The following is a 72,089-nucleotide window of genomic DNA, read 5'->3' on the forward strand; positions in this document are numbered from 1 at the left end:
CACAATCGTGAATAAGCATTTTGAAGCACATCTCTGCTGAAATTGCCATTCCCCATTGGCACACTCTAGTAAATGGGACCCATGTCTCCTGATGGATAGTTCAATGTAAAAATATTTCCTTTTGTGTTTTTATTTAACAAAAAACACATTCATTGCAAATAAATAAGTATGTGCATGTGGTAAAAGTCTATTACAGGTCATTTGCATAATAATGTTACACTCACTTGATTTGCACAGTGCAGTGGTTATCCCAACACTTCTACATGCCTCCCTCCCTCATGGTTCTTTCCATGTGCTCCTATATCCCCCATTCAAACGTAAATCAAGTAATCACTCACTGTATGCACCTGTGTATGGGAGAAAATGGAAAAATTGCCTATGGGGAGGGATGAGGATGTAATTATGCAAAACCAAATGGAATCCACTTGTTGAAAATTATGGTAGCCTGCCTCGTTATTCCCCCCTGAAAAAAAGAACTGGTACGTGATTGTTCATTTGGCACATGACTTTAAAATAAGCTGGTATAGACTATGGAAAAGCAAATAGAATATTGGCTTGTAGCTGGGTCCTGGAATTCACATCGAATTATTTTTTACTTTGTCCATTCATTGTAAAAGTAACCCCCTTTAAAGACAGTATATACACAGTCTTCCTCAATGTTCGACTTGGTCAGTCATTATTGTGTTTCAGCTGGCTGTTGTATTTCAAGAATCGCCATTTTACTTGAGCGTAACAGCTTTTATGGACAAGGCTCTGAAATGTGCAGTTATTCAAAGCTCCAAATTTAACACCACCTGTTTCACTCCTAAAACTCTTTAATACAATTCAGCTGTTATTAATTATCAGTGAATTTTCAAAAATATTTTTATTAGCTTGATTTAGCTTCATGTCTATTGATCATATCCAATGACTAAAATTACGATTAATGCAGAGCCAATCTCCTTATCTCTGACAGGATGATGAGCCTTATTACTACTTGGATTGGGGAGGCGTTGGACACTTGAGCTGTGAGATGGCCATGAGATAACAGCAAACCAATGGATTTTAGAAACATTTTGCAGGGGGCTTTGAGAGTTCCCCAGTCAAATGTGGGGTTTCAAGAGACTCTTAAGCACTCTCCCACTTGCGAAACCATGGAATCAGCCCAACATTGCATTGCTGTAGCCTCTTAAAAGTAGCCCTGAGACTCAGTGAGGCTCTTCTGGGTAAATAAATGGCATTATTATTATTATGCTTAAAGGATGTGAAAAGCTATGGATGTGTAAATAAAGATAGTGTACTTTACAATGTGTACCGTATATGTATTCCTCACTATAATAATCTGCATGGTAATTTCATAGGAATTTGTTCAACAATGATTATGATGTTAACTACATGGACCACCTTGTCTGATGGACTGTTAAAGACAGAATGGGTAACCCTTCGAGGTAGCACGTAGCCATGTCAATGTGTGGACCAATATATATACAATTTGACAGGCTTTCTCACATACCATTCCTGGTGCCCCACGACACTACAATTTTATGTTTTTAGAAGTAACCATATGTGGGTGGTGGGCAATGACTGATTTTAATATGAAAAGGGAAAACTGCTCAAAGGAAAATCATGGCGAGGCATGAGAAACAGCGTTGGAGGAACTCTAAACTGAAAACATGATTGCCTTTTACGAATTGTTTTTGTTTTAATTATCCATGAACACAAAACAAACTCCCTATAAATCCTCATCTGAAAGCAGTACCGAACAGCTAACAGTGACTAGTGATATCTGAACCGGTCCTGGGTTCTTCACCAACTGGTACTGGGTTACCAACAATGTGACTGACGTAATGTGGAGAGTTCGTCATCCAACATTGGATTTGGATTATTAATGTTGGGCTATAAATTATGATTCATTTAGATTTCATTCCAACCCGTAAAGGTTTATTTGTCATGTTTATGATTCCTCAATGCTCTGATTGCTGTTCAGGATGAATGCACACCAAATATATCTGGTCTACAAATGTATACGAGAGCTGGTATAAATTGGCTGTTCCAGCAACATAGTGATGACGAAATGAATGAAAATAAGCTCATGAACATCGTTCAGAACATGCTAATGAGTCTGTAAGTGGAAATAAAAATATAGAACAAATTAAACTTTATTTTAAGACATTAACTAATAACATAGCCCATGCATCAGAATGTATGGAACACTGCATGCAATGGAGACATTGGGCATGTATGCACCACAGGCGCAATGCAAATATAAATTACTGTTGCTTTATTTTAGTTATATGCTAGAACACTGAGTGGGTGGCATCAAAATATGTATATTTATGAAATCTGAAAAAATAATTAAAATTATGATATAGCATAACATCAATATAAAATGATTACAATCATGAGTGGAAAAACAAATATTTAACTTTAATGCTGTATATGATATATTTATATATAAATAGAAACTGGTGGGACAATATTCAAAAGATTATTAATAAATGTGTATATCATATTGATAGAGCCAATTAAAAGGCACCATGTTCATTATTCAACACATGGGAAATGTTTTAGTTTAAATTGCTGTGCACATGTGCAGTTTTCCCACTCCAAAATGCTATACTAACCACTTTAAAAATGCATTTGCACTGCGTGTATTATAACCGTGGGTAATTGCAATGTTTTACACAATGTGTTCCTTAGTAAAATCATTTACATAATTAACACCATATTCTTGTTTCTTTCGGTAAAGTCACGTAGAAGGTAAATAATAAAATAAAAACATTTTTACATAATATTTTTTTACTTTGTCCATTCATTGTAAGAGTATCCCCCTTTGTAATACAGTATATACATAGTCTTCCTCAATGTTATTTTGATGATGTAGCATTTTTATTATTTCATTATTTCCCTTCTACGTGACTTTACCGAAAGAACCAAGAATATGAATCCCTGCAGTCACGAAAGCTTTAAATCGAAATCATGAAAACCATCATTCATGAATAGTCCACTGCTGGACGAGTGCCTCCCCATGCCTCTATCAGCGCAGCACGAGGTCTTCGTACTAATGACACCACTGTTTTAGATGTCATACAGCACCGATCTTAGTTCAGGAGTTCAATGCCGATGTTGAGGTCTGCGTGGGAGTTAGTAGCCCTCTCGCAAACCCACCTGTTAGGTTTGTTTCGTGTTACCTTAAACACAACTAATACCCTCATCTCGGACCAATGGACGTCTTTCATTTCAATTCTTGTAACACGACGAATGGGGAAAAAACTAAATGCATATAAACGCCACCTTGATTGCAGCGTGATGTTGATCAAGGTTTAAACATAAAGCAGTGGTGAACTGGATCCAAGCTGTTTTAAGTTGTCATCAGAGACAATGTTAAAATAACAATCCCAAGCCGTTAATTGGTAAAGGGTTGAGAAAATTAGGCATTTGTGGGTTGTAAACAAAGTATACTTTTATTCTGAATAGGAAACTCCAATTTCAGTTTAATGAAGAGGCTTTGAATTTACATGGTGAAATTAATGTTAGAATCAAGTCAAGCACCCAGATATATCCATGGAGTAACATGTTCAAAATAAAAATATATCAAGTTAAATTGAATGAAGTTAATATTTGAAAAAGAAAAACATATTCAATACATGATATGCATCGAAGTAATGTTTAGATTATTTAGATATCACATTGTAAAAACTTTTCTGAGCTTACTGTACATATGTAATAAAAGACTTGACCACGATCTCTGGCTCAGTGTCCTTTATTCGGTCCGTACTGCGTTCCCACACGGCTGTCTCTCTTATTCTTTCTGTGCTGGTTCCGATGTCACTCCAGTCCACATCAGCAGCCCCGCTGCTGTTCTTGTCGCTCTTGCAGCCCCACAGCAGCTCCGCTGCTGTACTCTCACACAGCTCCCTTGGCTGTTCCTGCTGCAGCTCTGACAGCCTCGTGCTGTCTCGCCTTCTCGTCGCTCCTGCGACTCTTGGCAGCCACCCCGCTGCTCCTCACACACAGCCTTACTGCCTATCTCTATCTGCAGCTTTACACCTCCCAGTAGCTCCCTACTGTTCCCAGGGTTGGCTCCCGCTTCTCACGGTGCCCCCTCGGCTCGTACGCCCGCGTGGCCCCACACCTTTCCATTCACACCCCGACTGACTTCCCTTTCCGGTTTACCCGCTTAAGGACCCCAACCTTTCACCCACGTCACCTGGCTCCGCCTCCTCGTGACGTCACATCCGGAAGGTCGCTTTCGCCCGCATTACACCACCCTCCCCCATAGAAAAAACCCAGCCGACCTCGGCTGAACAACACCAAAGCGTAATGCGGTGAACCGACCTTCCCCCTTAAAGGACACTAAGCATGCAATATAACAACAAGAACAACACACAAGTAACATCGACGAACGTACGAAAGCATGCGATAAATACGACGGCAAGAACAAGAACAATAACAACATACAATCAACGAAACGTAAGCGATTTGGAACGAGTGCGGGTCGCCGGCCCGTCCCGGACGGTCGGCGGCCCACTTGTAGAACGGGGACGCGATGGAACACGAGAAATGACAGGGGGTAATTCCCCTGCTGCGATTGGAAGTCCACCGACATCTCGTGTCCCTGACGAATCAGTCTTGGTCGTATTCCGCGAATGCGCCTGCAGCGGGGTCGGAAGGGTCGCCGGGCTTGAAGGTCCCGCAGCCCTGGCAGGCGCCCTCCGAACAGGCCCACTCCTCCCCCGCGGTGTCACGGTCGGCCTGTCTGTTTCGGAGGTTCCTTGGTCGGCTTGTCCGGTGTTGTGGGCTCCTGCTGCGGCGGACCCGGGAAGCGGGCCCAGCAATCTTTGGCGTAATGGCCCCTATGGCCGCAGCGGAAGCAATCGGCCTCGTTGCGCCGAAGCGCAGGTCTTGCATCCCGGCCGCCCCGTCCCGATGGCGTAGCGCGCGGCCCCGGCCTTCCGCGTCCCGACCATGGAGAGGAGGCAGCCGTCAGCTCCTGTGGACCCCGCTCATCCGGCACATAGATCGCCCTTGTGGGGTCCCACCCCATCGCGCCTCCTTCCTTGACGGGCCCACCCGTCCATGCCGCCACTTGCTTCCAGCGACGGAGATTAAACTGCGCATCCAGACACTTTGCTGCCGCCCGGGACGTGAGCTTCTCATGCCCACACACAGGCATGGGGATCCCCAGATCCCGAGACAGCTCCAGCATTTTTCCCAATATGAGAGGCTCGAGCAGATCCTGTGGCGTGTCAGGATATGCTGCCATGGCCAGCTCCAACACCGCACCCCTGAACGCCACGGGCGATTCTTCGGGTGCTCGTTGTCGTTGAGCGAATCGCCGATGCGCGTCGTCAGGTGGCTCATAGGCGTCGGCCATTTCCTCAAAAACTCCACATAAAGTCTTCTTCTTATCGGCCGTTATGGAACGGAAAAATCGAACAGATTCGTCGTCCAGTAGAGTCGGCAACACTTCCAAGGCCTCCGCATCGGTCCATCTTGCTGAACGAACCGCCGCCAAAAATCGGCAGGCGAAAGCGCTCCAATCGCCCCCGATAGAGAATTCCTTAACTGTAGTAAGGTGGCGACTCCGACTCCTCTTTACGCCGTCTTCCAATGATGGTTGTTCTGGAGGCAAATTCAAAATGGCGTCGGCCCGCGGCGTGGCCAAGATGGCGGTTTGGCGCCGCGGAGCGCGCAAGATGGCGTCTTCTTGCCGCGTGGCCAATGGCGGCGGCAGGGCAGGCAACGTGGCGGCCCGTGGAGCACCTTCTCGTTCCATCGTCGTCCTTGGCGTAACGAGGTGACATAGATGCGCCAGGACGTCCTTGAGTGTCTCCAGTTGTTCTGCCACCTGTTGCCATCTTTGGTGAGCGTCCGATGTTGTTGACGGACCCGCCATCGCGCCGACATCTTCCACGCCCGTCCCCGTGCTCGCCTCAGCAGGGCTCTCCTCCACCACCCCAGCAGAATCCGTGGTCGGAGGGAATTCGTCGTCGTCGGACGAAGAAGCCGATGCTGGCGCCGGGGGAATTTTCTTCCTTACTTGCTTAGACATGCCGTTTCACTTCTGACCCCAGTGTAATAAAAGACTTGACCACGATCTCTGGCTCAGTGTCCTTTATTCGGTCCGTACTGCGTTCCCACACGGCTGTCTCTCTTATTCTCTCTGTGCTGGTTCCGATGTCACTCCAGTCCACATCAGCAGCCCCGCTGCTGTTCTTGTCGCTCTTGCAGCCCCACAGCAGCTCCGCTGCTGTACTCTCACACAGCTCCCTTGGCTGTTCCTGCTGCAGCTCTGACAGCCTCGTGCTGTCTCGCCTTCTCGTCGCTCCTGCGACTCTTGGCAGCCACCCCGCTGCTCCTCACACACAGCCTTACTGCCTATCTCTATCTGCAGCTTTACACCTCCCAGTAGCTCCCTACTGTTCCCAGGGTTGGCTCCCGCTTCTCACGGTGCCCCCTCGGCTCGTACGCCCGCGTGGCCCCACACCTTTCCATTCACACCCCGACTGACTTCCCTTTCCGGTTTACCCGCTTAAGGACCCCAACCTTTCACCCACGTCACCTGGCTCCGCCTCCTCGTGACGTCACATCTGGAAGGTCGCTTTCGCCCGCATTACACATAGACCGGTTCCTACATTACAATGTGCATGCTAACCCATGCTTTCCAGATCTCATGGTCACTATAATTTTTTGTATGATTTAAGTAAATTGCGATCATTTGCAATCTTCATTGTTTCTCAAGCTAGCCCATTGTTTAAAATGTCATATTTTGAGTGTCTTTATATATCGGTGTTTGTAAAATAAATACATTCAAACTGTGCAGTGAATCATTAGAAGCAAAAACGATCAATGGTTTGAATGACACTAATCATATAAGAGAGAGAAGCAATGGCTGTTGTTACATTTCCTCTACTCTGCAACTACACGCTCAAAATAATTGGAAAAAATGTTACACAGAGTTCAACTAAAACCACTTAGTTAATGCATTAAAATTCTGCTACAGAAACGACAAGGCAACCTTGACATCAAAGCAGTAACGGCTAAACACTTCTTCAAAACATTACATAGATCGATTGGTGTAAATACAGTGCGTGTGTATGGCAATGTCGATGACATTTAGACGTTATATACCATTAATAGTAACTTCATTATAAATGTCTAGAAGATGGAAAAGGGTACAGCTGGAAACCTTGGAAATATCTTGTTCATATCTTGATTACCATAATTTTAAGTGGACTGAGATGTTTGGTGAGATATTTTAAAAGGCTGACCAGCATGTTTTAAAATTAAAAAAGACGTACCCCCAAAGCCTTGCCAGTTACTATGGATGGGACATAAGTAGGTTATAGTTTATACAATTCAATATAAGGAGTAATATTGCTATGCCCTCGAAATATAACTGCTTTAACAGTCCTGGGTTAATGTAAATCCTACTGAGTTGTGATCAACAACAAGAATACAGTTTTGCGTGAGTAAAGCAGGTGGTCAATTTTATGGGTATGCATTAAATTGCTTTCCCTCCGTTAGACTGTTACCGCACAATTATCTGACAAGACATAAAAACAATTCTGGTAATTGGGATGGTTTATTTTAGAATGAATGTGATCGTAGATCCCTTGTCGGTTTCATTAAACAAATTAAGTGCTATTTTTTTATTCATTTGCATTCTACACGAGCGTATACAAAGGGATACTTTTCACTTCAACTGATTTATGTGATCAACCAATGATGTTAATGTAGCAGAAGGGTGGGAACTTCAGACGTGGAATGAATATTATCCTCCTGGGGCCCTAAGCGAAAACTGGGGCCCTAACTTTAGGTACCCTTCCTTGTCTCGGGGTCTATCGTCCACGAGTATTGCCCCATAGGCGTCAGCCTACAATAGTTATTGAGGCAATCGGGTTCTTCAACCTGTCTCGCTGGGGCATTAGTCCAGCCTTGGCCTGATCACCACGTGCTGCTGTAAATTTCTGGAGAAATTTAAATTATATATTAAAAAAATATCGCGTAATTGGATACGGTAAAAAGCTAAACAAAGTAGACAATTTTGGATTCATATCAATGGAATTTACTGCTCAGTATGGTGTAATCAATTGTATTGCCTATAGGCCAGTAAAGAAGCCCCCCAGAATAGTTGTTTGCCATGGGCTCAAAACTTTGGTGATTACCATTCTGTCCTATCACAACGAATGCATCATTGTCTATGCAGCCTCCGAAAGGCTCGTTGTTTTTAAAACGGTGAAGAGTAGAAAAAAATGGAATAAAAACATCAGCAATAAATTCCGCCCTGAATGCAAATATTGACTCTAGCTAGAACAACTTTTGAAGAGAAAAAAATCCATTATGTTTCAGTATGATTCTGCTATTATAAGCTATTATTTATCAAGGGAATTGCCAGGATATGGTCTTGTTTTGTTGAATTTATGATCACATGCTATGTTTAGAATGACAGGAAACTCTAAATGTGTTATATTATGCTGCATATGATGGTAATTCATGTGGAATTATTTTCAAGTGTTTGTCTCATTTTAGTTTCAGAATTTTCCACGTAAAAGCACAAATACATGGTATCCATAAAGAAAGCGTGCCTTATTAAATAACTGTAGAGTAATTAGAGGGCGGTCTAAGCTAGATCAATACAACTATGCGTGCGGGAGTTTGAAGATTGTATCGCGTGAGTTGCATTCCTCTCGACCTCCAGATGTCCGCCATGCCCTTGGCGACACACATCGTATCAAGAGATGAAAAACTCTCAAGTATTCACCATCATCGACGGTACGATGCTATCAAATACGATAGAATTTACATTTATATGGCATCTAAATGTAACTGCATCAAACACACACTGTACGTAAACAGTGTAGAAAGACTTCTTGGTTCTTTCGGTAAAGTCAGGTAGAAGGGAAGTAATAAAAAAATAAAAATAAAACATAATAAAATTATTCTCACGACGTTTCGGCCACAACGCAAGCAGCCGTCCTCAGGTGAAAACCAGGTCCGTCGAGGCGACAGAGTCTGAATGAAACAGCACACGAGCTTGGAGCATATATATAAGCTGGGCGCCTTGACAAAGGAATTTGCATATCAAGAGGAATTTTGCATATTTATGGGAAATGCAGGAATGTGATTAGTACTACATATGCATGTGCATTATGCAGGATTAACAGCATCAAAGGGAGCTTCAGTTGCTGCTGCTGCAGTTGCTGCTGCTGCAGTTTCTGCTGCTGCTGCAGTTTCTGCTGCTGCTGCAGTTTCTGCTGCTGCTGTAGTTGCTGCTGCTGCAGTTGCTGCTGCTGCTGCTGCAGTTGCTGCCTTATCCATTTTAATATAACACTATGTATTATTCTACCCACCTTAATGTGTATCACACTGCTATATATTTACTATACAATTACGACACCATACATTACTCTGCACACTGCACCATGCCAGTGAGTGGAACGCGGTCTGAAAGTCACCTGCAGCAGCAGCAACTGAAGCTCCCTTTGATGCTGTTAATCCTGCATAATGCACATGCATATGTAGTACTAATCACATTCCTGCATTTCCCATAAATATGCTAAATTCTTCTTGATATGCAAATTCCTTTGTCAAGGCGCCCAGCTTATATATATGCTCCAAGCTCGTGTGCTGTTTCATTCAGACTCTGTCGCCTCGACGGACCTGGTTTTCACCTGAGGACGGCTGCTTGCGTTGTGGCCGTAACGTCGTGAGAATAATTTTATTATGTTTTATTTTTATTATTTTATTGCTTCCCTTCTACGTGACTTTACCGAAAGAACCAAGAAGATGAATCCCTGCAGTCACGAAAGCTTTAAATCAAAATTTAAGTGTAGAAAGACATTCAGAGGGAAACAAGCGGAAAAGTGTCAAGCCTGGACTTGCTTCTGTTATGTTCTATTTAAGATTTTGCAAGCCTTTTGGTTTAAAAATGCAAGTGTATATATTCCCAACATTTCAACCATGCAGTTCAAACTCATGTCTAATTGTAATTCTTAAAATAATGTATGATATCCTTATGGATATTCTATATATATCGTACAAATTACACATACCATTTAATTCCTGTGTTTGACTTTAGCTCATATCGTTTTGTTCGAGTGCATCATATACATTTCAACCATGCAGTTCAAACTCATGTCTAATAGTAATTATGAAAATAATGTATGATACCCTTATGGATACCCTATATGTATCATACAATGTACACATACCATTTCATTCCTGTGTTTGACTTTAGCTCATATCGTTTTGTTCGAGTGCATCATATACAATGGATTAATGAAAAGAAACACGTATTTGACCACGTGCTGAGTGCTTACACACAAAATAACTGTGGCTGGGTTGGGGCAATTATTTGTTCTTGTAAACATGAGATGCCTGAGTAAATCAAGCATGCTGTCATAAAAAAAATAGCAGCTATAGAAGGGCTATCCAAGCAGGAATGATGGATGTGGTTGTTCAGGCTGAGATATATAGTGCACGACTGCATAGGTCGACACTAACTCTCCATAATCGAGTGGCGTTCCAGGCTTTGCTTGCTGACACTTCAGCTCATACAGCCCATGCTTATTTCTGTGCCTCTGCAATGTCCAGCTGTTGCCATCCATACCCATCACACTATAACAGTGCTTTCCACTGTTAATGAACGCGCATTTGTATCTGACAATGTCGCGTGAGCGTTCACCAGTTTTTTTTTCCCAGTGCGGTCATACAATCGTCACGTGCGCCTTTGATTTTCATTGTTTTTGTTTTATTGACCATAAATAATTTAGTAAGAAGTGCAGTAGTCATGCAAAAATACGTTTGAAAATAACATCTGACTATGAAGAGTTTTTTTTGTTTAAACATCAAAGTAAATTTTCGTCACACATCTGATGCAATCGCCTGCAGATAGATTATTCTGCCATGTCATATTTAAATCAATTATTGTAAGCCCTCATTTGTGACCGTAATTGTGTATGTGATCACACTTTAATAAGCAACAAAAGACAACCTTGGCATTAATTTTAATAGTGTGTGAAGGAATATTAGACAATTCAATTGACATAATGAAGTATTGTCAAAATATATGAAACTCAGCTGTTTGTTCATAAAGTAATTCAATAATTACAATGAGTTTTAATATACTAAATAATGTTAGACGTAGTCATTCATTTGTACAAGTGTAAAGCTAAACATAGTAATACAAACAAGAACAATATAAGCAACGTTCTGAAATTTAACATTTGAAATAAGTTACTTTCAGACTGCAATATTTTTTTTAAAGGTTACGTTCAGGCTGCAAAAAAATGAAATTCTATTATTAACTAAAAAAAACTCAACTTTTCCGATGAAAGTGTTTCCATCTGACAAGATAACAAAACTTTACCAGCATAACAGCACGGGGATAATTTTGTTTCATACATTCGTGATGGTCTCCAACTGAGACTGTACTCTAACTTGGAAAACAACCGCTGATCCCCCACTGGCATTTGAAGTTATCTCCAACAAGTATGGCCACTTAAACTCATTCTCTTTTCACCACAGCGGCATATTTATTTTGGAAAACTGGCAGCAAGTCAACCAGCTAATTAAAATATGAGGGCAGATCTTGCAGAGCCTATGACAACAAACTGCATGGTAATCAGTTCCGGATGATCAAAAGCGTTAGTTGCATGTTGACATTGAGCTGAGCTCTTCAAGGGCCATAATAGTGGCCTAGCCTCAAACATCCCACACTGTGCAAACTAGTGCGAGGTCAAGATAAACCCATCTGGCTCTAGTGAGCCCCATTCATTCTGGCCCAGTTACTCGGAGTGGGCAGCTGGGTAAGGGCCTGTGTAGACCAGGACTAAAGAGAAATTCAATCCAGCTCTGGGTATCAGTTTTGTGCCTGAAATAAGGGCCACTAGAGTATGGTTATACTGTGTGCATATTATGCTAGATACAGGCCTGACATCACACATGAGAAGGGTTATTGCACTTTACATTAAACTTCATAAAATAACTAACGATATTAGACATCTCACCGAGAAACTAACTTCTAATTTGTCACACTTTATATTTACACGTTACATGCCACACATTGGCTGGAGCAACTGTTTACACCCTGAAAATGCATTCAGGCTCTAAGTAACATTTCTGTTCACTATTGAGCATACAATAGTCTAATACTCTTTATTTAACTAAATTAAAAGCTGAAGAAACTCAACAATTATATATAAGTCAGTTTTCCAACTATGGAAAATGCACTGTGTGCCACAACTCACCAACCTTGCCAATTCCCCACGAAAACTCAACGCATTCGGCAATATTGCCCATGTCTGCGTTAATAAACGGTGATAAATGAAAGCCACTTATTACATTACATAATGTTGCAGAATGTTGTCCACTTCACAAAAAAATTGCAAGTCGCCTTGATAATAGGTTTATGTGAACCTTATGGCGGTACCCCGAGGTACCATAGTACCCCGGCTCTCGCATAATGTCCGTGATGCAGTCATTTTTAGTCTGTTGATGGTCGGCGATGCGGCAATCGACTCATCTCGACGAGCTGTGGCGCATACGCGAGCGCAATCGTCCTCGCTGCGTAGCACTGATTTCGGATTGATTGGTACCCCAGTCGTGGAGTTAAGTAACACCCCTGAAAAAAATAGTGTCCCAGAAATAATTGTCTCGGAGATTTTGTATTATTTGGTTCCCCGGGGTACCGCCATAAGAATCATATACAGAATATATCGTGTAAATCTTATCATTTTGACATTTTACTATAGTACTGCTATTTTTAGATTTTATTTACTTGTACAACATGGCATGTAGGGATGCATATATAGCCATGTTTGTTAACAATTACAGATGGTACAAAAACTGCAAAATCAGTGCCAGATCACCAATCCCACTCAATCTGAAGCCTCGAAAACTTTATGGATTTTCATGTGGCCCCCGCATATCCCTCTTGTGATGTTTTATCACATAACACAGTCAATCCATTACAACAGCAGGCATTGGAGGGTAATCTTGTTTGGGCTGCAATGGATTTGGCTTTACTTTTTTTGAAAATGTACATTTTTGGGCCAAAATCTCTTCCAATCAAAAACCACACGCAAAAAAGAATGCCAGTGCGTATTTATAATTGACCTACTATGTTGAGATATTTCATCCTACTAGAGCTAATTTTAAGGACAAATAACAAATACCACATCACCCCATGATCTCAAGGGATCAGGTGACAATATTTAGCATAGCCCAGTTTTTTTCCCGTCATGAACACAACACACATCCCACGTCACTCCCTAACTCTGATTCAAAATCATACCAATGGAAACGATCATATAAGCCAGAATTCCAGTTAACACGTAGGTGTTTATTAGCTAAAGTATCATACAAATTGTATTTGCAAGTCTTTATTTAATATTTAATTGTCATCGTCGCTTCCGCTTACATTTCCCTAAGTGCACTACACAATCAGCCATGTGATGTAACAATGAATTCATTCATCAATTATGTCAATTAATGATGCAATGATTCATCATTAAAATAGGTCGTGAGCTGTTATGCTTACGATCCAAAGCTCCAGTTTTCTCATCTGCACGTAGACATGAGACCACATCACCCCAATGCTCGAATCACTGCATTGTTTCCCTCTGAAATCTCAGGTGAATTTCAGCATCACGCTCACCCTCCTAAAATCTTCAATGGCCTCGCCTCTGCCTATATATCTCTTCTCATCTCATTCTACTCCCGTTCACACACTCTCGCTCCAGGCTTCCTGTCGTAAGCCTTCAGGCAACCTTCACTTAGTGGGACGTCAATCATTCTCGTCTGCAGCCTCCATTGTCCGGAAATCAGAATCTTTATTTTTTATTTTGACTGGAGGAATCCGATGAGCTATGAAGCTCTTTTTCACAGATGTCTCTTTGCCCATGCTCAAAACCCTGCCTCTGTTCAGATTTATCCTTGCATTGCCTTATTACTAACTTTCCTCTCGCTCTGAAATTAATATGCCCACTGTTTATGCGCACGCTATATACTAAATGCACATTGTAATATACTGCAATTTCCTCACGTAAACCCTACAAAGGACTAGAGATTCTACATGCACTAGAACGTCGAGACAAACCAATAAATACATTCTGCGATTGAATTGCAGCCCCAAACTGTGATTGAAAAAGTCATGTGCAGTTTCTCAAAACCCCTGGGCTTTCACATTGACAGAAGCCTTGTCATAGTTTTTGATGTCTGCCTCTAAAAAAACATTATACACCACACACTGTGCGTTTTTTTTCTGTTTACCGGGCCATTTAAAATGCTCAGACAATCTTCATATGCAGTACAGCGATTCAAACTCTATGTTTTATAATTAATTGCCTTATTAGTAATTCATTATTCAGAAACTGGGCTCAGCTGGGTCGAGGCTTAGTGGGCACAGCAGCGGGTTCTTACTCATGAGACGAGGTGCAAATCACACCGGGGTCTGCTCAGCCCAGCGTTCCTCCTGATTCCATACATTTCACAAACATCCAATGAACATCTCTCTTGGTGGGACGTCAACAGTGGTTGTCATCTGGTGAGACAACCCCCACCAAAGGACTGAGAAATTTCCACCACCGACTCTGGAACGTTAACAGATGCCCAACGCCTGTTGCCACGTGACTTGATGCAATGCAGTTATGGATTTGTAATACGAAGAGATTGGCAGACAATTTTATTATCCTCAGCACATTTAATTACGGTATGCATAAATATGAATGAGAATGTTCAACCGTGCATAGAGTGCTCATGCATTTTGAGTCAAAGGTCCTGCCTTAAAATAAGTTGAGCCGCTTCTTTCGTGTGGTGCAGCCAGTCGGAAGATAGCACAATTCTCACCACCACAAGGAATCTGCTGATAGGTTTAATGCAGTAAACCCATTTACTTTCTGGGGTGAGAGCAATTGCACAGGGGTTTGCACAGTGTTTTATGAGCCCAGTGGCCTCCGTTCAATTCCTGGTCAAGGGAAACATTAGTGGCGAGTGATATCTGATATCAATAACCCACATTGATCAGTGTGGTGAGGTATGGTAACACACTCCTCATGACTGCCATGATATGCAGAGGTCTTCAACGACCAATGCATTGAAAAGGACTGCAAAATGAGTGCTTGTAGATTATTACCAATTTAACTGCTTGGTATTTGAACACTTGAATAGAGTATGCTGAGATTTTTCAATTGCCTTGACAGGTATCAATTCTGGATCCATGAATTGTGATCACTATGATAACAATGAAACATTGGCAGCAGTTACAGTTGTTTTGGGGAATATATGTGATATCGATTACCCAGCTTCATGGCTGCACAATTTAAAATTCCTGGTAATGGCAACACAAAGTGTAAAAATAACGATGGCATTTGGAATTTCAGCAAATAGGGCATTTTGTTCGCTAACTTGGGTTCCAAAAGTTCGAGAAGTGCTGCAGCAGATTCTGTATCATTTGTTATTGTTGATGATGGATGACTTGTGGTATACAACAGTGTGGCTTTTTACTTTTTGTCCACATTCTAATGGTCAACAATATGAATCGACTTAATGTCGTTTAAATACAAGCCAGAAATACATGAACAATCCCAGCAACACATTACAGTGAACAAATTGGTACTTTTTTGCCATATATACTCTTCATTGCTGCATATTGACAGACCATGTAAAATCTAACAAAACAGCAGCAGCAAGGCCAGTGGAGGCTGCCATAGGACACAGATTGTGACTGATTGCTATAACTCAGCTCCACTGCAGACTTACCATTGCTCTTTCCATCTTTCTCTATTTTCTCTGCTCATTTTCCAAACATAAAACTCCCAGGTCATTACCTCAATATTTAAATGTAAATTACCCAGTCCACATACGCAGAGAGATTATCATCTCCCCCCAAAAACAGATTAGGCTTTTTTTGCCGTGCAGATACACCCACAAAATCCTAAATCTGGCATTGCTTTGTTTAGCTTTCTCGTGTGCAGGAAAAATGCTGAGAAAGTACGTTCATATTGGAAGGACGCTTGCTCCAACCACGAGGAGAATGTAGGTGGAGGTCAGGCCCAGAGGTGCAGCATGGTTGAAATGTGCTACACTGCGACGAATTTAATCAGGGTCCCCTGTCTGCCTGCCACCGGCCCTTCTCTTCGCAGTCCGTCCACCAGTGCAGTTGCACTGCCTGCACACTCGACAGTCACGCCACCGCTCAGGCCACTCCCTCCCGCCGCTTGCTGAGCCAGACGATGAGCGCCGTGAGAGCGGCGGCGAGCATGGCGGGGCCAGCCACCAGCAGCCCCAGCACGGTGTCCGGAGGGTCAGCCAGCACCGGCTCGTCCCGGGAGCAGTTGGAGAAAAAGCGGCGGTGGACGTCCAGGAAGAACGCGTCCACCACCGAGTTGGGCCAGAAGCAGTCGCTCTGCCCTGCCTTCTCCTGCGTGCAGTTGGTCAGCGCGTTGTAGAGGCTGCCCGTGGGTTGTCGTTTGGGTTCGGGGGGGCGGTGAAGACACATGACACTGGTTATGGACAGTGCCAGGGATAGATGGAACATTGCTCAAGGTCCATTCGCGCATGCATTTTATATCCTGCCAACAGTTGTGCTGAGCCTGGAAACGTGTAGAGCTTTAGCACGGTATTCTCTGTTCGCTGTATGTAATATTTAAATGTTTCCTTCGATTAGCACGGTTGGCTATATGCAGTGCAAAAGAAGCACCAACATAAATACATACATTACATAATGCATAGCAACTAGCTATGTGGCACTGTGATAAAGCACTTGACTGACTGTTGAAAATGATGAATTGTGGGTCGCAGGACAACTGAGACAGTCATCAAGTTCAAATTTACTTGTTTAACCAAGGGAGAAGTCAAGAGACCAGGAGAGCCTTATTTACAAGAATCACCTGAGTATCACGTTGAGGTTTGATTTAAAACAAATTAATGTTTTTATTGTGGGAAGTGAGCAGTAGTTATCCAGTGAGTGACAGGGCCACTCCGTTTCAATGTCAAATTTCTATTCATCACTCCCTTGGGGTCGCCAAAAGGGGTGAAGGTCATCCAAAGGTCATTTGAGCACAAGGGCCCTTTGACTCTTAAATTATTAAGGCTTCAGAACATTATACTGGAAAGATGTTTCCTATTGTTTACTGCACAATTTTTCACTACAGCTCAAAACACATTGCTGCAGTATGCCATGGCTGATATACATCTCCAGCCAATAAAGTAATATGTTATAAGATGTACAAAATAAGATCACAGAAGTATGACCAGAGGACAGAGCTTTGGTTCCAAACCTTGGGATATTGAAAGTATGCTTTTAGGAAATTGTCATTTTTGCCAAGGAACCATCATTCATGATCCAAATGCACCTCAGTGTTACGAGTCATTACTGATTGTTATATTACAAACCTATTTTTCTGGAAAATTCTCATTCTCATTTACAGTCATGGCATAAGGTCACATTCCGTTATAGGTAAGCATTTAAATAGAGTAAATGGCATATGCTAAGTGAAATCGTGCAGTTACAGGTTATGTTTACAGCAAATTATGATGTTCCAAAAGGCAATACAGTAACTTCTGATGATGGAGCTGGCATTTAAAACAGTTCATTCATACATACATAGATACATTCATGCATTTATCAGTGACTTTAACGGTCTCTATGTCACAGAGAAGCCAAACTCGCATCTGCATCTGTTTGAGTACTACCGTTAACCGGGTGGAGGTGAAATTGTCAAGTTAAATGATAGGAGGCTTTAATTCCACTGTGAATAAAATAAAACACAATTCATGACGATGAAAACTTGACTTAAAGCTTTCGTGACTGCAGGATTGACGATTGCTTGCGTTGCGATTGAAACGTCGTGATATTTTTATTATTTTTTCTATCTACGTGGCTTTACCGAAAGACCCAAAGAAGATGAAAACTTGTTTATATGGCATTACAATGCTAGGCAATCTATCACATAATGAAATGTGTTGCATGATTATTACAATTTTATTAGAAGCAATTATTTTCATTGTTATTGTAAAATAATAAGGACAATTATATCTGTGAAAGTGTATTCAACATGTTGTGTACCTGTATTGACAAGCTGACATTTAGGAACTTAAATAAATAACAGGGTGCTTAAAAAAAATGTTAACACTTACATGGGACTATCGTTTTTAATGGAAAAAGAACGGATAGTACATTGTAACATGATAACAAATTTGATTTGAAGCTTTCGTGACTGCAGGAATTACTCTTTGATTATTTTGGTAAAGTCAAGTAGAAATAAAATAAAATAAATAATAGCATACGACGTTTCGATTGCAATACAAGCAACCATCATCAGGTGTGAATGAATGCAAGCTCGGAGAGAGACACATATACAGAGAGAGAGAGACAACACAGACACGGAGAGAGACGCATACACCGAGAGAGACACAGAGAGAGACAAACACACAGAGAGAAAAACACAGAGAGAGAAACACACATGGGGGAGAGACACATAGAGAGACACACACGCAGATAAGTTATCTGTGTGTCTCTGTGTGTGTCTCTCTCTGCGTGTGTCTCTCTATGTGTCTCTCCCCCATGTGTGTCTCTCTGTGTGTCTCTCTCTCTATCTCTGTGTTTCTCTCTCTGTGTGTCTCTCTCTTTGTGTATGCGTCTCTCTCCGAGCTTGCATTCATTCACACCTGATGACAGTTGCTTGTGTTGCAATCGAAATGTCGTATTCTATTATTTACTTTATTTTATTTCTAAGTGACTTTTCCAAAAGAACCAAAGATGGTAATAAATGTAATGTTAATAGCTTCACTTGCTCGCCATCATTGTCAACACATGCCTGGAATCTTCTCCAGGTGGTCCCCAGAGTCCAGATGCGTATTTCTTGTGGTGTTGTTGCACATTCCCAGAAGTGTTAAAATATGTTTAAGCACCCTGTATACGCCAATGGGTTACCCTGAACCGTGGGTTTAAAAAAAACTCATCCGTGTGGGTAGCCGAGAACAGCTGTGCCGCTAACCAGTACACGGCTGGAAATCGGTACAGGCCCTGCTAAACAGACATCAAAAGTATGTTTTAAATTAAATAGACATATTGCTGCGTTCATAAAAAAAAACAGAATCTCTCAGAAAGATTTGTTAGTGCAATGCAGCTGTTTCTTTCTGGAACATTCACTGAATTATAGAGCGGCAGTTATCATTCGGCTGTCCAATGCAGGACACACTGGAGACGTGCCCAAAATTCCACTCAAAAGTGCATGCTGGGGGAGTGGCAGCGTAGGTTGCAGGGACACGTAATATAACACCGAGCTAATAGGGGCAGCTCAGCTGGCTGCTGGCAAAATTACCAGCGTGTACTGAGAATTGCCGGAGCCTGGGAGCAGCTTGTCTTATATCTGTCTGGCGTTGCCGTTTTGTGGTCACGAGCAAATAATATATTTGCATTTGTGCAACGTGCAAACAATGCTATAATGGAATTCGATTTAAAAAAATATATATATATGTATATAAAGCATCTGAATGCAAAATGGTGTCTAAGAGGCTTTACAGATAAGGCAGGCATAGACATCGAGAGAGTGAGATAAGGGATGCATGCAATGGAGCAATGGTGTGTCATTGTTCATACGTATCAATGAAATACATTTACAGGCTGCTCGAGTAGCAGAATCAAATTGGTTTCCAAATCAAATAATTGTGAAGCGGCACTCTTCTCCCATTTGCGACCCTGAGCCGGTTGTGGAAATTCCCTATCCAAGAACAACCGCTATTGATTCAGATGAATGCACCGAAGTGAAAATACAGAAAGAAAGAAAGAAGACCATATCAGACGATAGGAGCAGCAGAAGAGACACTCACACTCACGTGTTACAAAACTAAGACATTTGTGGTAGGTCTTGTCACGAGGTGAAAGTTGGCATCTCTTAGATTGGATGTATTTGTTGTACGAATTATCCCATTTAGTCAGTTTCCTGGCTATTTTACAATGTGATCCTCTTAAACAGTTAACACAAGTAGCCTGCATTGCACATTATCTGAAGGTGGGCGATCGGAGATTTAGAAAGTCCATTGGCATTGGTTACATTTAATAGGAGCTGAATTTTCTAAAACCTGCTCAGCCTTACTAGAACAATTACATTTCTAATGTTTAATGACTGCAGTGGACAACCCTCCGCAGTTGTTTTTAGTATTGTATACGCAGCATTTTTAAGTGTTATTAACTCATCTGTTTAGTCAATTATTAGATTTCATTCTGCTTGGTTTTATTTCCACATTACAGCTTAAATTGATCCACTTTGCAATTGAATACATTACTAAATCCACATAATAGGCACGTGTGTGCAAACGTTAGCATTCCTCTATTTCAAAATGTAATTAGGATCCCTCTAAAATGTATAAAGCTTATTGTGGAAAACAGCACTGGATTGTGTTTCAAAAACACAAGTAAACCCAATAATGTACTGCACTCGTGTAAGCATACACTAATGATGGCTTTCAGCCATTTTTTTTCAAATCACTCAAAAAGACCGGTCAATCAAACCACCAGTGTCTTCTTTTCCTCTCAGTGACAGTAAAGAAACCACTGCACTTTATTGCAGTACATTGCAGTCACTATCCATTACAGTGCAGCATCTGGTTAGATTCAGCTTGTGTTCGAGCACTCCTTTGCCAATCGAAAGGCTGTGACTTTTAAAAATCCCAGTCACAAGGTTGGCTCATAACCCAAGGCTGATAAAATGTGTCAAAACATTTTTTTACAAGTCAACAGTGATTGCCCTAAAACGACACTGTTCCCCTCGATAGGAATATGGAATTTCCACCACTGGCCTTGGGCCACCAGAGAAGATGAGTTGTGCACCAAGCCTGGTTGAGCGTGGAGACAGGCTGACCACTCTTTGAAGATACTTTAAGACAACGTATTGGCAGGAATGTGTATATATATATTCCATAATAGCACTGTTGGAACATGTTGCATAGAGTAACATAGAATAATGTAGAACAACGACACAGCGTAGAATAAGTAGAAAAGCTCCCAAAAAGACATGTAATGGCTAAACACGAACAACACTTGAATTCATCTAGGGGGTGCAGCACGCAGTTAAGATCGATGGCCTTGAGAGGTGTGCTGATGGTTTGTAGGAACAGCCAGAGGCTGCATTGGTCGAGATAATTGAAAACCTTCCTTGTGTCAATACAGAGAGCAAAATTTAGCAAAAACCCACAGTACTTTTCAGCCAGCAGCTGCATGCATAAGTATTCGTCAATAGTCGTTTTCCCCTGTAACAGTTAAAACTGGGTGTAATTTGTTTAACCAAGTGATTGTTATTGTGCTGCAAAAGGAGTCTTGTCAACATTTTTGCTGGGGGTTTGATCAACGTGGCTTGTGTATTCTTGGCATGATTCCTTATCGAATACATCAGAGGCTTCGTTTCAATCCACTGTTGAATGAAATCCTCACCATACCATGTCGGTTGTGACGAGATGTTAACTACCTCACCTGGTATACAGGAGGTCATGGGTTCAACCGCAACCCTAACGTCTGTATATTTGGAATTCGCATGTTCTTCCCGTGGTCGCATGAATTTTTCTCTGGGCCCTCTGGTTTTCCCCTCCACATTTAGACATGCGTTTATAGTATTTGGCTGCTTTGCATTTCCACATGATAAGACACTTTGTTGAGCTATCATTTGTGGCCAGGTCGCTTCTGAAAAAGAGCTTTATAACTCAGTGGGCCTGACCTCATAAAATAAAATTGTTTCGTTTTAGTGGGTTTGCCCATACTTCACCATACTGGTCAGTGCGGGTTAGTGAAGGGGGAGAGTGTGGGTGGAGACCCGGACCCTGGACAGGTTTAGATATCACTCGCCACTGATGTTAGCCGTGACTGGAAATCAACCTCGGACTTGCCAAGTTCACAGCACGAGTGCGCTATCCACTCCACCACCACTGCAACAGGATCGGCAGCAATCACACTGTCCTGCCAAACCAACATCTACAAGCAGTTCATAGGCCAAAGAAGACATACGCACCACCTATAATAGCAAAAATGTAGTCGTAGCTATTTATTTGGCAAAATTATTTGATCACTTGATGGCCCACTAATTTCAAACGGTTCTCACACAATTCACTGTTATTGGCCCCATGGAGAAATTGGGAGCAATTGGAGTTATGCCACCTTAGCTGGTCCCAACAAGTGAGAAATAGGATCTGGGCTCATGGACTAAAGGGGCCTCTGTGGCAAGGTAGAACGTCAAACTGTCCTGTGGCCTCAAGCTCAGCCTTCACGTACATTTCTCCCTGGGCAATCAAAGAATTTAGTGCCCCTTCAAAATAGTAACCAAAAATTGACCCTGCCATTTGTTGTTATGTAATATCTTTCACGTGACTTGTGTATGTACATGTTACCGATTACATGTAAATTGAAACCTATTTTACCATTGTTTCAACTATATATTCGAACAAAAATCGGTCAAATTTTGCAGAAAAATATGACAAGTACCACAAAAGAAAACCAACATATTACACACAATTTAAAATGTATAATATAATATAAGCAAATACAGAGACGATGGCATTTAAAGAAGGGCGTACTGTGTGCAGTATGGCGGTATTGTAAACCAGTGGTGTTCACTCATTTTCAGAGGGAGGCCACTTTCGCTGGTAAAACATCGATGTGAGGGCCGCCACACATTTGAAACGATTGTTTTTGACAGCACGTTGGGGTTGTTTTCACATGTTGTGTATTGTCGGGGGTCAGCACGTCAGGTGCCCCACGAAACGCCACCAGGGGCCGCTGGTGGCCCGTAGGCCTTGCAATTTACGAACACTGGTCAAAGCCACTTTACCGAAAAAAACCAAAGAGTATGTATCCTTGCAATCACGAAAGCTTCAAATCTAAAACCATTACCATTTGTCGACTTTCAGAAGCCATGTATGATTCGAGGAGATGCACATTACTGCAAAGTATTTCTGTAGCTAGTTATAAGGAATAAAAAAAACATGACCTCGTCGTATTTCGTAACGCGTAAAAATAATAGAGGATCCATAATGTATCGAGCATGGAAATGTTGTAAACTCTGAGACTTGATCGCCCGTTAGGGGGCCCTGTGAGGTAATGCGTCGTCACACACGCTGCCCAAACAATTGCGTTCTCTTTAATGTGTGTTTTACAACGTTGTAGCGAATCAATGTATTTTGAAATCGAATTCCGTTCCCTAATTCGTTGCGGCTACGTGACAGTAAAACAGCATAAATGTATTTGTACTGTACTTCTACGTTCCCGCATCTGTACTTCTATTAACCCTCACTATCATGGTTAACCATCGTAAAATAACACCCATGCCCCCCCCTCTCTATGGGGAGGCCGTCATTTCAGTGGATTGACGAAGATCTGTAAATTGTGGCGATTATTCCACAGTATGGGTGTGCACAATCAGAATACGTGATATTATTCATGCATATGCAGTGTTTCCAGTCATGGCAGAATAAAAAATTGCCAATTACATGTAAAACCAAATTAGTGCATGTTTCAGCGTGTCCTTATATCCATATACTAATTCAGACACATCTCCATCGAAAGGCATTTCAGTTTGCATTCCGAATTCCAATTTGTGTGCTCAGCATATCTTAGCATTACACGAAAATAATGTTGCTTTGCACCTCATGTAATGCTCCTCCTGAGCACACCCACTTGAATGTTTGCCTTATACCGACTATAATCACCCAGGAATATGTCCTTAACGCTCGTGACGTCACTCCACATCGACCAGCCCCCCTCATTAATATTCATGAGCAGGTGACGTCCTCCAAATGGACACCCCCCCACCCATCCTCATTAATAATCATACACAAGTGACGTCACTCCACATCGAGCAGCCCCCCTCATTCATAATCATGAGCAGGGAACGTACTTAAATAGACCCCCCCCCATTCATAATAATTAGCGGCTGACGTCACTACACATATTATAGAATTAAAAAACCCTTCTCATTTAGTAGTTTGTTGATATTTTGATGGGTTCTGGTAATCTTGTACGCATCCTTGACGGCAATGATCATCTGTCTTATTTTACGTGGCATATCTTCACGCATTCTTCTTCACATTTTATCGAAGCTTCGGGCTCATTTTCAATTCCAGTCAGTTCTAATAAACCTGGAATAAATACTGCATTCAATTTTCTCTAAATATACATCTGCATTGTTAAGATAAGCCCCTGAAGGAAGCGCAGTGTGCTCCATGGCATCCCGAAGCACAAAGAGAAGCAAACACAACCCAATCCACCGCCCAAGATACACAAATAGCTCCATCTAAAGAAAAAAGCTCCCCCAGTAGCACGCTTCTGGGGCAAGTGCTGTTCGCGAGCACCTATGAAGGCCAGCATGGCACACGACGAGGGGGTGGGTGGCCAGCACCACGCCTGACAGCCTTTGTCTCCCTAGGGCATGGGTCGGCAACCTACAGCTCCGGAGCCGCATGCGGCTCTTTACGGGCTGCTTCTTGTCGATATGTACGTATGTACAGTATGTACTCAGATGCATTGCGGCTCTTGAAATACTGAATTTTGTACCGAATTGGAAAGAAATGGCTCTTCTTGTTATTTTGGTTGCCGACCCCTGCCCTAGGGGAAGCGCAGGAGCGGTTCAAATAATTCGTCACTGGTGTTGGCCGTAAGCGGAATTGAAACTCGGGTGCCCAGGTTCGTAGCGCAGCGTGCAACAAGCTTGAACTACCGCTCCCCATCCAAAGAAACCTCCCCCTTCAGCAATATAGTTCCTGATCCACCACCCCCATTACATCTCATATGAATGCAAATACATTGTTTATATATATCGCCTCAAACATGTTTAAAACAAATTCATTGTGTGCTCTGACCCATTAGACAATAAAGAATGATCAAAGGGACAGTGAGGAAAACGCAGATACAAGGCACGGAATAAATAGTTCATGTTGGTAACATTCATACTTCTAATTTACATGAACTTGCATTAATTACAATGCTATTCATGCTGTACACTATATGATCAAGTTATGTCAGTCAAAAGCTGCCTAAGGTGTTCAGTATTCATATTTTATTAATTACTTAGTTTGCCAAAAAACAAATTTGCATTTCGTGAATTCAAAATTAAAATGCTAAAAGTAATGCGGGGAAGTATTTCTACCAGAGAATAAACACTCATTCCTCGTGTTAATGTTCATCATTTTCAGAATTGATTACCGATTCCGAAAGTCAAGAACTGGCAATGGATTTCAATGCTATTTTAGTCCCGAAAGCACCGAATCGCACTTGTGGGAACGTACCAACTGCACGGGCGGCAGACCTGGCGGTAGATAATATATGGGTAAACAAATCAATAAATAATATATGGCTAAATAAAAGGTAGAGGTGCAGCCTTGCAGTTGCTTGCTCACGCCACTGCCCGCGGTGGTCTCCGTGTGGAAGGAGCTTCAGAGAGAATTCGCTCTCCTCTTGCACAGTGGCCAGGAGTACTCCACACGTTACCCCACCACACATGACCTGCCGATCGAAAAAACAATGATCTATCCTTGACTCAAAGCTTTCGTGACTGCAGGAATTTGTATTCTTTGGGTCTTTCGGTAAAGTCACGTAGATAGAAAAAATTATAATAAAATAAAATTAAGTAAATAAAAAATAAAAAAAATATCCCGACGTTTCGATGGCAACACAAGCAATCGTCATCAGGAGAAAAAACAGGGGGAAAGCTGCTGAGGCAGGCTGTTTTAAAGGTTTGAAATGGGTGTAGCCCAAGGGTCATAAACGAAGTGGGCGGAGCTAGTGATGTTAAAGTTAGAAATTTGCATGTAAATGTAAAATCAGAGATTAGCATGTCAATGTAAGATCGCAGCGCCGCCGTCATTAACCACAAAAGAAAACCTATCTGCACAGATACATACGGACAAGAGAAGTATTATCTAACAGGCGTAGTTTCACTGTATTATGCATACCGTTATGACAAAAAAAGGACTTAAGTCGTGTCGGCAGTTTGAGCAGCTTTGGATAAGACTCATGTTCCTGCCCATACCCGAGCATGGAGTGCATTCGCTTGTTCAGCTCTTGTGCGCATTCGTCCTCGCTGCTGCGCTTGGATGCCGACATGACAACAGAATGATCCGCACCAGGTGGGTCACGGCGTTTATGTGTGCGGTGGGACGGAGTCGCCAAAAATAAATTAATTCATTACAATTTTGACTTCCGTAGAAAGCCGTGCTGATCGGAGGCAGCTCTATAAACATTCCCTTTTTAACTGAAAAATGTAATGTTCACTGCTAGATTTTTCTAAATATGTGGAAAACTGGTCGGCATTTCTTAACCATTTTAATGCCAATTAAACTTTAACTACCCGAATTTAGCTTAAAAGTCATAGGTTGCACATATTACTCGAAGTGTAGCAACTGCGTATGTTTCTAAATCACATTCATTATTTTCAAATGATACACATCGAATACATAACTATGGCAATGCACATTGACTGGAGGGCGTGAGCTATGACTCTTGAAAACATTGTGCTAAAAATAGCCATTTATTTGTCAACGAAGTTGGTGTATGTGCATTTCATAATGAATAGTTCCTTTGTTGGTGCATCCTAAAAGGCACACATGTGGTTTGTTGAAATAACAAAAGGAATGATGAATTTGCCGAGACTTGTTTACTGAACCAAATACAGCGGGACATTGCACACACTGAGGCCCTGAAAAATATATCACCAACAGAGCAACTGTGTGCGATAAAATATCTCCTTCAACAACTAATGCATAGTAAAAGGCCAATTGTTATTGTGTGTGTGTTTCGTAAATATGTATGCTGTCCACTAGCCAACCTCTTTCTAATCTTTATATTAATAATGCAAAGGTATGCAAATGTTCAGTAAATACATTGTCAACAATAAAAAAAGAACTGCATGGACATTTCTCTTGCGGTGAAAATTCGCATTCCTGTTACATATATATTTACATGAACACACCTGTGGTCACTCCACTCTTGGATGAGGGCCTCTCCAATGCCTGTGAGTGTCGTCAGGGCTATTTGACTATAGTTCACCACGTTGGGTCGTGCAAGTTGAAGACAAGGAGCCAAGCTGCGGAAGAACTTAAGTTGAGTGCAACAATACCTTTCGATACATAGTCCTTGTCCTCTGTTGCCCACGACAAAGTAACACAGCAGCCCATAGCACCTGTTTGTGTCCAGCACTCACCAATCCAAATGCTCAACTTTGCTTAGCTTCCGAGATCAGACGAGATCGGATGCATTTATTGGATGAGATCGAAGGCACATAATATAAGCAGCCCATATATACACTGTATAGGACAGTGATTTTATGGTCACCCACTGTTGTTCATTATACCAACTCTTGAGGTTTGCCGAGCCAAATCAATCCTGTCTGGGCTTTCAATTCTGAGACTTGCAAGCACGAATCTGCTTCTCCTCTAGAGCCTTTGCAGCGATTCAATGTACACAATAAAGTATACATTATTATAAAGTCATTGCAAGATTACTTTTGCTGTTTGACTCTTTTTACATATATATAAGTTATTTCTGCTTGGAGTAAAGTACACATTTTCTGGAGAACGTTAATCTCTTCACCTCACCAAGTGCCTATTGGAATCTTATCTGTGTGTGCTCAATGAATGTCAATATAGCTGTCCATATTTGCTGCCACGCAATTGACAGAAAAGGGCAAGCCTCTCACCAGTGTGGATTTATGTGGAAAAAAGGCTACATTTGACTAAATACATAAGTAGACAAAATGAGACATTGGAAGGAGACAAAGTGTCTGCTTGTTTATTTAGTTAATTATATTCTTCACAACGCTGCTAATACTGATTTTGTGTAATATATGTGAATTGCACCATTTGTGTGACTCACAGTAACCAACACTTGGCTATGTGAACATCTCAATTTAAAACATAGTATTGCTTCCATTCCTCCCGTGGCACACAATGTTCACATATCAACTTTAATTAGTAAAGCAGCAATGGCATCGTTGAATTTCAAAGGATGCTTACTGAACAATTACTCAATACCAACACGTGCTGTTCTCTCGCCTCACAAATACTGATTATGCATCTATGATTTTGTTTACTATTCTATTTTATGGTAGTAGGGTTTCTGGCAGTGACTAAGACTGAGAAGGTACTTAAGCTTACAATCTGTGCCCCAGTGGGCGTTCTTTGCCAAGCCAGCATGTTAGCTGCGTGTGATAGACCATTTCACTTTACCCTGTGCAGCGATGGGGTTTCAGAGGTGAAAAGGGTCTGAGAAAAGCAAATTTGATGTAAACCTTCATCATCTATCATCCATGTGCCAAATGTGTTAGATTTTATTAAAATAACACAAGATGACAAAAATGCATCCGAATGTTCTCCATTATATTGTACTTTCCCCATACATGGATGGGAGAGCATTATACTGTACGTTTATCAGGATATACAATGTGGAAGTTATGAAAAGTTAATACATAAATTATATGCTGAATAACTTTTCAGAAAATATTACTGGGTATATGTGTTATGTGTACGTGCATCTGCACGTTTAGCAAATTTCCCTGCTTATGGCTGCTGCAATTTCCAAAATAATATTTGTCTACGGCAAAATCGAAAATAAAATTTGTCCAGCCACAATTGCATCGATGCATAATATTCACGTTATCGCAATGTTGCTCAATGTACTGCGAGGCAAGATTACCATACATAATACGAATGTCATTGGTACGTGTAAATACTCAACTCATATCATGAAAAAGGTACATGTTAAAACACAATCATTAAACACAAGATTTTGGCACCAGTGACTTTTTAGATATACTGTAAGAATAAGGAATTGTAGTTATTCAGTATATCCAAGCACTCTATATCGCTAAAGGCACTGCTTTTTAAGTTCTTAGCTCCATTAACGTATTCACACCATAACATGCAATGCAATTATCATATAGTAATGGTGTGTATCTAATATAAAGCTATTTGTCTCAATACTAACAACGTGATTTGTCAATACTACTCGTGCACTGAAAGCCAAATGCAGTCATTAGGATCATGTACAGCCCTTTGCCAATGCCCTGCTGAATGAAGGCCTCCCCACCACCTTGTCAGTCATGGAGATTGCTTGACCTTGCTTCACCATGCCAATTGATCAGTTCAGGTTTTCAATTATATCTTATGTTAGCTATAGCCAGGGATTAAACTCAGGAAACAGGGGTTCATAGTATAGCCCCTGCTCTTCCCCAGAGTATCACAAAATACATTAATGGAGATAGACATATATTATATTATATTCTCGGTAAACTGACTTTCAGGCAACCCTGTGTGTTGGTTCTCGTAGACATCAGTTTTCAAGTGTCATCTCTACTGGCTCTATGTGTCCATGATAGTCAATGTACTGATACATATGGACTCAAAGTAGGGATGTTATTTCCATGTGAAAAAAACTGTCTTTTACCAGCAGCAGTTTTATTAACTGTACAATGTTGACCTTGTGGAGACTAATCCTGAAAATATCCAATAAAACTTTAATCTTGTAAATTAAAAGCATGTATTATGATGCAATAGCAGCTGTACTAGTTAAAGAGCCTTACAGCACAGAGCCTGATAAAGTTAATGGAGCTCATCCTTTTTCTATTTATCTTGTAAGTTCCTAACATACACGATTCATTAATCAAGCAGTACATTGGAAAGAAGTTTATTTGCCTTGTTTTGTCGTTATTAATATATACACCTGACATGGATGTTTATGAAAGCAATTTCAATGTATTCCAATTTTCAGCACCAATAAAAAAAGATTTAATTAATAATTTTAGCCACTCAATTGATTTATTCAGAGATGTTTGGTGTTTTATGACATTAAATCAACTTCTCAAATCGCAATGTTGTGGAAAACAATTATATTGCAATAAATGCCACGTAAAAAATAATTATATCAACACTTGCTTTATGGGCAGTTCAATCAGAGTAAGGAATACTTTTTATAAACAATCGTAACTTATGTGCATCGCATTATTAAAGTCAGTTCGACCACTGATGGTTTGACAAAGTAGCCATCCTAAATTGATATTTGATGTACATGTATCCAGCTTTAAAGAAGTCAAAGACATTGGAGTCCCATTTCACACCCGATATAATTATTGCTGTCAAGAGAGCAGGAAATAGAATGATTGAAACACTGGAAGCCAAGCTGCTGTGTCTTGTTCAAGGACTGTTCTCTGTCAGGATACGTCACACTGCTGTCAACGAAGGGAGATCAGATTCCAGTGTTCCCATTATTAAACCTACCTCTGTAACTGTTGGCGATATAATTGACACTCAAAGAATGATAAACTGTGCTGCTTATACTACTTGTTTTCTTATATCAATTTGTATGTGGATATTGGGCTTCAAAAAGAATGTTCACATTTTAACAACCCCCAGTCGCACAATTTGAAACATTTTTTTTTTATCTAAGAAAATGTTGAATGTACAGAAACAAATCTCCTTGCTGCATGACCTATGAACAGTGCTTGATTATTAGAATGTAATATCTTTTGAGAATTATGGGTGGTTGAAGAATTATTTTTCCAAATTATATGCAACGGCATATTTGCTCACTGCATTTGACAATTATTTACTTCATAAGCAGTGATTTTAGCAATGGATTTATTTTGCAAACATTCAATGGGTTAATATATTGCTGAAGAGTTCTCTATAGAAATTGATTTTCTTCACTGAGGAGTGAAAACTTAATTTTTTTGTAAAAATCTGTGTACTTTCAAACATAACTTATTTTTGGCTAATAAAAACTGCGGATAATCACCTCCATGGCTGCATCAGAACCTTTTCAAATGTGTGTTTGGTGTGCACACACAGACAACATTATGGACGTCATGTTACTCCTGCTGGCATATGCAGTGTTTTATTAAAAAAATTGCGCACCCCTCGTGCGAGTGTGCATCGCAAATGATGAATAAGTACTGAGTGCTACCTCCGAAAGAGATGGGCTACCGCAACTGGCTGAATGAAAAAGAGAGGGTGTAGTAAGCACCTGCTGATAATGAGCCAGTCGCACCAGTAGTCTGATCCCAGCTCCTCCATGTGGCTCTTGAACATGATCAGGCACTGCGTGTCGAGGTTGTTCTTCAGCTCCAGCTCATTGCACATATGGACCGGGGCGAAAGGCCACCCTGCACAAATGAAGGAATGGCATTTAGCATTGCACTTTCCCTGTTATTGGTGTCCTTGTTAAAAACGAATGTATTGTGTCATTTTCAAACTGGCCTCATTTTAAATATGTACCGACCTTAAAAATAATGTGTTCCGTTATAATGTACTGTGATACTGCATTGGTATATGCAAAGTTATTCCTCTTGACACGGCATTCATCATGTATAGACGTTTGTCAATCCACTGCAGGATTAAGGCCTCTGGACACCGTGCAGGATATAGAGGTTGTTTGACCATAGTTCACCATGCTGATCAGTGGTGGATGTTAAAGGAATAGGGGTGTGGGGGCCAACCAGGACCATTTTAGACTAATCTAACCACTGATTTCAGCAATGGCTCGGAAACAAACACAGGTCACCGGGTTCATAGTGCAGTATGCTGACCATTGTGCCAGGTTACAAAATAAACAAAGGCTTGCATTGAACGCAGTGCATTTGATTAATCTATTTACTATACAAAAATCCAGGAGCATGTCAAAACATACGTGCATACGGTACATGCATGCACGTATGCATTTAAATTTGGGTCCGTCCATAAATGACATCACGCACCTAGGGGGGAGGGGGGGTCAGACATTTGTGACGATTTGTGACGAGGGGGGGGGGGGGAGTTTGAGAAATGTGACGTCACATCAAAATGCGCAACTTTAAATAAATATAGACAACACGTTCTACTTAATTAAATATACTTTTTAATAAAACTTTCTCCTACAACATCAGAGTGCAGCGCCACATGAAATACGCACTGCAATGACAATAGTTTAAAGCGATTTGAAGCATGTTTTATTTGGGGGGGGGGGGCAGAGCTTTGTGACGTCATATTTGAGGGGGGGTCTGACTTTTTGTGACGCCGTGTGACGAGGGGTCAAAAATCGTCCAAAATCGCGTGACGTCATTTATGGACGACCCCTTTGACAACCCTTTCAACATTAGCTTGAGTAAGACGTATGAGAAACAAAAAAAGAAGTACATTTGCATGAGCATAGATTGCAGTTGGTAGAGCTGTCGACGTTGTCAGGATTAGAGTTAACGTGCCATGCAGACCCGACAAAAGGGTTACATATCGACAATGCCTTTAAGGCAATACAGTCGCTAAAGAGATGCACACAGATCCAGGAGTGACGGAAATTCTCAATGGACATCGCAACTGCCAGAGCATTTGCAGATTGCCATCACAGCCGCTTGGGGGTGCAATTTTAAAAGAGCACCAGAAATGTGAACGCGTTTTACACTGCATTCGTACCTACGTCACGGTCAAAGATGGTCATCTATAAGTGCGTGTCTTTTTTTTACACCAGTAATGCATGATAACACCGTACCTGTACTCTTTGTCTTAGAATAAAAAAAAATGTAAGAACAATAGCTACAGGAGGGAAACACACTTGAGAGGAGCTACATGAATTATCTCATTGTAAGGCAGTGGGAGATTGAAGTGACTTGGGGAGGGCTTCATCCATCAGAGGATAGATGATGGCTAATGATGTTTATGAGAATTACGAAAGCATTATTTAACCGTTTATTAGGTTTCTATTAATGGATCAGAAGTCAGCTTATATCTGGTTATGACCTCCTTTCCAATGTTATGCTTGACGTTCATTTGTACTTGGTTAGTATAACAATTACAAGAGCCTCAAACAAATTATGACCTAATGCTCTCTACGCCACTGTTGCTTAACCCCCTCCACATCAGTACCTTTACTTTAAAGTCTAGGTATCCAATTATGTGTGAATTCCCATCATATTTACCAGCCGCATCTTTTAATTAGTGGGAAAAAAATCAACCATAGGGGGTCAAGAACAAAGCAGGTTGGAGGTCGCTCTTTTTTCTAAATGTCTTCATTTATCCAGACTCGTTCCCAAATGTGTTAAGGTTATGGAAAATGCTCCAGAACTAGGCCACCACTAACCCAAATATAATTGAGTGGTAACCTACTTTTTTAAGACTTGTGAATAAACAGCTGGCGAGACTATACAGAGCTAAAAAATGATCAATCGAAGGTTAACTTCAGATGTATTTCATATATTTAATCCTACTACTTTACGCTAAAAGGCTAATATTTACCATGCACAATGGAGAAACAGAATAACGTAAATATCCAGGATACGTTTTTTTTTCATTCTGCATCCAACGGATTGTGTCATTATCATCCAGTTTAGCTGTGGGTACACATCTGCTAGACAACAAGCTACATTAGCAATGCCAATGATTCAAGTTCGTTGTTTTAAGCATCGTATTCACGTGCATGCATGCACACACATACATCTTATATGTACACAGTAATCTACTTACATGTGTAATACATTTATATAGTTTTACCTAATTGGCGGTTCTCAAGGGACCCTCAAATAAACATTACAATTGATAGTTTTGCAAAATATAATTAAAATGCACATTATGCTACCTTCAACCGTTCATAAATACGTATAACGTCTACCTTGGAATAGATTAAACATTGTGGTCATTCCCAAAATAAATTGCCTACCGTACCACGGGTATCCATCCGTCTATCTCGTTAATACCGCTATAAGCCACGCAGGCCTCATAACATATACTCCATTGTGATACTCTGTAGAGTGTAGACCTTTGCCAATCCACTACTGGATGGAGACTTCCCTACGCCGTGTCGGCCTTCGTGGCTGTTTGACCAAACTGTACCACGGCTGGTATAAAGAGCACTGTTATGGATCGGTCCGCATAGCAGTTGCTACAGATGTTAGCCGTGGCCAGGAATCTAACTCAAGTGGACATATTCATAGGGAGGTGCGCCTAATCAACGCGGATACTGTTTACTATGTTTACTCAGCACTTTCCCCAAACATTCTATCAAATACAAAAATAAGTTTATTTGAACGCCCCTGTACGAGAGAGACGTGAATATAAGCACAGAGAGTTGCAAAGAGTGGCCAACTGGCAGTCTACGACAGTCACAGAACCATATATGAGCACGTCCTCGTGGTACAATTGCAGTACACGGCAGAAACACACTTACCCAGCAAGGCTAGAGCCGCCAGAGTCCTGAGCGCAGGTGAGCCTTGAGCCATGAGAGCTGCGATCTCTATCCGCCAGGTGAAAACGGTCCGGATGAATCGGCCAAAATCTCCAAGCCCATCTCACAAATTAAAGAACAAAAATCCACAGGCTAAGCGCACGAACCAGGAATTAAGAAAAGGTCTGCTATCTGCCACTATGCAGGAACACTGTGTAATATTGAAGCGCCGGTGTTTCGTAACGCCTCTTGCGTGAGGTTTTTTGCTGCGAGAATAAACTTGCTTGGGTGCACGTTCAGGCGACGAGGAAGAGGAAGTCGTCCCGAAGTTAAAACGCGCCTGTGGTCGATCCACACGCGCACATCGCTGCGTGTTGCAGGGCAAACGGACTGTGAGATTCCCAGGAGCAGAGGCGGGCGTCGCTGAACCGAGGCAGCCGCTAGCTCTCCCACGGACGGACTGGGGGGGGGGGTGACACACACGGGGGTCCTCGTTTGGCGCAGTTCAGGCTCCTCGTTGGCAGACACGTGGCGTTGCTCACTCTAATAAGGGCGGCGTTCTCCCGGTAGGAGGGGTCCTGTGTGCATCTCACACAGGACCGGAGAGGGGGGTGAGAGTGCGTGAGAGTGTGCGAGGATGTGTGCGCCCCTCTTGCACAAACTCAGCGCCTGTAAAAGCAAAACCAGAGACGGGTTCCCGAGTCAATTTACGCGAGCAGAGGCGCGGTGACGGACGCCCAGAGTGCGAAGAGCTGACAGCCATGCAAATATATGAGCGGTGCCTCCTCGCATTAATGCATTCGTTTGCCTGTGCAGAACACCCCCCCACCACCACCCACACTCTTCTCCAAAGGGCGAGCCACCGGGGCGCTTCTTCTGTGTGGCCAAGAGAAGCAAGGGCAGCCAAGGCAGGCCCCCTATCCACTTGATCCGGGGTTTTAAATCGATGGACTTAAATTTTTAATTGCGCTGCGCTCTCTTTACAGATCCCTATTTTAAGGTTCGTGCGTGCATGTCATGCGTTTTGTAAAGTACTGTATGTACAATCGAGTGGACTCGTGAATCTCGTCAATATATTGCTTCGTATGTGTGCGTATATAGTAGAGGGCATATATTGTCCGCGGGTTCCGTTAATCAGGATATCCGAATTCAGTACAGAAATAGTTTGCGATCGGCAGAGCTGTGTAACTCACTTTGGACTTTGTGTACTCAACCCAGTATATATTATTCAGCGAGGTAAATAGAAATGTCAAGGGGAACGTCAGGTGTCCATGTATCTACCGCGTTAGATTAAAATATCCGTAGCATGTAACACCTGCTATGAGCAGCACACATACGGTCACGCGGCGTGGAGGTCAGATTTTAAGCTTGATAAACAATGTTTCCCAACGGTGCTCACAACCATTCCATATCACCAATGGCAGGCAGCTTGTTAACTCGGAGACCAGCTTCTTAATCTGTGCATACAATGCAAATCTCCGTCAGCCATGGTCAATCCACTGCTGGATGACGACCTCCCCAAGTCGTCGCTGTAATCCATCCAGCACCTGCACACGAGCTGATTTACACAATGCGATACATCTTTGGATTTATACAGCGCCTTACGTGCGACAGAATTTCAGCAAACTCTAAAAGAAAGGTGGGCGTGCACGTGACTTGGAAAATGGGAGCATTTAATAAAGGGGTTACTCAAGAAAGGAGGAGTGAAGGGGTCGGAGCCTACGTGGCAGAGAACGGAACAACTGCGTTGAAGGCAGATACTATAATAGACATTTCCTACAAGCGGGACAGTCAATCACAGACAGAGACGAGAAGGAAAGTCATAGAGTCTGGATATGAACGAGGCCAGGTAGCTGGTCGAGCAGACGACCAGTGGGAGGAAGTTCCAGGTGGAGGTTCACTGAGGGTTTCTGCGGAAGGTTTCCGTTTGTTGGAGCAGAGAGTGCGTGGAGTGAAAGGAAGAGTGAGATGAGAGGGGATGGTGGAAGAGAGGGAGACGCTGGGCGAGTCTATGTGGACGGAACCTTGTCGTAGATCCGGGATTGCATTGGGAGCCAGCAGAGGAATATAAAGATCGCAGTGATGTGGTGGTGTTTAATGGGTGCGAGCTAGAAGTCTGGTCCCAGTCACGTGGAGAACAGAGAGTGGTTCATTATCCCTGCAATGGGTTTTGTGGAGTCTTTTTGTGCACGGGGTAAATTGATGATAATGGATTACATCACTTAAAATCTCCAATTTGAACAGCCACACTTTACGTACGACATAAAGTGCCGATGTACCTGGCTAAAGCTGTTAGTTAAAAAATACAGCAGCACTGCTATGAGACGTGGTTTGGAGACATGGACATTGACATGGAAATTGGGACAAAGGCTGAAAAGTGCGTAAAAAATCGTGAGAATGTGCATGTTTGGGATTACACATGAAACCGAAAGGGCAACACACGGATGGGCGAACATACACAAGGGGGAGATATACCGCTTGGCAATAAAAGTAAGTGGGCTTGGGCAGGATACGTCTCCAGAAGCGATGACTGTTGATAGCCGAGACGAACGACGATGTGGAAACACGCACTAGGGCGCGTGCAACGCGGAGATGGAGCGACTAGATTCGCTCGTGTGCACTTGCTAGATACTTCGCTGAATCGCGAGACCGTCAGAGACGGAGACGACTTGGGGAGGCCTTCATCCAGCAGTGGATAGATCATGGCTCATACGACGTTGGATTTTACGCCAGAGAATGCGTCGGTTTCTTCCTCGGCGCGTTTGGAGTTCATTCTCACGCGAAACGCAAGAGTAATGGGCCACACATTCCAAATCAGGAGAGCCCCCAATGCTCCTTTCAGCACGAGGTGACGCGTGGAGCGCAAAGGGTAAGGTTTCTCCGGGAATAGCGCAGCCGATGAGCCGAGTCGCCCTCTCTGGGCAGACTCAAGGCACCGAGGAGTCCCGATGAATCTCAATGCGCGTGTCTATTCCTATCTCATCTGACATTTGTATTCGAAACTGTAAAGGCGTTTTTTTATGTTTCCCGGAATCGCTCACGTGTTTCGGCCTTTAAACGCGCATTGTATGGATACATTTTGAAGAGCGTGATAATTTGTACTTTGGAATAATGGAAAGATGGGTTTTTTTGCATTGGGTATTACAATTTTTATTGCTGAATGCGCTAAGGCACTATACATTCCCAGAGCTTATTTTTAAAGGGCGATCGATGCGTCTATAGTCATAAGCAGATCATGGGGTGTTGCTACTCTTATCTGCAAGTGACAATTGTACTATTTGCCTGGCTCACAAGTGCCACCTTGTGGTTAGCAGCACTAATGGCATCTCTTCCACATTTAATTACTGTATATTGTTTGGTGATAATGCACACACTGCCAACGCATTATAATGCGTTGGCAGTGTGCCCAAAGCTCAAAGTACAATGCAATTGAGGCAACTGTTTGACTTAGGTTGTGGCAACAACATGGTTCGAATGTACAATCGGCATCCTGTAGACATTGTATTGCATATTAAATGAAAGCGATATATGAATTCACTTATTTTACTAAAATTGCTTCAGCTGACCGTAGTTGTTTGACGTGGAGAAGGTAAGGATTGGTGGATGAATGTTGACACATTGTTGCGTGAAAAAATGTAGTCTATGGCAATGATTGGACTGTTTATTGTTGTTTAAATTCAGAGTTCTATATGCAGTATGCTGCCACTCGTACTTTTTTTTAACAGACCAAACTGTAAATGACCATCAGAACGCATCAATAATCTACTAAACTGAGAAAGTAATGAGTAAAGACAGCTAAAAGAGATCACGGTCTCATGGGGGCCAAGGTGCATAGACTTTTGACTTTTAAACAACTTTTATTGCCGCCAGCAGCAAAAGCACTGGAGGCGATTTCGATATGAAATACACAGTTACCAGCAAACAAATGAAAATAAACGCTACAAATCCACGCGCTGTGGCGCAGTACAACAATTCCCTTAGTGATCACGTCTGTGCGAGCTTTGAGAGTTATACCCTCGTATGCATGGGATTTCTCCGGGTACAATGGGTCTCTCTCACATACTATTATTGCAGGATCTTATACGTATGTATGCTGAACTTCTTTCGCACCGTACGTAGCCAACCGTGTCAATCGGAGGTACAGGCTTTACACTATTATAAATCAGCGCTGCAAAGTCTGAAAAACGTACTGCAGTATATGACTGCGCTGCAGTACAAAATACCTGGTAAAACGATCGTTGTTCAAAGTGGAATTTAATTTCTTAAAAGGGCAAACAACAGTGGCGAGCAATGAAAAAAAGTTGCACAATAGTGTACGAGCACAGTGAAAAAGTTAATTCAATCACGACAAATGCCCTGTCTAAATGCAGTGCCACTTCCACCCACACCAACACTTTATAAAACAATAACTGCGAGCTCTCGAGATCAAAGATTAACCACGGAAAACGAACAATCATCTCCTAAACAGAATAAGGTCATCTTCGTCTTTCGTATGACTGATGTAGATGCAGAGGAACAACTGAAATTTCACATTTAGGTGGTAACGCCAGCTAATCGCGTCAGGAGCAGCTGAGTGTATTGCTTTGATGTCTCCTTCATATTTGTGGATCGGGCATTGCGTCGTTATATGTTGTACGGTCTGTTCTGGATAACCGCAGTAGCACACTACCGGAAATATTTTTTTTTCCATTTGTGCATCAGGGACCTACCGGCATGGTGGCGAGATGTTAACTCCCTCGCCTGGTATACAGGAAACATTGGGTTTGATCCTGACCGCGACGCCCACATATTTGGAGTTTGCATGTTCTCCCTGTGGTCATGTGGATTTTTCTCTGGGTCCTCCGGTTTTTCCCTCCTCATTTAGAAACATGCGTTTAGACTATTTGGCTGCTGTACATTTCCACATGATGATAAGCCACTTCGTTGAGCTACTATTTGTGGTCAGGTCGATTCTGAAAAAGAGCTATATAGCTCAGTGGGTCTTACCTGGTAAAACAAAACTAGCTTCATGCTTGTGCAGTGGATGCGATTTAGGCTGGACCCATGAACTTCGTGGAAGATCAAACCCAGGCATCTGCATTTGGGCCTTTCACTAAAGGTCATGAGCCAAAGGCAGCCCCCCCCGTCTACCCCAGCCAATGGTATTTCCCAATCTGGCTGAGAGGGGGGCCGCAGCCTGAATTGACCAATCACGACACGCGGCAGCCACCACTAGGTGGCAGTGAGCGCAACCAGGACGCGGGTGGGGGCTGTTGTATACTGCCAGGGACTGACCACACAGTACCAGTAGTGTGATACGGTGACCCAGGGCCCTTGTGAGTACCCTCTTTGTCGCACTCATTACGTGATTTGCATTGCGCACGAGACTGCCGGTACGTGTCGGTTGTTGTTGTTGGGTTTGGTTGTTGTTGTTGTTGTTGCTGCTGCTGTTGGGCTGCGTTCGTAGAATACAGGAGGAAGCGCAAGATCACTTTCAGCGGGTCTTGTGTCTGTGTGCCGCTCACAGCACTTGCCTCAACAGTCTGTCGTTGTGTCAGAAGCTTCAGCTTCTTGTTTGGCCGGGTAGAGGGGGCCATACGAGTATTGCATGGGCTAGAGGAGACACGAGGGCTCATGTGGTACAAGAAGGATGTGGAGCTGAGTGGACTTGACTATGACCGGGACCAGCGGTGACAAGATCGGCCTCTGTGGAGAAGGCTCGTGAAGGACGCTGAGAGGGGCAGTGCCAGGCTAGGTGCACATTGAGGCACTGGGGAGTTGGAGGCAGTCGCCCTCCAACAACAACGGAGGGCCGAGGTCCGACGCTCACTACAACGGGCGGAGCGCCGGGCGGATAAAGCGCTGCAAGTTGGTGTTATGGGTTGAATGTCTGACAGTCATCTCAGTCATTCAAACCCACAACACTTGGGTCTGTTCCGTGACCTGCCAGCAGCGAGCCTCAAGGTGCACCTAGCCTGGCACAAGCGAAGTGGTGACGTCATTCGCCAATGGCGGCTGTTGTTGTGTGTGTTGGCAATGTATCCTTAAACGCTGCCAGGGTTACACCTGCGGGGTTATATATAGTACCTGTAATAGCATTGTTGAAGCAAGCGCCCACGTGCGCGTACTGTGTGCCCACGTGCGCGTACTGTGTGCCCACGTGCGCGTACTGTGTGCCCACGTGCGCGTACTGTGTGCCCACGTGCGCGTACTGTGTGCCCACGTGCGCGTACTGTGTGCCCACGTGCGCGTACTGTGTGCCCACGTGCGCGTACTGTGTGCCCACGTGCGCGTACTGTGTGTGTGCTGTGCACGTAGCGATGGAGCACACAGCCGGCACATTGCGGTGCTATGTTGCACGCTACTGCTGTTCAGACTGAAGTGCGTGGATAGGTGGAAGTGTGCACGCTTCAGCTATTACTGTGGTACAGATACCAACTCTGCTTCGGGTATCACTCTGGATCAGTTACCACCCAGCTTCAGATACCACTGATTTAGATATCACAGTGATTCAGATACCACTCCAGATACCACTGATCCAGATACCACTGATCCAGATATCACTCTACTTCAGATACCACTACTTCATATGTCACCCAAGTTGTGTACAATATGTTTGCTTTAACTGCAAACCTTACGTCCTATGCTTCTTGATGTGACTGCAACTTGTGAAGTGACGTTACGTGTTATGTCTGGGTGTAGGCTATAAAGTATACTACTTTACTGTGCAGTCTGACACGTAGACTTAGTAGTCATGGGACGGGTTTCATTCTCTAGTCATGAATTCCAATGTTACACATTTCTGCATTCCACTCACACGGACGCCACGTGTCCTGGTGCCTTCACAGTCTGTACGCCACACATTATTCTGTGCAGCAGAGGGCATTTCAGCAAAATCCATTGTTGTACTGCACTATACTTATATGCCCCTACCTCTCTTATGCTCCCCACCTTCATCAGTTCGTACTGACCAGCGTGGTGAAGTATGATCATATAACTCCCACGGTGCGCAGAGGCTGTACATGTGCCATAACACATTCCTGCGGAGGGAGCTGGTAGGAACGTTGGGTTGCTCGGTCAATGGCCAGGGTCAACGGCGGCGTGGTGTATTCCGCAAATATGCCCGACTGTGAGGGCGGGCACAAGCCGGCGTGAGTAGGTTAAACGTTGAGTTTTATAAGGGCACCACGGGGTGACCAGCCCCTCCACACCCAGCCCCACCCCTCCCACCCCCCACCCAGCCCCACCCTCCCCACCCAGCCCTTCCCCACCCTCCCCACCCAGCCCCACCCCTCCTTCTCCACCCAGCCCCTCCCTGCACGACTATATAATACAGCCTTGTACCTTTCCAGTCTACACTGACAGCACCCAGTATCGTACTGTACCCCCTAGATAACCAAGTAATTTTGAGTGAAACTGGACTCTGTAACCTGGCAGATTAATGTTTATTGACAATAACAGGATACTGCCCTACTCAGCATAAAGCCTGTACACCACTGAAGTATTTTCTCCGCATTAATACCACAGAGTTATTGTTTGCCGCTTTGTACAATGTGTGCATGCGCACGAGAATTTGGTCAAAATGCATGGACTACAAAATTAACTTGAGACTGTTTAAACATGGGAGGTGTTGTAATGAAGCGAGTATACGACACGATGAAATGGCTTGGGAATGTAGGTGCTTCCTTTCTGCGCGTTGCTCAAGCGGAACCACTGGCTGCATGTTGTGTACTTTGGAGAGAGGTGAAGAGCCTCGAAGTTGGTTTAAGTCCCCAATTGAGTACCCGCCCTTGTCCATGAGCCCGAAGTGTTTAAGTTCAGACTTCAGGGCCATTCTGAGGATGCATTGTGAGTGATGTTAAGCTCACAAGTGCCATCCTTGTATCTCTAGAACTGTATAACAGTGAAACAACATAGACACCTTTATGTTGACATTTGGGATCACGCATTTGACTGCGATTAGTGTTAGAAAACCCCCGATTTGCTTGTTTTAGTAATGTTTTTAAATTCTGATTCAGGTTTGTGAACCCAGGTTAAATACATGACATAAACTAACCTTAGATTTTACTTTAGTTGGATAAAATACAAATCGAGTCATATCAATCTTATTTACAACTTGTGTGATCATACTGATTATATTATAAAAGATAAAGGTGCACCCTTGAAATGTCTTGCTCATGCCACTAGTAGCAGAAGGGCCTCCAATAGAGGGACATGGACATACTGGCGGTACACTGGCGCAGCATAAAACAGCTGTCTTCCTAAAACAGTCTAAAAAATCTAAATTTGTATAACAAATCTCCTTATCAGTCTTTAATTGACCCTGTCGCAAAGTTTGACGGGATTCGTAAGTTTATTCAGTCTACCGAGACTTGATAAAAAAAGGTCAATATTGACCATTGATTTGGGTCCATTGAATGAGGAACCGTCCGATCAAGCCTAAGGCACGAGTCATATCTGCCTGTGGAATATGGGGCCAATCGTCATCAGACTTGGCAATAGCTATACGGCAACAGAATGTAAAGCTTCGTGTTCAGCTGCTCATACCACGCGTCTTCCGATTGCTTTAACATCACGAGAACTGATTTTGACACACCCCGCAAGATTTTCTGATCGGGTTTGCAAATCACGGGAAAATAAATAATTATTGCGGAAAATTTGCTTTTTAAATCCTTTATATTAAGTTCGCTTGCTTGCTTGCTTGCGTGCTTGCTTGCTTGCTTAGGACCGTGCAAATCTTTCGCTCGTTTTTTAACCCACTTCCCGTGATCCAATCGAGCTGACATTTTGCACACATACTCGTTGTGCGAGACAATTAATGTTCGTGAACATTTTTTTCCAAAATTTTACACTGTTTATGGAAAACAAATTAAATATTTAATTACCAATTGCTTAATACTGGCAGACAATCATCTGACCCATAGGTGGCAGCCATCTCAAGCCAGAGACCGAGAGGACTCCAATACGTTCATCCTACTCTTGCACGCTGGTCAGACATCTTCGAATAGGTGGGAGTATTAACACTTAACCCCAACACTTGCAACCTACCAATGAATTGACTGGTGTACCCATTTGTACTACATAGGTACTACATAGGTGGACAGAGGTATGGAAGTTGTCATCAAAAATGTCTTCTCTCCATGCTCAGATCACTCTGCATTGCATCCTCTGACACTTCAATTTAATTAATTGCCCAATGCTCCCAATCCCATCGTTTACATCTTCTCTTTCATTATATTATTATACTCCAGACAGCTCCTCACAAAAAGGTGTGTAAATCTTTAAGAGATTGCGCACTGCAAATACATTCATTTAATTACATAACGTTGTGCAATAGTCCACGTTGTTTCCACAGGTCTTGGTGGGATAACACGGAAGTTTTTTTTTATTTTGCTGCGCAAAGTTCTGCTGTGAAAGACAATTCCTGCATGGCTCACACTGGAAGTGCATTCCTGTGTGTTTTCCCGTTCCAGTCAGTGCGGCCACCACAGAGACCTCCGTAACCTGCTCATACAAATCTTAAACAGGTAAGGTATTCTTTTGTGTAAATATGGCATATTTGCCCTTGCTCTTGTAGTTATTTTGGAATTTTTTTGTTTCTATTTTTCAATTGATGTGTGCAGTGTAAACCTGTTGTGAACAAGGTTGGTTGACGCAGTCCAGTTTTGGCCTGTTCTGACAAGCACTAAACTGGTGTAGCTAGCATGCATTCTAAAATAAGTGCACATGACAAATAGAGCATTACATATAGAGTTTCACATGTACAACAGATAAAGGTTGAATGTATCCTATAACTATTTTTTAACTTAGCCAAATGTATCTCTTTGTGCATTGCTTAACTAACGATCAAAAGCAGCAAAATTAAAATCCTGACCAGGATACAACTCAACCCATTGGTTTTATGGGGTCGACAAATGAGTACCCCCTTTTGGGAAGTGGTTGACTGTAGGAAATATGAAATTGCAGTGTCTGTTCAGAGCCACCAATGAAGCAGAGCATCCCTCACTGCTCATTTGTATGGGGAGACACGTTGACAATAAAATACTTCATTTTAGATTGCACCTTCATGGATTTATACTGCGGTGTTAAAGAGAAATAGTCCTGCACGATCACTATATTGTATTCTGCATAAGACCCATGGAGGCTTATCTGAAAAATTGCCAAGCTGAAAGAGTGTTGGAATAACATTCACGAAAGCATTGAGGGCTTTATCTTCAGACATTGTTGGAATTGCTCTGGTATCTAACCACGGTTGCATCTCCTATTTCAAATACAAATTTCAGGCAGTTCAGTAGAAGATTGCATTTGAAGTAAATATCGACAATAACCTTTTGTATCTTTTACATAGTTTAGCACAGCCATGCTGCAGATATTGAAGCATGCACGCCTTGTAAGTGGACAAGTCTGTGGACCATCAATTAGGTAAGGAACTCCGAAGTCATCCTCATTATCGTATTGCATTACATTTAATTTTTACATGCGTCTTGGTAAAGAGTGGGTGGAGGCATTGTGAAAGATGGAGGAAAGGGGGAGGGCTGCAATTTACAGTCTGTCATTTATACAAAACGAATAATAATTTACATCCCTTTAATCCACCGTATGATTAAGACCTACCTCCACATACCATGTCGGCCGTGGGTTTTGTTTTGACCATATTTCACCACACTGGTCAATGTAGGTTGATAAAGGGGAACGCCCAAGATCAGTTCAAATATCACACACCACTTATGTGGGTGGCCTGGTGACCAGGTTCATATTCCCAGAGCATTTTACTTTCCAATGCGGCAATGCTCAACATATTGTTCGTCCATTTGGAGAGTGTAAGTTTAATTATTTTAAACTGTGGAAGGCCATGGAATAAAAGCTTTGAAGCATATGAAACAGAACAAAAAATGGGAGGTAGCAAAGTATTGTTTTATCCCTGTATTGGTACAAGTGGAATTGACTGAGCTGGTCAGAGCATTTTTTTGCTTGTTCTTTTGATATATTATTGAGACGTAGTAGTGTCTGGCCACTTTTCCTATATTTGAATCATCTACATGTTTTAAGTGACATTTAGATAAAGCAGGCTTGATTTTACCCATCATGAAAGTTTTATGGCTGAAGGGTTTTTCAGTGAATATCAATTCTGATGTGGCTCATGGACCTGACCAGGGACATTTTTTTAGGTGAACACATTATTTGTTTATACTGCATTGGCAGTGGTGCACAAGCAAAGATAACACAAACTCAACACATTAATCATTCACGTGCTAGGAAATAGAGCTTTTGCCCAAAATGTCGCCTATTACACGTTTTTCTGTTCGAGGCAATGTTATTGGCAAATGTTGTTGAGTTTTACTTTAGGATGAGAACTAGTAATATGACTTCTTCTGAACACATTTGAAATGGGTTATTGTAACAGTGCACCACTCATGGGGGCCTTACTCAGTTCTCTCTGATTTCTAAGACCACAGCGACTAAACCTGAATATTTGTTTTACAGGTTTCACATGACAGTGGAGGATAAATCAGGAACCATGTTCATACTTAGAAGGTACAGTAAGGGTATATACTGTAAGTTGTCAGGAATATTGAAAATTTTCTGTTATTTGTTTTTGCCCATTAACAGATTATACCAATGGTCAATATTTCAAACAGCATCAAATATTTTGGACATATAGTTTTGTTTCATCCAATAGTGGCGTATTGTATATTTTGTCACTTAACACTGCTTTGACGTAATTTGCAAATAAAAACATGGAAAGATAATAGTGATATTTTCAATTGTGAAAGTTGATATTTACTCTTAAACATATTTTATGCAGCAGTGAATGATCAACTAAAGTTTGCGTGAAGTTAACTTAAAAATATGAGGGCCAGCTAATTATATATTGGCCATTTTACTATTGTGGTTTGCAGTGATTGTTTTTATTAACTAAATATAATTTACATTCACGTATTAATTCTACTCTCCATACCAATTCTGTGATATGTTTTCTGATTGACACAATGTGACTTAATGCTCTCAAGATTGTACGATGTTTCATGACTGGTTGTGGTGTTGATCTCTGCACAAAAGTGGAGGTATTAAAACCACATAAAGAATACTAATATTACGAGTCCTGCACAACACTTATCTCTTTTTCAAAATAACATGATACATGCCATGTGTTTGGTGTGAGACTTGCACATTCAGCTTTTTTCATGTGCCCGCATAGTGTCTCATGCGTTTCAGAAGCTTGGCAATCTGTATTCGGCAGTGTTCATTTTGTAAATGAAATTAGTCATAAAAATTCCTGTAAACTTAGCATGTAGTTATTTATTTATTTTAGTTTCCGGTGACTGAGTGTACAAAAATCATCAAGCATGACGATGACCATGACTACCCACCAAAGACCAAAGCGTGACTGGCTATGACGGGATGAAATTAACTCATCTGAACGAGGATGATTATTAATCATGTCAAATAGAGGCAGCAGTGCACTGAGGAAGACCAAACATGTAATTGCCTATGCATGTATATGAATAGATTTACCAAGTTAACTGGAGGGGGTGGGGCCCTGAGTGTAAAACTTTTTAAAACAACTCTCTACAGTGGTCAGCGAACTTGTTAACAGCACCCACTCCACCCTAGCCAGCTGGTCAAATGGTCATATTCTCACTCCCCTTTGTTGCCAATTGTTCAATTAACTCTCAAGGAATGAATGGCCAATCGTACATCTCACACCGTTCTTAAAATATTGAGAGCTCTGCTTGTACTCTACATAGTTTTACATTGTTGTGAGTATGGATTTGCAGTTAGGGCCCTACATTGTAATAGAAGAACAGTTGGCAGCCATCATCTTAAAATGTCAGTAAAGGGTGGCCTAGCACAATGTGAACTCGACTAGTCTAAACTCGCAGCAGTTAAAAATAATACATCATAAAACCCCAGGCACATTCTAAATACATGATGACAAAGTGTTTTACTCAAGAAATGTACCCTGACCTTAAATATTGAAACCTGTCAAACTGTATGCACAAGTTTGACCCTAGGCTGTTCGCGTTGGTAGGCCAATGTCAGCGCCCTACTGCACGCACAGATTGTGTGTACGCTGTACTCTCGTGTGAGTTATTATTTTATTCATAATAAAGGTTTTTGGGTTAGATCGCGTTATTTATAAATGTGTCGCAAACCTCCACCACCCGACACGGCCAATCAGTAAAAAATGTGTCACATTGAAAAAAGACAAATAGTTCACTACTTTAGCCCACCGGTGTGTTGAAGAGTGAATCCATAACATTTTCAGTTTTTGAGTACGACGTTTCGCTGGTAATTACATTCAGCATCATCGGGCAATTTGCCAGAATGGTGAAGCCCTCCACTTGCTCCCGGTCTTAAATAGAGCAGCAGGGTGACATCATCATTTAACCCAATCAGGTGCAGAGATCAGAGGTGGAGGGGGGTATTGTAATGATATAATAGATTAGTAATCAGTTAATTGTTATGATTCGTAATTAGTAATTAGTTGTAATGTGTATTATTTAATAACTGAACCCAATCACTATACCCAATCAGGTGCAGAAATCAGAGGTGGCGGAGGGGGGGGGGTTATTGTAATTATATACTACGTTAGTAATCAGTCAATTAGTATGTGTTTCCCCTATAAGGAATTGTAATATGTATTATTTAATAATACGCTTCCAGGCCGCACTAAGCCTGGAGCTGTCAGAGCGATTAGAGTTATTTGTATTTCTCTAAATTTCAATGGATTCTCTAATTAGTCTTGGCCAGTAATAATTCGTTTTACACAACACTTGAACGTTATCAAAATCAATTGAGTGGCCTTGTTGGCAAGCATGTTCTGCTACTGCCGACAGTTGTGTTTGAGATAATTTAATATTTCTTTGGTGTTCTTTTAGTCTTACGCTGATGTTACGTCCCGTCTGTCCAAAATAGCATCTGCCACATAAACAATTAATCCGATATACACCTTCTGTTGATAATTTAGGTAATTCGTCATTAGTACAAGATACTAGTTTTTTAATTTTGTGTACTGTACCAATTATTTTATACCGACAAAGAATCGTTCTTTACTGCAGCACGACTGTAATTGCAGGTGCCTGGCTCCGGCCGCCTCTGCACGGGTGACTGCTGGCATGCAGGCTTCGGCAGCTCACTACAGCACAGGCAGCGCTGAGTCGGAGCATGGGACAGGCCTTCGGCGTCACGTCATCCTGCTGGGGACTGCCCTTGGTGTGGGTACAGTTATGGCCCTGGGACTGTATCAGAACTTACATGTGAGTGCATGAATACGTCTCAATGTTTTACTTGTCAATAATATATGCGTAGCATCACATCAATATACAAATGCATTTCCAATGCAAAACTTAAAAACTGGTGATATTTTGACAAAGGCAAGTATGTATTCATCTCTAAACACCTCTTGTCGACAGGTAAACTTTGCCCTTACAGTGTTACGCATTTTAAATACCTGAAAATCTTAATTCCAAACTGCACACTGGCTTCATACTGACAACTCACAGTTTGTACTAACCACAGCGAATGGGATATATTAATGTAATAATACACATCTATTTCTCTAAGAGGACTGACAGGTCAGGTTAGCCACCACACTAAACATACACTGGACTTGTAGGTGATGGTGCAATAGCTGAGCCCAGGAAAGATGTGATGACCAGTAGGAGCATTTGTTATATCTGAGATCAAACTGAAAATTTGATCTAGGGCAGACGTTATGTAAACACTGCTCTTGAAACTCAATAACCAAAGTGTGAAAGCTGGTTGTGTAACACAGGCAACAGTAAGCTTCATTTATTTTAACTGAAGTTTCTCAGAGCCTATGATTGGCATCTGATGCTTGAACATGAACACAGGGGTTTTGAGATGAGTTGACACAGTGTTCCTACTGACCAGCAGCAATGATCTAAGCCAAAAACAAATGTTTATAAAGCATCATCTGTTAGATGTTTGTGGTCCTATTTATCAATGTTACAATAGTGCGTGCAGCAGAACTCAATGTTAAGTAGGTAGGGTTAAAATAATTAAGCTTCATTTTTAGCCATTGCAGCAAAGGTGTATTCAATGTATGTGCTTCTTTTTGTGGATCACGTGGGATCTATGATGGCACAGAGGCTGCGATAAATTTTATGAATTGTTTCCCCTTCATTGTGAAATGGTGGTCAATGCTTATAATCCAACACTTTGGAGGCAAGGGTTGATGGATCAGGTAGATGTTTTTCTGCTTTAATAAGAGATGGGGCAGTACTTTTAGTGGTACTAGAGAGGTGTTTTTACAGATGTAGGGAACAAATACTTAAGTGAAAATGAACATTCAGCGACCGTCATCGTGTCGGTTGTTGATTGTCATACAAGCAGGTGTCTCAAGCCAAGGAAAAGGCAGCCCTAATGCCCAGCCGCTCAGATGCAGAGATGCCTGTGAAAGCCATCGAATCGGTCGCAGTGACAGAGCTGCCGATCTACACAGAGGCGGAGGTGGCCAAGCACCGCACTCCCGCGGACAAGATCTGGGTGTCGTACAAGGGTGGTGTGTATGACATCACCGCCTTCGTGGAGCTGCACCCGGGCGGGGACAAGATTCTGCTGGCGGCCGGTGGGGCCTTGGAGCCGTTCTGGGCCATGTACGCCGTTCACAACAACGAACACGTGCTGGAGATCCTGGAGGAGTACCGCATCGGCCGCTTGGACCAGAGCTCCGTTACGGTGGCGTCTTTGGACCTCTCTGACCCGTACTCAACTGATCCTGCACGACTACCGATTCTCCGAATCAACAGCCTCAAGCCCTTCAACGCCGAGCCGCCGTCGCAGCTGCTGGCGGACACGTACCTCACCCCAAACGCGATCTTCTTCAAGCGCAACCACCTGCCGGTGCCCGTAATCGACCCAGAGACGTATCGCCTCGAGATTCAAGGGCTTGGCATGAAGAGGCCCATCAGCCTCTCGCTGCACGACCTGAAGAGCAAATTCAAGAAGCACGAGGTGGTCGCCACGCTTCAGTGCGCGGGAAACCGGCGTACAGAGATGAACCGCGTGCGGCAAGTGAAGGGCCTGGAGTGGGGCATAGCGGCCATCGGGACGGCTCGCTGGGGTGGGGTGCTTCTGCGCGATGTGCTGCTCTATGCCGGTGTGAAAGAAGATCAGCTTCCACAGGTGACAATGCGGCGGTGCTAAGTTGGTTGTGAAGGCATCTTAACTTTTTCCCGTTCCGATGACGTTCGTGTACGTCATCAGTTTTTATTCTGATTCCATTCTTATGACGTACCTGTGTATCATCAAAATGAAAGCAAAAGAAAAAATAAAATAACTTTGTTGGTACCGAGGCTCCCACAAAGCCATGCGGGAGGGTGTGTGGCACAGTTTGGCGCCAGCTATCATCGGGTGCGTTCTTATGCTACAGTTATATGCGGTGAGTACAATGTCTAAATAACAGCGGCGCTATGCCTCTTTAAATAAATTTAACTCTGCGCCGCTTGCGCGTTCCGAGATTCTGAGGTGAACGGTACTTGTAGACATCTCGGAACGGCAAAGGGTTAACGTTTTTGTTGGGAGTGCTGGGGTTTGATTATGCAAATCCACCTGTGATGAAAGTGGGTTGGCAAATTTAGCAAAGTTAATGTGCCATTAGGCAGATGACCAGGCACCGCACAAAATGTTATGGCAATAAATATATGTAATTTTTGTAAGCATTGACCAACTTTAATGAATTCATTTTGTAAATAAATTTTATTGAAATTACATTACGTAAAAATATTGACAAGTATCCTTAATGTGTTCCAATTAGTGGTTTGGTAGTAGTCTTCTATAATTTAAATGTAACTAAGTAATAAACATATGAATCACAAAATGCTAAAGATTATCTTAATGTATTTTAAACCATCTGCCATACTTTCTCCTTCTCAAAACATGTCCAACTGACAGAACTTTGTATTTACGTTTTCACTGCAGTTGTAATTTAGCCAAGTATGAGAATTTGACTCTCATTTGCAATGTTGCGAGTTCGAATCTCCATCAGCAGTTTACTCAACCCATCATCTCTCCAGGCTTTATTAAATAAGTAGGAGTTCGATTTTTAGACTTACCCTTTCCAGAAAAATGTGGAAAGTACCCCCCCCCCCCTACTAACAAAGACACTCTCTCCCCCACAAATACTCGCTTGAGCTGGGAGACATTTGTATGTATATACGTATATACATTGTAGCCAACCATTCTTGACTGCGTTGCTTTGTGCGTGTGTCAGAACGGGCATGTGCAATTTGAGGGCCTGGACAAGGACGTGACTGGCAGCGCGTACGGGGCGTCTGTGCCGCTGCACAAGGCCCTGGACCGCCGTGCCGACGTGCTGCTCGCCTACGAGATGAACGGCGAGGAGCTTCCCCGCGATCACGGCTTCCCGCTGCGCGCCATCGTGCCCGGCATCGTGGGCGCCCGCAACGTCAAATGGCTGGGTCGCGTGCTGCTCAGTCATGATGAGAGCCTCAGCCACTGGCAGCAGAACGACTACAAGGGCTTCTCACCTTCCGTCGACTGGGACACCGTCGACTACAAAACTGCCCCAGCCATACAGGTGCCATCATTATACCCGAGTCCAGCCCGTCGTGCATCACAGCTTCACAACTTTCATCAGGCAGCCAGCTGAGTTGCTTGATGTTCCACTAACCTTTAAATCATCGGTCGTCGCGTCTGTCCACTGCTGGACAAGGGCATCCTCACACTGTGTGGGTTACGGGGGGGGGGGTTATTTGACCACACTTCATGCTGATAAATGCGGGTTTACTGAAGGCAAGGGGCATAGACGTTGGAGTATAAAAGTACAGTATGACAATTTATTTTTTCGCACTGCCCTCTGCTTAACACGTAGACTTTCGCGACCAATGTTATTCATAATCAACGTTTTTGGGTTTAGATCGCGTTATTTATAAATGTGTCGTAACCCTCCACCACCCGACACGGCCAATCAGTAAAAAATGTGTCACGTTGACAAAAGACAAATAGTTCACTGCTTTAGCCCACCGGTGTGTTGAAGCCACAACATTTACAATTTGAGTACGACGTTTTGCTGGTAATTGCATCCAGCATCATCGGGCAATTCGCCAGAATGGTGAGGCTCTGCTCTGTCTCCCGTTCTTATATAGAGCAGCAGCAGTTAATGATGACGTCACCCTGCTGCTGCTCTATATAAGAACGGGAGACACGGCAGAGCCTCACCATTCTGGCGAATTGCCCGATGATGCTGGATGCAATTACCAGCGAAACGTCGTACTCAAATTGTAAAAGTTGTGGCTTCAACACACCGGTGGCCTGCCCTCTGCTGTCTACGTTAGAGTGAAATAGTCTTTTTTTTAATATATATTGGAATTGTTTTTAATATTAAGCCAGAAATATGTATGAGTAGAAGAGGAGGGGGTGGCCAATTGATGTCATGATATAATTTGTTAATCCAGGAAACTTTGACTGAGTAGCAAGGAGAGTCTTGGAGATGGTGACATTTAACCAATCACTTTCAAAAGGCATTTGCTTTCTACCCAACATCTGATAATACAATTATTATATGTCAACTAGCTTCAGATCTCCCAGCATTGTCAAGGTACCACACTGTAAAATCTGGTCTCTTTCAATCAGTTTGGACAGTCTTATTTCTGTATCTTAGAAGGACTATTGCCTAAATCTGATGTACTATCAGGACATTTATTAGTTATGAGGCATTGTGATTGACAAAGATGGTTTGATTTATTTTGGCGTTGGCTCATTTTGAGATGTTCTCTAAACCTCACGCCCATATCTCCCTTGCATAACATTTCATCGTCATCATCAACCATCATAAATCTAGCGTTGGATGAAGGCCTGCCAAAGCTGTTGCCATCTCTCACAATTCCACATGCAACAATCCACCTCGCACTTACACATGAGCAGATTCCATAAATCGATCTCTGCGGTGGACAACCGCTCGGACGCACTTCCTCCCTATGGGGCACCAGGGTGGTGAGATGCTAACGACATTACCTGGTATGCAGGAGGTCGCGGGTTCGATCCCGACCATGACGCATATATATTTGGAGTGTGCATGTGCTATCATGTATGGGCAGGTCGCTTCTGAAAAAGAGCTTTTTAGTTCAGTGGGCCTTAACTGAATAAATACATATCTATGAATGCTGTTTCTCACTTACTCTTTGGTTCTTTCGGTAAAGTCATGTAGGTATAATATAAAATAATTCACGACGTTTCGGGCGCAACACAAGCGTCCGTCATCACATGAGCACATTCCATAATTCGATAACGGATGCTTGTGTTGCGCCCAAAACATCGTGATTTATTTTATTTTATACCTATGTGACTTTACTGAAAGAACCAAAGAGTATGGATTTCCTGCAGTCATGAAAGATTCAAATCATGACTGTTTCTCACTTGTTGAAAGGGACAGATGAGGAATTTGCCTCTGCACCCGTTTGCCTGCTCACTCGATCCTTTAATACCCCCCACACAACCCCACCGCCGATCCTCGCCGGCCCAGGAGCTGCCGGTGCAGTCGGCCATCACGGAGCCTGTAGATGGCACGGAGCTGACGGAGAATGCGGATGAGGTGACGGTGCGCGGATATGCATGGAGCGGCGGCGGGCGCAGCGTGGTGCGTGTGGACGTGTCGCTGGACGGCGGGCGCACGTGGCAGACTGCGGAGCTGCTGCCGCCCTCCAACGACTCGGGACCGCAGGACGAGGGTCGCGCGTGGGCCTGGAAGCTGTGGAGCCTGACGGCACCCATCCCGAACGGGCAGCGCAACCTGGAGATCGTCTGCAAGGCGGTGGACAGCACTTACAATGTGCAGCCCGACTCATTTGCACCCATCTGGAACCTGCGTGGCGTGCTGGCCACTGCTTGGCACAGGGTTAATGTCAAGGTGCCGAGTAACGAGAAGAAATGAGGTACCCCCCCAGACAAGGGTATCTGTGCTTGGCTTTCATTCAATAAAAAGTCAACGTTTTCTCCCTTGCTCATGCGAGTAGGGGGAAGGGCTTGTCTCCACTGGCAGTCCTTGTGAGGCAGTGGTGGAAATTCCATATTCTTATGGTAGGGGTCATTTCCTCCATAGGATAGTCACTGTTGATTTTCCATATAGTGATGCTCATTGCAAGCTGCAAACAAGGTGTGTGTGACAAAAGGAAAGTATGAATGAGTTACTCATAGAGCTATAGCTTTGTTAGGGATATTGGCTTTTGTTCCCCTTTAATAAGGTGCAGATGAATAAGCTCATTAAACTATGCTTGAAATTTCTGAAATCAGTTGCAACGCAGTGCAGAGCCTGGTTCTTTAAATTTGTGCAAATGATAAACCACGCATAATTGTTTTTTTGTTACACTTTCGTGTGAACGAATGATTGGTATTTAAGTGTTTACACCAAACAAGCTAATCATGTTTAGTCAATTATCTACTGATTTAAGTAAACAGCAAAGAACACCTCAATGGATGTGCTAGGATCGCTCTTAAATTACAACTAGGATTTATATAGCATCCAAATTCAGCCACATCGCGACATTTCAGGATGCTGTAAGCATTTAAATACATTTGATTCATAAGGTGCAATAGAAAATAATTATCACAAAAATAATGTAATGTATATGTAACATATATTTACGCGATCTAACCCAAAAAAACCTCTTAAGGATATTGGTCGCGAAAGCCTACGTGTTAAAAATATTGATGTATTATACATGTATTATTTTTTCACAATCTACAATTCTGGCATTCCATTTGCAATCTTAAGGCGTATACTTCTGATCAAATACACATTGGCCTCTTGTTATTTCCATTTAAACCAATTTCCATTTTCTTAAAAACTCGTTAATTGTTATTTATAGACAGTAGATTGTGGCCTATCTACTGTCTATAAATAAAATATATTCATTCAAAGAAGCACACCTGCTAATAGCATTGCAGTTACATGGTTGACTGTGTATTGCAGCTTGGTAAACACTTTGGCGCAGTGTAAGCAGTCAAGACGTAGTCCATTAATGTACCACAGCTTAAATATTGATTTGAGCAGCCTTTTAAATAGATACTGCCTACATTTTAAGATGATCAAATTTGGTTCAATTGACCTGGCATACATTGACCCACACGTGCAAAGATATTGAACGTCTACAAACATGACGGCAGGAACTTCATGAGCAGCCTTACCACAAGAATGTAATGTGAATTGAATTTTCACAGCCATGCAATTAATGTTGCATCAGTGATAACAATGAGACATTCGACCCACGAAAGTGTTGTTTTTAGGTTGTATGTTTGGTGCGTGTTGTAGGTAGTCAAGAGTCATTGTCCATGTTGGAGGAGGGCATGGCAAAGAATGCCATTTGAGGTTTGCCAACCTTTGTCAGTGTTGATGAATGTCAAATTCCAACCTTGAACGCCTTGATAATTTGACTCCAAACGCGGTCGTTCATATAAAAACCCCCTCCTAATCCTCGACATCTCTCCCCCATTTCTCCGTGTACATCTCTTAACTCTTTGATACTATTTTATTCAGGGGATCTTAGGAATGTTCCTTCCTCGGGAATCGTGGCAGAGCAGGTGTATTGAGTGTTGTATTTGCGTTGGAGGAAACCAGAGTGTGAGAAGACCCATGCAAAATAAAGGGACAACAGATACGTCATCAACCTGTCTTAATACAGTACGTGTGCTAATATAGCAAAGCGTTGTAGCTAAATCTGCAGCGAATGATGAAATGTGACTCGCGGAAGTAATTATTCGCAGTGTTTTTTTTCTGGTATGTAGTTTGTGTTGTCTGCTGTGTAGTCTGACATAGTGAATGTGCATTTAAGGGCGTGTTTAATACACTTAATATTTTTACTGATAATGCCGATATGGACACATTTCTTTAGTCCTTTGCCAGACTTTCGAATACGTGTGATATAGTATATTGAACATTTAATCAGTTTAGATCAACTAATGTTAAATACTCAAATTGATTATCCCCAGATCACGAGAGATGGGGATTGCATGTGGGGGTCTTTATATAGCAATGGATAGAGAGTGGCTAATGATGATGAAGATGACGAAACATTTGCTGGAAAGGCTGAAGCCTATTCATTTTTTCAATCATGATTATGAAGAGATGAATAATAATGCATATCAATCAATCTTAATTTTATGTGCCAATATCGCCCTTCAGTAAAGTAGGCATCAGTGCACATTACAGCGGAACGGGAACGGTACAGGGGCATAGAGCAGCAGGAATGAAAAAAAAGAAACCCGTCGTGACCGCAGCGGCTAACATTGACTGAGCAAAGTTAATTGCAACCGCGCGCAAAATAAAGTGCAATCGTGCACAACGAATAGCATATGATAATGATAACATGGAGGTGATAAGTATGATGTTTAGCTGCTGCTTTTGGCACGTTTCCGCCGATGCCGTCACAGCAGCAAGGTGCAGCACATAACACATACACCACACCTCTTCCGCATCTTCCTATCGTTTTATTGTGCTAAGAGGAAGTACCTGGAATTACCTGCCAGCAAGTGAGAAACTCTTCCTATTCTCGGAAAATTATCAATAAAGAGGCCTCCTGTGGCAGGTTCATCTGTTCTGCGACGGTCTGAGGGTGAAATGTCATTCTGCAGATGATGAAGCTGCTGCTGCTGTCTGACTCGGCCCGATCACACATGCTAAATACTTCCACTTGCTATTTACTTTTTGTGGATAAAATTATTTATTTTCTCAGATAACAGGATGAGAAATCATCTTGTCCACAAGGTGTTTTTTCTGTAAGCAGCACACTCGTTCTTTATGCATAAGGAATTTCAGTGTAACCTAAAGGGTATGTTAATGTGTAAGCTATAGACGTTAAGGCTGTATGGGGGATCTTTGTTTTCAAATGTTTAATGTGCACAAACTAATATACTTATTACAACTCTTGGCGAACGCTAACCGATTCGAATACCTGTTGATTTTACGGAATTATATTTTGCAACTATATGCAGTAACTATATTAGAAGCGGTACATCGGTTTCTTGACATTTCATTGGTCATCAGTGTGTGTGTACATTTTTGTTATAATTTAGTGCCACCAATAATATGAACACCAGGCCAGTGTTGTAGAAGAAAAGCTATTGAATTGCTGTGGCTCGGTAATTACTGTCCAGCTTGCCACATCGTAGACTATTGAGGTATATTATATTTAATTTAACTCTGCAAACAAAACATTTACTTCACAGCAAACCTGCACAATGAAGCAACGTAACATGTTTTGCGTATAAAGCACAGCGTACAGATTATAATTTAAGATTTTGTTGAAAAAATGAATTCTTGATTAAGCTCCAATGATATGCCTTTCACATGCTTATTTTGGAAATAAAATGGAAAGAAATTTAGGACTTGTTTTAATAATGACTTGTTATCTTTGTGTTGAGTGTGGATGTTGCATGCATTCAGATAACTCCCCCCCCCCCGCGCAAACAGAAATCTGCACGCATTTTGTACAATCAAAACTATTTTTTTGTTTTACAGTTTATTTCTGTCACTTTAAATCGATATACACATATAACAATGAGTTCAGTGTGTTGGAATCCAATTTAATATCAAATATATGATATATAAAATGATTTGAATCTCCAGAGCCTACATTTTACTTTAAAACGATGCAGAGCACACTATTGTATTGATCGTAATATTACGCACTGCTCTGTAAAATGTTTGTTTGGGCATCTTATACTATAACATACAATTACACTCATTCGGGAGTGAATGGTTCAATTATAATTTGATGTAAACACTAATATAATCGCACGGAAGTATACTCTATGAAGATGGATGTCTTAAAAGCTATGAAAACAATTATTGAATCTTCTGCATGCTACTCGATAGGGTCTTCGGATATTTTAAGTTAGAAAATTGCGACGTCATTGACCTTATAATTGACATTTTAATTTAAAAAGAATACAGCGCTACAAGCTCCCTGTATTTTTTAGTATTGGCCTGTTATATTCGGTTGTTTTAACTTGTGCTTGCATGTATTTTTGTTTGTCGTATGGGCTGTGAATATGATATATAGTGACGTATTTGCAACAATTAAAGCCCTTGGGTGGTTGGGGCTTGCGATTGTAGATGCTGTGTGGATGCATGCAAGCCATATAGTGTAACTTCATTGGATAACACCGTGCATAATTACATACAATGGATTGTTTTTTAGTTTCTAACAAATCGCTGCTCAGTGTTGGCCCCTATTTTGGCCTCGAGAACCATGCAGGAGCAGCCGCACTCGATCTGGCGTGCTTTCTGCTTCTGTCCCAAAATGCACAACGACCGAGATGAAAGGGAACCGATCATGTGGTAAGAGACTTCAGAAATAACCATCAACTCGGGGGGGGGGGGGGGTTAATGAGAGATTACAGACAGATTAAGCGACTGGTTTGGAGTGTTGTGAGGCAAGGGAGAGGACAGAATGAACGATGATGGCCTGGGTGGGCTCCATTTGCTGTCCCTGCTGCTTTCCGAGCTCTGCACGTTTAGGGGACCTGGAGACCAGCGAGAAGAAGTCGCTCATTCGGTGAACAATTTCTGCTTTTTGCCGGATTTGTATTGTTAACCCGTGGTTGTGCTTAAATGAGAGGGCATGTTCTAATGAATGTACGGCATTGCTTGGATATCGTGTTGAATGTTAACAGCCGTGTTGCACAACGTGCGGAGAGAACCCGTGTGTATACGTGTGCACACATACTATTGATTTTACTCTGCACATTGTAGACATACATTATACTCCGTGTGCTTGCATAGCTATTGTCAGTTTTATTTTAGCTTGTGGAACAATTACAATTCACTTCTCAATCGTGAAAGTTGTAAACGACGCCTATCACATGTCTTTCCTGATTCGGCAGTAAAAGAAAAAGTATAATTTTACTCTATGGGAACCTCATTTGCCAGTAAAAATATGATAATAGTTTTTTTACCCTTCTATCTGGCAACAAAACTGACACCTTTTTGCGCCTTTTGGCGTCATCTGGTCCAACCCATGTGAGACTAGGCTCTAAGGAAAGCTGTCTCGGGTGTGGACCAATCAACTTCAAGGACAGTGCACATTATCAGAGTTATGTTCTTTTGTTTGTATTATGACTGCAGGTATTGCGGTCTATGCAAACATGACTCCTTGTAAAAAGGTGTCAGTTTTGTTGCCAGATAGAAGGGTAAAAAACCAATTATCATATAATTTTACTGTCATTTCATGAAAGTAATCGAGTACATAGAATGTAACAGTTATGAAAAGTTTTGACGAGTGTTTTTTGACGGACGATAAATATACTGTAACTGTTCTCGGTTATAACGAATTACATGCAGATGCATTTAGTGTATGACAAATATGAAAACCTCTCCGAATCGAGACCCTTCAATCGGCTATCTACCTGTGGTTCCCTACATGTGGTTCTGTCCAATACTGTGGGAAGTGATCTTAGGAACTGTTGCAAATACTCATTTTCCACTGGTCATTGGACAACTCTTTGCTGTATAAGAAGCACAGCCATAGAAAAAGTAGGGTAATCGTTGTCGATGGCTTTTTGATTGGGAAACACTGCTCCAAATATTTCCATCAGACAACAAATGTATGGGGAAAACTGTAATTCTACACATTTGTTCACTTAATTTTATTTAGTCGGTTTCTACTTATATTAATTCGGAACAAATTTTCAGCTTTGAATTTGCATTGCATACCTCTACGAATTACGTTTATGTAGCCAGGTTGTCGCTGCTATTGTGGGTTACTTAATTATTGCCGTGAATTATGATACTTAGTTTTGTTGGGTTGTGGTTTATAGATGGCAGCTCATGAGAGTGGTGAGGCATATGAAGGCTTTTAAGTGTTTTCATGTGACCCAGTCACGCCTTTTCTGCGCAGCCTGACTCACATTTTTGATGCTCTACTCTTGACACAGTCTGCATTCCGCCAACCAGTTTCTGCGCTAGTGCTCGCGGAGGCTCTTGTAAAGAACAAGGGAGAGCTTTGTGCTTTGCGAGGAGCTTTTTTAATCTAAAAATGCAACGTATGTGACCGTAATTATATGGCTTTTAATGAGAGATGGTGGAGGAGAGGCATGGCTCTGATATATTGCACTTGCCATTGTACAGTAGCACTGAGCTTCTGTGAAACTGGCTTTCTCTGCCTGGTTGTAGCGTTCATTAGATCCGCTTAGTTTGAAATAAGCATGTGAGCAAAGCAACCAGGACAAGCCATGCAAGAGGCCGAGTGGTTCTTCCACTCTCGGTGGCTCATGCAGCTCAGCGCTGTGCTAAGTCAGCGCCACTGAGACACGAGGATCTATAAATCCCAGCATAGATCAGATTCCAAAGAGGTGCAATTACAATGATCTTTTATAAACCTTGTCACCGATTATTAAAATGTTTTTTTTTTATAATCTACATCAACCTCGCATTTAGAACACATTTTTGACCTGATGATAAAAGGGCATGAAACGTAGTGCTCTTGGTCACTATAAGTAACAGTATAATAGTAGTAACAGTGCAAGCACATGCTTATCAGTTGTTCATTATCAGCATACATTATTCAGCAAGCGGATTTAAAAGTCACATGCAGTGCACTTGTGACATTACCTACTATAATCACCCAGAAATGTCTGTCCGTCCCGCGCGTGACGTCACTCCACATGAGGCCTACCGATCGTGTGACGTCACTCCACATGAGGCCCACCCCCCTCTCATTAATATTCATGCCCGCGTGGAAATTTACACTAAAGCACAAGGTCGCGCACTTCACATGCTGCACCCCTCCACAATAACCATGAGGGGGTGACGTCCCTTTATATGCCGCACCCCTCCCCAATAACCATTAGCGGGTGCCGTCACTCCACATGGGGCACCCCCCCCCCACCCTCATTAATAATAATGAGCTGAACAATTTTTCTCTTGAATATTTCAGATTTACTGCAATATACACCCGTCCTTGGACGGGCAAACAAGCTCGTATAATTATAATCTCCCTAATTGTGTGGCACGTTAAAGTGCATGCCATGCCTCCAGAGAGTTCACATATAGCTTATCCAACCCTCAGGCATATGCATTCTTAAAATATCAACACGAAAACAACTATGACTTTAAGGATCCTTTCACAAGTGTATTTGTTATGTTTTGCTTTGAAATTGCAAGAGTTACGACAGTTAGGCAGTTTGCGTACGTAACATATCGCAATCTTTTTCACATTCCCAGGTTTACATTTTGATTTAAAGCTTTCGTGACTGCAGGGATTCATATTCTTGGTTCTTTCGGTAAAGTCACATAGAAGGGAAACAATAAAATAAAATATATATTCCCAGGTTTGGTACCCGCAAATGTATAATCCAGCTCTCCACAAACACAAATCGGTGTTTATTAGGTGCTTGGGAATAATTTGGGAAATCTCCATAGGTGTCCATTTCAAGTGACCGTGTTTAGATTGTTATCCTCCTGCACCTCCTATTAGCGCGGTTGGCTACGTACGGTGCGAAGAAAGTTCAACATACATAGCTAAGGGTGCTGTCAATAATGTTTTATTTGGGGGGGGGGGGGGGGTGCACATATTATTGCTTGCCCTCTACACATGCAATAGTTGCGAGGACAACTGTTCCCCTTTTCTCCGTGTCGCTGCACATCTGAGACCACATTTTGATTTTGAATACACCTGGACCCTAACTCCGAATGGGTTCTTACTGCACGCATTCGCAGATGCGCGGTGTTTTATTTTCCACTCCAAAAACATTCAGAAAGCACCACGGGGTGCGCTTAGAAGCTGCACGAATCTAGGAGTGGAGTTTGCGCGGAAGGTGGCGTGGTGGTGGGCAGGGCGCGCACGCACCGGGGCTGTTCCCAGACTCCGCGCGCCTCGATCCCCCCACCCCCCACGGCTCCATCTCGCTCCACGTGGGATTCTTCGCAGCCGCGGGCTGATCGGCTATGGTCGAGGAGCCGTCGAGTTCGGGAAACAATGCCACCTTGCTCCCTCCCCCACGTACGTGTAATAAAGGACTCTTTCTCAGTGTCGATCTCCGTTGTCCTTTATTTGGGTTCGTAGAATCTCACTCACACGGCGTCCTCGCTCAGGCCCGCGTCTCCTCCGACGATTACTCCACAGCCACTCTGCTGCTCCGTTCTGCAGCCTCACTGCTGCCCCGCCCTGCAGCCCCACTGCTGCTCCGCTCTGTAGCCTCACTACTGCTCCGCTCTGCAGCTAGCCTTCCACAGCCCGCTAGCCTTCTGCGTCCTGACACCGATGGCTGACGGTGCCGACGTCTCCCGATGCGTGGCGATTGCGCCACTCTCCCCGTACTGCCCAGCGTGGCCTCCTCCCGTTTCACTCCGTCTGAACTCCCCGAACCCCTTCCGGTTCTCCCCCTAAATCCTCTCCCCCACGTGACCCTAACTCCTCCCTCTCTTCGCGTGACCCAGACTCCGCCCTCCCTCAATCCTTGCTCGCATTACACGACCCCCCCCCCCCCTGATGAAAACCTAGCCGTCCCCGGCTGCAATAAATATGATAAAATAATGCGAGCAACATTTTAACCATCTGGCATCACCGGACAACGGAGAATATAACAACGATAACAAGAACAACAAGAACAAGAACACAATCAACGAAAGGAAAGGGATTTGGAACGCGTGCGGGTCGCCGGCCCGTCCCGAATGGGCGGCGGCCCCCCGACAGACCGAGAACGCAACGGGGTTTTAAGAGCGACGGGATTAGAACCGCCCGCCGCTGTTGGAGGCCCGTCAACGCCAAGGTCCCGTTCCCCAGAGAGACCCAAGTCCGGGGTCTCCCGCAACCGTGTCTGTGGTGGGGTTGGAGGGGCAGCGGGGTCAAGTGTCCCCGTCGCCGTGGTAGGCCCACCCAGAGCAGGATTCGCCGCATCCGCCTGCGTCACGGCTGGTTCGTCTGTAGAAGGCACGACAGGCGCGCTTGCAGGGTCAACAGGCAATGGCAGAGGTGCGTCGGGTGCAACAGACACCGGCAAGGCAACATCAGGAGATGACGCATCCGTCCGCGGGGCCACGTAGGGCTTCAACCGAGACGTATGGACGTACCAGCGCCGCGTTCCGAACCGAACCCGCGCGGACTGCGAGTTAGGGACCTCAATAAACTTAACCGGCCTTTGCTATGGTTTGTGAAGCTTAGGGGAGGTCCCCGGCCGCACCTGCGGGCAGTGCAGCCAGGCCATGTCCCCCACTCGCCAGGGGCATTTACCGGTCGAGCGCCGGGCGCAACGTTCGTTTCGCACCTGAGTCTTGGCAGTAGCCAATCGGGCCCCCTCCCGTGCCTCGGTGACGCGTCGAACAGTGTCTTGAATGTACTCGGGGAGAGGCTTAACAGGACCCTTCTCCCCCGTACCCAGCTGTACGTCCACCGGCGGCACATTCTCGCGGCCGTACTTTAGAAAAAATGGAGAATACCCTGTGGACGCATGAGGCATCATCCGATACGCGGAGAGTACCCCTGGTATGTGCAAATCCCAATCAGCTTGTTTCTCGTTAACCGTGTGACATAGCATGGCCGACAGCGTCCGGTTAAGTCGTTCCACCATGCCATCTGTCTGCGGGTGGTAGGGAGACGTACGAACCTTCTTGGTTCCCGGAGCAGCGCACACTTCCGCCAACAATTTAGAAGAAAAATTTCGCCCCTGATCCGTGAGTAGCCTTTCCGGCGCCCCTTTATCCAGTACATATCCAAACAGGAAGGCGTCCATGATAGACGCCGCCGACTGGTCGGGTAAGGGCCAAGCCATCGGCCAGCGGGAAAGATATTCCACCCCGACCAGCAAAAATGTATTGCCCCTAGCGGATGGCGGGAAGGGTCCCAAAATATCCAACGCCACCAACTCGTTGATCCGAGACACCTGTATAGACTGCACCGGCGGCACATATGGGTGTTTAGGCGGCTTCCGCCGGGCACACTCGGGACACGCCCGAATGTGTCCGACGACATCCGTCTTCATGCCATGCCAGAAGTAGTCTCGCTGCAATGTTAACAAAGTTTTCTGCACCCCGAGATGTAATAAAGTGTCGCAGTGCCGAGTCCGAATCAATTCGTACCGTAACGACGACGGTACCACCAGACGCCAGCGGTCATGCAACCCCTCCCTCCACATGAGCAACCCATCCCGGAGAGCGGCCCCCGGCGTCCCACCGGACAGCAGTCCCCCCGCTCCCTTCGCAGCCAGACTCCGTAAAGCCCCCAACGAGTCATCAAGCAATTGCTCGCGAATCCATACCGAGCGCGGCAGGTTCAGGATCCCATCGGCCGTTCCTGGGCATACCGGAGCCTCAGGCACCTCGACAGCTGACACGACAGGCCAAGGGGGTAGCTGAACCGGCGTACACCTATTCATACCCGACGCGCAAGCGCAAGGGGACCCCTGCGGTAATCTGGAGAGCGCGTCCGTGTTCGCGTGACGCGACCCCTTCCGATATTGAATGTCGAAGGAAAATTCCTGCAGGGTCTCCAACCATCGTGCCAGTTGGCCAGATGGTTGGTCAACTCTCAAGGCATATTGCAGAGCTGCATGGTCCGTGCGCACAATAAACGAACGGCCGTATAGATACGGCCGATATTGGTGAAGAAAATAGACAATAGCCAATAGTTCGCGGCGAGTAACGCAGTAGCGGGTTTCTGCCGGGGACACCGTACGCTACCACGCGTTCCACGCCGCCCTTGGACTGTGACAGAACGGCCCCGATCCCGGTGTCACTAGCGTCCGTATCCAGATTAAAATGTCGATCAAAATCCGGATAGTCCAATGTCGGCGCCGTCGCCAACCGATCGCGTAGGCCCTCAAACGCCGCTTCCTCCGGCGGTCCCCAACTGAACCTCCGACCCTTCCCCGTAAGGAGGTGCAAGGGCCTAGCGATCATAGCAAAGTTCGGAACAAACCTGCGATAATATGAGGCGAACCCAAGGAAGCGACGTACGTCCCCAACTGAGGCCGGGGTTGGCCAGTTGCGAACGCACGCCGTCTTGTCTGGGTCCGTGGCCACCCCGTCTGCACTGACTATGTGTCCCAAATAACGCATGGATCGTTGCAGCAGGTGACACTTTTTGGGTTTAAATTTTAGATTGTCGGAGCGCATCCTAGCAAACAGCGTCTCCAATCTCTGTAAATGTTCGTCAAATGTGCGGCTAAAGACGATGACATCTTCTAAATAAATCAAACATGTCTCCCACTGCAGACCCGTTAACACCAGCTCCATCAACCGCTGAAAAGTGGCGGGGGCCCATTCCAGCCCATCGGAAGGCAATTCAACTGAAATAAGCCCTGCGGCGTACGGAAAGCCGTCTTTTCCCTCGAGGACTCATCCAGGGGAAGCTGCCAGAATCCCGAGGACAGATCAAGCGTTGAAAAAAACTTCGCTCCGGACAAGGCATCGAGGGAATCATCCATACGCGGCAAGGGGTACGCGTCTGCCACGGACACCTTGTTTAATTTTCGAAAATCGACGCAAAATCGCAGTTTCCCATCCTTCTTCTTCACAAGGACTACCGGCGCGCCCCATGGACTGTTAGACGGGGATATTATGTCAGCGGCCAGCATGTCCTCCACTGCACCGCGAACCTGATCCCGCTCCGTCGGGCTCAACCGATGCGAGTTCAATCGAATCGGAGCGGCGTCTCCCGTATCAATGTGGTGGGAAAGCAAGGAGGTGCGTCCCAAGTCAAAATTATCCGAGCTGAACACGTCGGAATAGCTTAGCAACAGCGCGTGAAGCGCGGACCGTTGTTCTCTGGTCAGGGATGAATTCTCCCCGCACAACTCGGCAACCCATCGATCATCCTGCCCCATGGGCCCCGAAACCCCCCCCTACCATGTCCCGGCGGCCCCGGTCGTCATGGGCCGTGAACGCGGTCGTGGCGTGAGCCAAAACCGTTCCGGCCGGTATGCTAACATTCTCCGCACTCTCATTCAGCACTTGTAAAAACGGAGGCTGGCCCGGGCGGACAATCATTTGTGCCCCAACTAGCGCCGAGCCGCCCGTTATAGCCGTGGACGGTGATAACAAAACCCCCGCCGCTCCCTCAATGCCAGGCACTGGTTTCCGATATCTCAACGGGATAAGCATCTGCGAACCAAATGGAATGTCAACAGATACCTCGGACAGCGCCTGCACCTGGCAAACAGGGGCAGACCGGCCCCAGGGCGACGGCAAGAAGGAAATTTTCCGACCCCCCGGTAATTCAATGCAATTTTGATCAACCCTTATTTGAATGGGCATTTTTTGCCAGGAAATTGGTCTCTAACAAACAGGGCACCGTGAGGGACCTAAAGATCAAAACGGTCCCTGAAGCCGACACCCCCCCAATGGATATGTTGGCGTCCACCTGGCCCACAATGCCCATACTTCCCCCGTTCGCCGCTATGCACGAATCATAAACCGGTCGCACTCTCCCTGGCGGAATGCCCAAGAGATGGAAAATGACGTCCGAAATAATGGTCGCGGACGCACCGGAGTCCACCAAAATACGCACCTCGACCCCCTGAATAGAACCCGGTACAGTGGACGACCCAGTAGCGGCCGCAACCACCCTCCGTGCCAATCTCCGCCATTGCGTCAGCGAGCAACCCGGGTCAATCGGCGGCCCCTCGTTGTTAATGACACACGGACCGCGCGGCGATGGTGATGCATGAGGTGACAGGCCTTGCCGGGTGTCTGATGCGCACTGACTTGCCTGTCCTTGATGGTCCTTTCGCGTCACGTCTGTGGTCGAGGCCTCCTGCTGGGGCGGCCCCGGGATGCGAGCCCAACAATCCCTGGCGAAGTGGCCCTTACGGCCGCAGCGGAAATACTCCACGTCGTTTCGGCGCGCGGCACCCCCTCTGTCCCGACGCTCCCACGTCGGCGGCCCGGACCTCAGCCCCGTTCCCCCCCGAGCAGGCCACTGGGCGGAGGCGGCCGTCAACTCCTGCGGACCCTTGTCATCAGGAACGTAGACCGCCTTCTTAGGATCCCACCCCGTAGCACCGCCTTCGACGATGGGGCCCCCTGTCCAAGCTGACACCTGTTTCCAGTGTCGTAGGTTAAATTGAGCATCCAAGCACTTAGCTGCAGCCCGGGACGTCAACTTATCATGGCTGCACACCGGCATGGGGATCCCCAAGTCTCTAGACAATTCCAGCATCTTGCCCAACACGAGGGGTTCCAACAAATCCGGCTCCGTCTCGGGATATGCGGCCATCGCCAGTTCCAAAACGGCGCCCCGATGGGCATCGTCCGGAGGCTCATACGCATCCGCCATTTCCTCGAAGACACCCTGCAGTGTCCTCTTCTTGTCGGCCTTGATGGAGCGGAAGAACCTGACGGACTCGTCGTCGAGAAGTGTTGGTAGAACTTCCAGGGCCTCCGCGTCCGTCCATTTGGCGGATCGTATAGCCGCTTGAAATCGGCAGGCGAACGCGCTCCAATCGCCGCCGATGGAGAACTCTTAAACAGTTGTCAAATGATGGCTGCGGGTTCTTGCTCCGCCGTCCTCCGTTGATGGTGGCTCGTGCGGCAGCGACAAGATGGCGTCACTCCGCAACGTGTTCAAGATGGCGGCTTCCCGCCATTCCTCCGCGACCATGCCCAAGATGGCGTCCTCGTGCCGCGTGGTGGAGAGGACTGACGGCGACGGCAAGGCCCCGGCCCGCTGTTCCCCGCTGGGCTTCCCCGAAGTCGTCGCCGGCGTCACAAGGTCGCACAACTGCGCCAACACCGTCTTCAGTGCCTCCAGTTGGGCCGCCACCTGTCGCCATCCTTCATCAGCGTCCACTCGTGCGGATGGACCCACCGAAGCGGCAACGTACTGCACGCCCGGACCGTCGCTCGTACCAGCGTCGCTTCCCCCCTCCATCGTCGGTAGCGCCCCCGCTGGAGGGAGGTCGTCGTCAGAAGATGCTGCAGAAGATGGTGCAGGGACGTTCTTTCTTCTGAGCTGTTTTGACATGCCATTTCACTTCTGACACCAATGTAATAAAGGACTCTTTCTCAGTGTCGATCTCCGTTGTCCTTTATTTGGGTTCGTAGGATCTCACTCACACGGCGTCCTCGCTCAGGCCCGAGTCTCCTCCGACGATTACTCCACAGCCACTCTGCTGCTCCGTTCTGTAGCCTCACTGCTGCCCCGCCCTGCAGCCCCACTACTGCTCCGCTCTGCAGCCTCACTACTGCTCCGCTCTGCAGCTAGCCTTCCACAGCCCGCTAGCCCTCTGCGTCCTGACACCGATGGCTGACGGTGCCGACGTCTCCCGATGCGTGGCGATCGCGCCACTCTCCCCGTACTGCCCAGCGTGGCCTCCTCCCGTTTCACTCCGTCTCAACTCCCCGAACCCCTTCCGGTTCTCCCCCTAAATCCTCTCCCCCACGTGACCCTAATTCCTCCCTCTCCTCACGTGACCCAGACTCCGCCGCCCCTCAATCCTTGCTCGCATTACATACGCAACAAAGGGCCACGGAAGAGCTGGCTGCCTCGCTTCTCCCTCGTTCATCTCAGTAACGTTCCGGTTTTTCGAAAAAACGATGCCCGAACAAGATTTGAAGTCTCCATTGTCTGCCCTAGCCATTAAAAATAATTTATTTAGAACCGCTTTTTGTGTTTAGTTTGTTGTCCTTTCCCCAGTACCTCCGATTAGCACGATTGGCTACGTACGGTGTGAAAGAAGTTCGACGTACATTGTCTATTTTTGTTTTTTTTAATATTTAAGTGAGATCGACGCAAGCAAAAGGTAAACTGAAAACGTTTTCGGGATACACGAAAGAGAAGCGAGGCAGCCCTTCGCGGTCCATTGTTGATTAAGGGAGCACGTGTCATTATTTCCCCGTCTGCTCCTCTGCTGAACTTGCACTCCGTACTGTGGGTATCGCAGTGCAATGCAGTAACATCCTAGGACTAAGTGTGCGGATGCACACTTAGTCCTAGCAGCCTGTATTGGTGAGAGTACTCATGCACAGTTTTATATTGCATCGTTATACAGTACAGTATTTCATTCCTTGTTTTTGAGTTTTGTATGTGCGTTAGTGAGAAGGTAGGAGTGAGAATACTGTGTCTGGGGCAGCTGAAGGGGTCTGGAACACAGTGCCCCTTGTACTCTGTACACCTCGATTTACTCTGCACGGATTCGCTCAGAACGCAACCCCCGTGCAGAGCGAGGCAGGGTCCCGTGGATTGTAAAGCATGACCCACTCGTGTTTGACATTTACCCGAGCTCACGATAGAAATAGTCAAATATAATGTTGTGTGTGTGACGATTGATTATAGACGCAAGTGGCATGATGTTACATGAAGGCGAATGGTGTGAAAACCAAACTGTATAAAACATCACGTATTAAACAGTTTAAAACATGAAAGTGAGTACGACTCGAAACATTAGGCTAAAATAATATATTAGTTAGTCGAGTTGTGACGAGTAATGGCAATTCAAGACAATTTAATAATTGCTTTGGTGAATTGTTACATGCCTATTGTTCACACAATACCACGTATTTTGTAACTACAATTCTGCTGAAACTGGGTATATATTATAGCGCAACACACATTAACACTTGGTTCATGTGTGTTAGCATAATTCTACTACTTGTACGGTGTTATGCCGCAAGCTTAATTTTGTATTTACCAACATCACTGGTTTGTCAAGAAACTTGAGCCCGAGGATAACTTTCTGCTTGTGTATTAAATCTAGACCTAATGAAATGTCCTCGGATGGATTTATTGAATGCCGAGTTTGTTCCTGAATACGTTTAGAGCCCAATGCTCTGACCGAATAGTGTTTTCTTGTCTGTAGCCGCGTGAGACGCAAACAAAAACTGTAACACCCCAGAGGCAATTTTTGTTGTGCCATGTCATATCGAATCCAGATTGAACTCCACCAAAGTGCCGTGCACATTTTGACTAAGAAAACCATTGACGATTAAGAACGTGGATACTCCATGTAATGGAACACTTTGACGAGCGAATACATTTAACATCATGGCAAACACGAAAGGTATTTTCAACATCCAGGCTGAAGACCTCATAGTTGAGGTGACACAGGTTCACTTAACAATTGTGTTTATTGCATGGATTTAACCGTTTTATGAGAGTGGTGTTCGCAGGTTGACTGCAGTAGTGCCATTATGTACAGTATCGGGGTTTCTTTATCTGCCTTCCGCCAAACGTCTAGAGCTATCACCCTGCTCAGAATCGACTGTAGACACTTAGCAAATGTTAACTTTACATTCACAATGAAAGACAACTTGAAAAGAAATAGATGACAACAATGAGAATTATATTCCATGAGGCACAAATATTCAAGTGCCGTAGTGTAATGGTTCTCACGCAGCACTTTTAAGCCAGAGGTCACCGGTTCCACTCCATCTCCTGGGGAGGTTAATTGGAAAAAAAATGGGGAATTTTTTAAAAATACTCCTGTCTCTAGAGCACGGTACACGCACAGTCGATTAGCAGCATGTGGTGGGGTAAAGGACACCCGCCTCGTAGTCCTGACAACCATAAATACTACACACAACCAGCTCGAGTTACAATTAATACCGCATCGCGCGCTTTCGGATGCGATCCTGTGGCCAGCTGGGACGGTCTGCATTCCGATACTTATTAGGAAGCTACTGGAGCTATGCTCTTGTTAATCTCGATTGAAGTCATTGTGGGGGTCGCTAGCCCCCGAGGTCCCTCCCGCCTCCATCCCCTATTCCGTTTACGTTACCCCACCTCCCTATTACCCGCTACGGTTTCGCCGGCATTCGAACGCGACGCCCCTACTGTTACAGCCTCGCGCCGCGCTCCCACGCTGCGAGCATACGTGCGCACAGCATCATCAATCAAACGCCGCACTCCCCCTCTTTACACCGCTACGTACAGCTCTCGCACAATGCGAGCGTGTGCCCGTCTATAGCACTGTGCGGCACTCGCCTCCACGTCGAATAACCACGTTACCAATGCGCATCTGTATCCGAAACGTAACGAACGTATGCGCACTCACGCACCCAGCTCTCCGCGGCACTCACTCACCACTGAATACTCGCGTTATGATCGCGCACCTGTATCACACACGGAGTGAACACACGCGACACCCACTCGCGCAGCTCCGCGCCGCGCTCACTCACGTGGCGAACCACTGTGTACGCAGCACCACACACGTGCACACCTCTCCACGAGATCACATGAGGCCACGATTCGCTATTAATGATTTATTGTCCGCTACCTGGAACTAGGTGTTAAATCAGTGAGTCGACGAGGCTGGCCTACGCTGATACCTTTATGCCTATTCCCGATTTATCTGCTATGATTATAATTCACCTCCTTACTCACTGTTAGGTGCTCACGGCGGTCCGTTGATCCCCTGCTCGCAGCGTACCTCGGTGCGTCTCACGGACGTCCGGGTCGCTGGGCTGGAGCTCGTGGTGTCGCCTGGTGCTGGAGTCAAGAGAGCCGCGATTTCCCCTTTGCGCCCACTATTTATCCTCCCTACCTCAAAGGGATGTGGCTCTGAACAATGGGCTCGTGCCCCTCTGGCACGCGCACCACGGTTCCGGGCGCCTGTGATATGCTAATCAATGTGCGGCGTTGCGCGGTGTAAATTCTAATTAATCCCTTTCCCTCCCTAACAATGGTGCCTGCGCGCTCAAGCGTAATTATCACAACCATCCGTGACTATGCGCAAGAGCCCCTGCGGTCCCGCTACTCATGCTGTCCCGTCCCTCCCCTGCTTGCCCCGTCGACACGTGGGTGGTGTGTGTGGGGGATGCGCTTCAACCGCGGTGGCCGAATGCCCCTCGCCGCGGCCATACCATCTTAAGGCAGGTCGCAGCGCCGCGGTGCAACGTAGCGTCGGGGGAGGCCGTCCAATTCCCTGATCGCCGGAAACCGTGAGAGTTAATCCCGATAAGGGTTTCTCGGATAAAAACCGGTCGATCAGGTGACCTTCCCTTCCAGCTCTATGAGGGGGGGGGGGGGGGAATGCGTGCGGGTGT

At 44.2% G+C, this 72,089-nt stretch overlaps 2 protein-coding genes across 8 annotated transcripts; one reads left to right on the top strand and one right to left on the bottom strand.

The window, feature by feature from the left end:
* Positions 1–10,738: 10,738 nt before the first annotated feature.
* On the bottom strand, positions 10,739–34,487 carry LOC144943678 (receptor activity-modifying protein 1-like). The gene is made up of 3 exons (XM_078871389.1): positions 34,154–34,487; positions 30,986–31,124; positions 10,739–16,436 (listed from the first exon to the last, which is right to left on the bottom strand). Exons 1-3 carry the CDS (start codon positions 34,203–34,205, stop codon positions 16,181–16,183), a joined length of 447 nt encoding a protein of 148 aa, XP_078727515.1. The 5' UTR covers positions 34,206–34,487; the 3' UTR covers positions 10,739–16,180.
* A 342-nt stretch (positions 34,488–34,829) lies between these two features.
* SUOX (sulfite oxidase) lies at positions 34,830–55,585 on the top strand. 7 transcript variants are annotated; one of them, XM_078871340.1, is made up of 8 exons: positions 34,830–34,913; positions 43,603–43,656; positions 44,478–44,551; positions 45,614–45,664; positions 48,210–48,390; positions 49,487–50,281; positions 51,369–51,695; positions 53,640–55,585. In XM_078871340.1, the coding sequence occupies exons 3-8, from the start codon at positions 44,490–44,492 to the stop codon at positions 54,045–54,047; spliced, it is 1,824 nt and encodes a 607-aa protein (XP_078727466.1). In that variant the 5' UTR covers positions 34,830–34,913; positions 43,603–43,656; positions 44,478–44,489; the 3' UTR covers positions 54,048–55,585. The 7 variants fall into 7 exon arrangements, with proteins under 7 accessions (XP_078727466.1, XP_078727503.1, XP_078727450.1 ...); XM_078871377.1 differs by having other exon boundaries at positions 34,836–34,913; positions 44,483–44,551; XM_078871324.1 differs by lacking the exon at positions 34,830–34,913 and adding an exon at positions 39,371–39,465.
* Positions 55,586–72,089: the final 16,504 nt, after the last annotated feature.

Source organism: Lampetra fluviatilis, chromosome 2 (genome assembly GCF_964198595.1).
Source record: "Lampetra fluviatilis chromosome 2, kcLamFluv1.1, whole genome shotgun sequence".
Taxonomy (NCBI): domain Eukaryota; kingdom Metazoa; phylum Chordata; class Hyperoartia; order Petromyzontiformes; family Petromyzontidae; genus Lampetra; species Lampetra fluviatilis.

What these genes read in the sequence shown, in the direction of transcription:
- LOC144943678 (XM_078871389.1), bottom strand. Translation starts at nt 34,205, where the DNA reads ATGGCTCAAGGCTCACCTGCGCTCAGGACTCTGGCGGCTCTAGCCTTG. An exon ending in GGCGGCTCTAGCCTTGCTGG is followed by an intron (nt 31,125 to 34,153) that starts GTAAGTGTGTTT and finishes TCATTTGTGCAG; the next exon opens with GGTGGCCTTTCGCCCCGGTC. An exon ending in GACTGGCTCATTATCAGCAG is followed by an intron (nt 16,437 to 30,985) that starts GTGCTTACTACA and finishes ACCCACGGGCAG; the next exon opens with CCTCTACAACGCGCTGACCA.
- SUOX (XM_078871340.1), top strand. Translation starts at nt 44,490, where the DNA reads ATGCTGCAGATATTGAAGCATGCACGCCTTGTAAGTGGACAAGTCTGT. An exon ending in AAGAAGATCAGCTTCCACAG is followed by an intron (nt 50,282 to 51,368) that starts GTGACAATGCGG and finishes TGCGTGTGTCAG; the next exon opens with AACGGGCATGTGCAATTTGA. An exon ending in AAACTGCCCCAGCCATACAG is followed by an intron (nt 51,696 to 53,639) that starts GTGCCATCATTA and finishes TCGCCGGCCCAG; the next exon opens with GAGCTGCCGGTGCAGTCGGC.